This window comes from Nuphar pumila, chromosome 3 (assembly GCF_984573655.1).
Source record: "Nuphar pumila chromosome 3, dmNupPumi1.hap1.1, whole genome shotgun sequence".
In the NCBI taxonomy this organism is placed as follows: domain Eukaryota; kingdom Viridiplantae; phylum Streptophyta; class Magnoliopsida; order Nymphaeales; family Nymphaeaceae; genus Nuphar; species Nuphar pumila.
Window position 1 is genome coordinate 24,059,032 of NC_143251.1, and position 72,089 is coordinate 24,131,120.

General features: G+C 36.3%; 1 protein-coding gene and 2 pseudogenes across 4 annotated transcripts in view; 2 read left to right on the forward strand and 1 right to left on the reverse strand.

Annotated features, from left to right (window-relative positions):
• The first annotated feature begins 11,438 nt into the window (after positions 1 to 11,438).
• On the forward strand, positions 11,439 to 26,124 carry LOC149842303 (uncharacterized). Of its 3 annotated transcripts, XM_090001366.1 has the most exons (7): positions 11,439 to 11,942; positions 12,806 to 12,894; positions 16,090 to 16,143; positions 17,719 to 17,893; positions 18,084 to 18,159; positions 18,544 to 18,670; positions 25,638 to 26,124. In XM_090001366.1, the coding sequence occupies exons 4-7, from the start codon at positions 17,780 to 17,782 to the stop codon at positions 25,822 to 25,824; spliced, it is 504 nt and encodes a 167-aa protein (XP_089857492.1). In that variant the 5' UTR covers positions 11,439 to 11,942; positions 12,806 to 12,894; positions 16,090 to 16,143; positions 17,719 to 17,779; the 3' UTR covers positions 25,825 to 26,124. The 3 variants fall into 3 exon arrangements, with proteins under 3 accessions (XP_089857492.1, XP_089857491.1, XP_089857493.1); XM_090001365.1 differs by lacking the exon at positions 16,090 to 16,143; XM_090001367.1 differs by lacking the exons at positions 11,439 to 11,942; positions 12,806 to 12,894; positions 16,090 to 16,143 and having other exon boundaries at positions 17,681 to 17,893.
• Positions 26,125 to 47,729: 21,605 nt separating this feature from the next.
• On the reverse strand, positions 47,730 to 51,356 carry LOC149842304 (putative protein phosphatase 2C 59; annotated as a pseudogene).
• Positions 51,357 to 69,954: 18,598 nt separating this feature from the next.
• Positions 69,955 to 72,089, forward strand: part of LOC149842305 (homeobox-leucine zipper protein HAT9 pseudogene) — a 3,419-nt pseudogene continuing 1,284 nt past the window's right edge. The window contains exons 1-2 of the transcript XR_016430973.1: positions 69,955 to 70,212; positions 70,307 to 70,386. The product of XR_016430973.1 is annotated as a homeobox-leucine zipper protein HAT9 pseudogene (transcript). The remainder of the gene's footprint in view (positions 70,213 to 70,306; positions 70,387 to 72,089) is intronic.

Sequence of the window (72,089 nt, forward strand, 5' to 3'; positions counted from 1 at the left end):
GTGAATGAATAATCCTCCGCATATAGGAGTAGTTTACCCAATTGCTTGAAATTTGTCCACCGACGTCCTGCCACTGGCTTTCCGTGGCACTTAGATTCGGTGATCGTGGCACATCCTTCAATGCAATGGTCATCTCATTGCTTCTAAACTTGAATGTGTTTATTGAGGGATTTCAGAATTCGACAACAAACTTTAGAAGATTGTGGCTAGTGTACCATGGTTCTATCTTTAAGAATTTTTAGAAATGCATCTTGATCCAGCCAATCCTTCATGTTCCCCATCAGTGTTCAAAATCAAGAGTGGGCTTGACACCAGTAGAATCGGTGCATGCGGGATGTTGGACCCTCTGAATCTTTTGGAGGGTATGTAGATTGTGCATTCACAATTACTTTTGTTATGTTCTGAGCACAAATAGCAATGTGTTTGAGTATCTATGCTTATGCAAACTAATATAACATTTTAAACATTCAAATTCATAAGTTTATTTGAGACTTTAGATATAAAGAATTGAAATAATAAAAAATTGTGTAACCATTGATGTGTAACTCATAACACATATTACAATTCTAAGAAACTTCAACCAAGTCTAACAATATAACCATCTATTGTATGATACCTTTAAACAATATGAAATGTACAAGAGCAGATAATATATATATATATAATATGCTAACAAAAGAATAAGATCAAAGTCAAAGTTATTTACACACAATGGAGAAACGTACCTCTAGACGAGCATCAGCCTTGTTTGTCATTGTGACCTCTTCCTCGGAGTCACACTCTTCCTCGAAGCCTTACTCTCCTCTGCTTTTGGGTCTTGAGGAAGAGGAACCTCCTATGCACTCTCATCAACTTTCAGGCCTGAACTCTCCTCCACTCTACTCTCCACCCTCGTATCCTCTTGGGATGGAGGAATCTCCTATGCATCCTACAACCCAGCTTCACTCTCATCCACTGTAGGGCCTTTACTATCCTCTACTCTCCTCCCCACTCTCGCATCCTCTTGCGAAGGAGAAACCTCATGTGCACTCTGTTGCCCAACCTCACTCTCATCCATTGTAGGGCCCTAACTCTCCTCAAGCTGCTTCCCAGTACCCATGTATCCTCCTAGGGAGGAGGAACCACATGTGCACTCTGTAGCCTAGCCTCACTCTCATACACTGTAGGGCCCTTACTCTCCTCCATTCTGCTTCTCACCCTCGCATCCTCCTGGAAAGAAGGAACCTCCTGTGCACTCTGCAACCTAGTCTCACTCTCATTAAATGTTTTGGCAACAACCTTATTAAGCCTTTTTGAAGCTTTAGCTGCATATTTGGATCATTCTGAAACTAGTCATCATTATGTTGTTGGACATGCTACCAACTGTTAGGTTGAGCAAAGATTTTTACATTCGAGCCTGTCGAGGGTGTCTTTTTTATGCACTATATCTGATACTCACATTGTTGGGCACAGAGCAGGATCCCTCTCTACCCAGATGACAAACTTATTATATGTTTCTGTATAGAAACTATGACCCATTGTGTAACAATTATCAAGTACTTCACGATGTGTGTTTAAAGTATATTTACTTATCTTTGTGAAACCTATTATTGTAGGTCGTGAGTTTCTCCTCTTCTTTGGTGTCATATTGCAATTCTCAGAATAAGAAATTTCTACATTAACAAAAAATGAAGAATAGTCAACCGAAAATGCATGACAAACAATATTGAAAGGAACATAATTTTATTCTTGCCTACGTGACAAACAATATTGAAATGAACAAAATGTAATTAAATTTACCAAATTTAATTGCAATATTACATACGTAAGATAATATCTGACCTAACCTTTCAGAACCGATCACGTATCAAAATGGTTAAGTTGTAATCACTTGTTTTTGAATAACTTGCACTTGTATTTTGTACAAACAACTACCATAAAATTTTATTTAGAATGGTTTGTACAAACAAGTTATATTTTGCAATTTTCTATTAAAACATGCTTATGTTGTTTAGTGCTTCTATAAACAATCGGCTTCTATAAACATATACTAACATAATTAACTGAAATTTGCATCATTTTGTAGAAAATATTACACACACAACAATAATTTCTAAAAACATTCATGGATTACAAACATAAAAAATATATGTTTATGGTTTATATAGTTCTTATACCGAAACATCACAATTATGCTTGCATGCTAATTGATAAAAAATTTCTTACTATTCCATGCATTAAGGGAAATTACAATATGTAAACAGGTATGAACCGAGATTTTCATAGGGTTTTTTTTTGCAAATCTAACCGTACAGATGCATTCGACGTGGTCCACTAATCAAAAACATATTTACGTGTACAAAACTCACTTCAAAACGAAGTTTCAAACATGCATATTTGACTTTTTTAGACATTTTTGAAACCTTGTTAGAAAACCAAATTCAAAACTGAAATTCAGTCTCACATAAGCATTTCATTGAACACTTAGAGTGCGGCAAAATTCTCAAGACATAATCAAATTTTAGAATTATGCAACATGCTTAACAGTATTAATAAACTAAACTAATCATGCTAATAACAAAATCAATGCAATTGCTAATTTAATTCATGCAAAACCATCAAATTAGGCATTTCTAAACCTAATTCGTTACACATAACATTATGTTATGATATTTAAGCAAAGTATCATTAAGATACACTAGATTAATACCAAACAACAAGAATTTATATTCTATAAATTTAGTTTAGGAGTCATACCTTTGTGATACGATGAAAAAGAATAGTAGAACTAAAAAGACCAAGAAGTCCCGTGAAAATTGCAATAAATTGCCACTTAAGTAATTTACCGAACACTTGGTGCGCGACACACAACACCGAGCAAAATACCACATAATCAATACAATTGGGGTATTTTCTCACTGACAGAGAGCGCTACAACACAACACACATAACGAGAAACTTATTGGAATATGCTTCTACATAAAAATTGGAAATTGGGTAAATTGATTTCGCAAAAAGAGAAACAAACATAAGAAATATATATATATATATATATATATATATATATATATATATATATATATATGTGATTAAAGTTGGACAAAACTACCATGCTGAGCAACTACTTAGATCAACACGCACACCAAGACTACCTCATTATGGCTGCATGGATGTGAGGCAACTGAATCCTAAGAAATATCAAATTTCCTTGGATGAAAAAGCTCTAAAATGAAAGAAATCAAAGGAACAAAGAACTATCATGATGAATCTACATGTTCTGATTGCTAACAATGTGGTGTCAACCAACAAGATACTATTCTCAAGGTTGGAAATTGGTGTGAGTTTTGGAAAACGGTTTTAGAAATGATATTTTGTATGAAAATCTAGTGAAAGCCAGACACCAAAAATATAAAAAATCGGCTCACACGAGTGGTGGAGTCTGGGTCGATCTCAGGGAACGAGAAATACTCATATTCAAACACACAACTATGCTACTCTTTATTGCCAAAATAATGAAAAAGAATTAATTAAATAAATAAATCACTAAAGAGTACTGCACTACGCAGAGGGCTTAAACGAATAAAATAATTGATAGGCCTTATTATAAACCCAGTGAATTGAATAAATGAAATAAAATCCTAATCTAAAAGAAAAAGAAAAAATAGTCTTCAGTGTTGAGGTCTTCTTGTCCCCTTTCTTTGAATACCTCAGAGGGTACTTTGAGGGCACAAAAAGGGCTCTACCGCACATTTTAATGCTTCCCTACAAAACATAAAAACACAAAACAAGCAGTACATGGACAACTAACACAAATTTATGAACTAATGATAAAAAAAATTCATCAAAATAAAGATTTAAATTGACTAAACTAAACTAAACATAAACTAAACTATAAACAAACTAATCTAACAACCAAACACTTGAAGACAAAATAGAAAAACAAACTAAGTAACAATAAGACAAAAATTCACTTAACCTACTACTAATAACAATTAACGAAGAGGTCATGCGACATCTACACATTAACCAATATGGAAATCAACAATTAGCTATTTTAACTATTCACTAGATGGATGAACATCAAAAGAGAGGGATCGGCTAAATGCATATGACAAATAAAACTAAACTAATTAAGCATGGCTGAATGAAAGATTTGAATAGTAAATAGAGCAACGAACGATGATCCGATTATCACCATGATAGTTATTAATTCAAAATTATGCAAGATGCTACTCGACTATTGGTGAAAGAACTATTCACGATGATAGAAAAATTAAACAACACGGTGTAAAGTGTGTTGGATGTAGAAAGAGATGAGGAGGTAATTCAAATAAAGAAAACAAATGGAGATCACTCTTTTATGGGGTTTTTTTTGGACTTTGATGATGTGAAATAGTCCCATATTGAAGAATCTCAAAAAAGTCGTGGGCTTTATAACCTATATGAAGATTCTAACACTTGTTCTATAGAACAAGAGAATGGGATGGCTACCACACACACACACGTGCGCGCTTGCCTACCCACTGCACCGTACCGAGCCGAGCCAAGTCGGGTCGGGTTCAGGTACGTGTTCGGGTAATTGGCCCTTTAGGGCCCTATCCATTCTAAGTTCAATATTCTTTTTGTCCTGCATTACTGTTTTTATTTGGATTAAATAATGGGTTAAGAGAAATGGATAACAAATCGTTCCGTTATCGGGTCACGTCACTTCGTATTTTATAACAAGTCTCTTCCATTTTTTTTTACCGTTTAAGGGTTATAAAACATGGTTAGAGGGCTAAGGTTTTAAACATGAAGATGTCTGTGACTCTTGCGTTTTTAGGTTTTCTCTCTCCCTCTATCTCTCTCTCTCTCTCTCGGTTTTCCCTATGAGTGTTCCCTTGAAAGGGAAGATCTGCAACATCCATTCGCTGAGGTTGTCTTCAAAGGAAGATCTACCATCAGAGTGCACCAGTTTAGATCATCAAGGCTATTGTATACTGAGGGAAGGACGCCAGACCCTTTTTGCATCATATGTGGGGGTGGATCTTCTCTAAGGGAAGTATTCTTATACGCCTTAGCCTTCCACAGAATAATAACATATTTTATTTGTTGTTTTTATTTTGTTCCGTGCATATGTTTGATTTGTTGCCTTTGTCTATATTTTAGTTTCGAACTGGATATGACATGCTTGAACCCTGTTACGATGTGAATCAAATATTTTATTTGCATGTCATGTTATATAAAAATCTGATTTATATCATGATTCTATTTTTTATTCTAACAGTCTTAGAGAAGATTTTAAGCATGTCGATTGCATCATGTTTTATACCGAAAGTAGACATGTTTGGTATGCCTGGAAAATTTATCGGTCAAAATTTCAAGCGCTGGCAACAACACATGAAAATCTGGTTCACGACTATAGGCTTGTTATCTATTCTAAAACTCGAATGCCCTTTGGTTTTCGAGACTGATCCTGATCATGCTGCTATTAATACGGCTGTAGAGTGGAAAGAAAATGATGGTATATATCGTGGTTGCATTCTGTTGGCTCTGTCCAATACCTTATTCGATGTATATTGTTCCTCATCTACCACTGCTAAAGCCTTATGGGATCAACTTGACAAAAAGTATAATATCAAAGACCAAGGTCTTGAGAAGTACTCGGTTGCCAAGTTTTTGAAATATCAGATAGTTGATGGCAAGTCGATCACTGAACAGGCACACAGGTTTCTGTTGTTGCTTCATAGTTTGGTTGAGGCTGGTATGAAACTTCTTAAGAAGTTTCAAGTAATGACCATCGTAAAAAAAAATCCTAAGTCTTAGGTAGACTTTGGTATGTCTCTCAAGCATCGTAGAGGACAAATCTCCTTGAATGATCTTATGGTAGCCATAGCCATTAAGGAAGAGCATAGGAGTCAGAAACAGGTAGTGATGCCAACTGAACAATCTAAAGTGAATATGATGACCAGATCTTTTAAAGGCAAGTGACAAAAAACGAAACCTGTAATGAAAAACCAATTTAAACCTAAGGACAAAATCCAGAAGAAGACAAAGAACAAACCATGCCGAAACTATGAACAAGTTGAGCACTGGGCTAAGGAAAGTCTTTCCAAGAAGGCCAAGGCTCATGGGACCACAGACGGTACGCCTCAAGTCAATATGGTGACTGAGGTCGTTGAGACCAGTACTAGGTAAGTTTCTGTTAACCCGCAAATCTATCATCTTTATGAGCTAACTGAGTGACTGGTTGACACTGGGGCTAATGTGCATGTTTATGCAGATGAGTCTGTCTTTGTCTCATACCAGGCTGCTGCAGGCAGATCCATGACTATGGGCAACTCCACGGCTGCAAAGGTGTTGGGGATTGAATGTGTGGATCTAAAGTTTTCTTCAGGATGAGTTTTATCATTACATAGAGTACATCATGTGTCTGTAGTTAGAAGGAACATTTTAAGTGGTTCATGTCTAGTTAGAGAGGGTTATGAATTTAATTTTAAATGTAATAAAGTTATTATTTTACATTCTGGAACCTTTATTGGCAAAGGGTATTTAGATGATGGTTTGCTTAAACTTCGTGTTGAACATGTTTGCAGTGCTAAATTAGATAATGATGTTTCTTTTGATTCATTGTCTAATATTGCGTATAATATAGAATCATCTGATTTATGACATAATAGATTGGGTCATGTTAATTCTGTGAAATGCATGATGAACTTGAAGATGATTCCTGAACATTCCATAGATAAAACTAAAAAATGTGAGATTTGTGTGCAAGCAAAATAAAGTAGGAAACTATTTCATACGATTGTTAGAGATTCTGAAATATTAGATCTAGTGCACACAAATATCTGTAAGTTTAATGGAGTGTTTACTAGAAATCATAAAAAATATTTTATCACTTTTATAGATGATGACTCTAAATAGTGTTATGTGTATTTGCTAAAATCAAAAGATGAAGCTTTTGATAAGTTTCTTGTTTTTAAGAATGAAGCATAAACATAAACTGGTAGAAAGCTTATAAGATTGAGGTCTAATAGAGAGAGAGAATATACCTCTAACAAACTTTATGAATATTGTAAATCTATTGACATAGTTTATGAGTTTACCACTCCATATTCTCCTCAATCTAATGGGATTGCAGAAAGAAAAAATAGAACCCTAACTAACATGATAAATGCTCTACTTGAGAGTTTAGGATTACTTACCTATATGTGGGGGGATGCTCTGAATACGACTTACTATATTCTAAATAGAATTCCTCAGAAGCATAAGGATAATAGGCCATATGAACTCTGAAAAAATACAAATTCTAGCTTAAAATACCTCAAAGTGTGGGGTTGCCTTGCAAAGGTACTTGTCTTAGAGCACAACAGGAAGAAGCTGAGTCCTAAAATTGTAGATGTTATTTTTTGGGTTATGTAGAGAACAATTATGCCTATAAGTTCTTTGTAATTAAGTTTGAGATATCTGGCATAGATGTAAACTCTATTGTTGAGCTTCGAGAAGCTACATTATTTGAGGATGTATTTTCCATGAAAGTTGGTGTACCTCAAAATCTTTTTTCTTTAGATATACCTTCAACTTTTGGTTCCACTTCTGAACATGTGGAAATGATGACTCATGTGGGGGTTGAGCCATCTTGTTCCCACTCTGAACCAACTGAGTTCGAGAAAGTGGTTGAACAAAAAATGAGCAAGAGACCATGTATTACCAAGGATTTGGAAAGTGATTATATAATTTACCTTATCGAGGATGATTCTCCCACTTTCTGAGATACAATGGCTTTACCTGAAGCAAAACATTAAAAAGAAGCCATAAAAAGTGAAATTGACTTCATTGTCTTTAATGGCACTTGGGAACTAGTTGACCTCCCTCGTGGTAGCTCCACTATTGGGTGCAAATGAATTTTTAAGAAGAAGTTAAAACCAGATGCATCCATTGATAAGTACAAGGCTAGACTAGTTGCCAAGGGGTTGAAACAAAAGGAAAGAATAGATTATTTTGATACCTATTCTCTGGTTACTTGGATGACCACAATTAGGGTGCTTATAGCACTGACCTCCATTATGATCTCTCGATCCATCAAATGGACGTCAAGACTGTCTTTTTACATGGCAATCTTGAAGAAGAGATCTACATGAATCAACCTGAGGGTTTTATGTCTCTTGGTAATGAAAATAAAGTTTGTAGACTTGTTAATTCATTATATGGACTAAAACAAGCCCTTAAACAATGGCATGAGAAGTTTGATAAAGTTATTTTATCATTTGACTTTGTTGTCAATGAATCTGATAAATGTGTTTATTAGAAAATTAAAAGTGATGCATGTATTATTTTATGCCTGTATTGAGATGATATTCTATTATTTTGTTTTAATATGAGAATTATAAATGAGACAAAGTCATTTCTTAGTAGTAAATTTGATATGAAGGATATGAGTATTGAAAATGTGATCTTAGGCTTAAAGCTAACTCGTTCAGCTGAGGGAATAACTATTTCTTAATCTCACTTTGTTGGGAAAATACTTGAGAAATTTGACTATAACCAAGAAAGATCTGTAGCAACTCCATATGACCCTTCTACTCCTCTTTATAAGAATACAACTAGTGTTCCTATGTCTCAATTAAGATATTCCTAGATTATAGAAAGTTTGATGTATCTTGTAAATTACACGAGACCAGATATTTCATTATCGGTGACAAAATTAAGTAGATACACAAGTTGTCCAAATCGCACTCATTGGAAGGCATTGAACAAGGTGCTTAGGTACCTGAAAAGAACTATTTTCTTAAGTTTGCATTACAAGAGATTCCCTGTCGTTCTTGAGGAATATAGTGATGCGAGCTGAGTTGCCATGAACTCTGAGAGTTATGGCGTAATAGGGTATATATTTACCTTTGGTGGCAGCGCAGTCGTCTGGAGATCAGTAAAGCATACCATCTTGTCATGGTCTACTTTTGAGGCTAAACTCTGTGCTTTAGATATTACAGGAATGAAAGCTTAATGGTTAAAAGAACTTTTAGAGGAACTTCCTTTAATGAGCAAACCAATTCCTGCAATATCTGTGCATTGTGACAATATGGCCACAATTGCAAAGATCAAAACACAAAATATAATCAAAAGCAGAGGAGACACATCCAAGTGAGAATAAAATCAGTAAGGAAACTGGTGTCTCAGTTAGTGGTTGTTGTAGACTATGTTGGATCCAAAGAGAGCACAACTGATTCATTAACAAAAGGACTAGATAAGTCATTAGTCCTGAAATCCAAAGAGGGGATGAGACTGAAACCCATCAGTAGTTCATCTACAGTGGCAACCCAACCTATCTGAGTGGAGATCCCACAAAGTAGGTTCAATGTGGTAATAACAAGCTGTAGGGTAAACTAGATAACATCTTCTTAATGTGATACTGTGTATTTGTGTATTTTCCTCCGATTACTCTGGAAAGGTGTTGTAGCTGCAAATTTAGGAAGAGTTAAAACTATAAATAAGCCTTCTAGGCGAGATGTTAGCAGTGCATCTCTGGAGAAGACCACCTATGTGAGTGTGACTGTGTGGCCGCAGTTTAAGGAATTGAGTTATTCCAGAAGTCACTCATGAAACATGATTCAGGTGCATGACCATTAACGCGCCGCCCCTAAAGATTACAATCAGAACATTTATCGTGTTGTTGCTAATGGACACTCATACATCAAAGGTTCAAGTTCAAGGTTTTAGTTCACTTCGTTCCTGTGGGGGTAAAGTTAGTCAACTAAGGTAGTGGTTCAAATCAGAAGGTACCATTACTGAAAGCATAATATGTCCTGCTGCAGATTACTCTATCTTGCATCTTTGTTTCCTTCTGTTTTCATTCTTTGAATTTGTGGGGGAATGTTGGATATAGGAAGAGAAGAGGAGGTAATTCAAATAAAAAAATTAAATGGGGACCACACTTTTATGGAGTGTTTTTTTGACTTTGATGATGTGGAATAGTTCCATATTGAAAAATCTCAAAAAAGGTTTGGGCTTTATAACCTACATGAAGATTCTAACACTTGTTCCATAGAACAAGAGAATGAGATGGCTACCACACACACGCGCGTGGGTGCGCACGCCCATCACGTCGTGCTGAGCCAGGCCGAGTTCGGGTAATTGGCCCTTTAGGGCCATATCCATTTTAAGTCCAATGTTCTTTTTGTCCTGCATTATTGTTTTTATTTGGATTAAATAATGGGTTAAGAGAAATAGATAACAAATCATTCTGTTAACGGGTCACGTCACTTCGTATTTTGTAATAGGTCTCTTCCACATTTTGTAACCGTTCAAGGGTTATAAAACATGGTTAGAGGGCTGAGGTTTCAAACACGAAGACACCTGTGACTTTTGTGTTTTTAGGTTTTCTCTTTCCCTGCTATATCTCTCCTCTCTATCTCAGTTTTCCCTATGGGTGTTCCTCTGAAAGGGAAGTTCTGCAACATCTGTTCGCTGAGGTTGTCTTTGAAGGATGGTCTACCATCGGAGTGCACCGGTTCAGATCGTCAATGCTATTGTATCCTAGGGAAAGGATGTCAGACCCTTTTTGCACCGTATGTGGGGGCAAATCTTCTTTAAGGGGAGTATTCTTATACGCCGTAGCCTTCCGGAGAATAATAACATGTTTTATTTATTATTTTTATTTTGTTCTGTGCATATGTTTGATTTGTTGCCTTTGTCTGGATTTTGGTTTCGAACCAGATATGACATGCTTGAACCCTGTTATGATGTGAATCAAATGTTTTATTTGCATGTCATGTTATATGAAAATCTGATTTATATCATGATTCTGTTTTTTATTCTAACAAAATGAAATTATAACATATGCATTACTGAAAGACTAACTAACACCAACATTGAATAACAAATAACTGAACCTATCTATTAAAACAAATCTATCTTGATTTTTTATTGTAATTTAATTTAAAAATATATTTTTATTTTTTATTGTAATTTTGATGTGTTTTATATGCTTAATTTTTATCTTTCTAACCAAGAAGGGTAAAATGATCATTTTAATAATTTATGTAAATAAGACATTATTAAAATATTCAATTTAATCATTTTAATAAATCACCAACTCATTTATGCATGTTTGAGGTGTTTCGAACTTAACAAGGCACATTTTAATGATTTTTGAAATAATCAGTCATAAAACTAACTACGGTAAATGCTTTAATTAAATAAAATATTGTTTAGAACCCAATCTTTCATCTAAAACAAGATGGTGATCCACTAAATAGACTTAATTTTATTTTTTTTCTTTTATTTTTATTTTTGTTTATAATTGCTTTTTTTTAGTTTAATGTTATAATAATAATAATAATTATTATTATTATTTCTTTTAGTTCTTCGAATTGGGCCGAACCGGACTCGAACCGGGTTCGATCCGGACCGGATAACCACCCTCACCCGATAAAACCCTAACGCAAACCCCCTTTCCCCATTTCTGTTCACCCTCCCTCTCACGCAACCCGATTTTCCCCCTCTGTCCTTCCCCGTCCGTTGTCTCGCCGGAGCAGCGCCGCCAGCCGACGCCATCTCCCCTCCCTCTCTTCTTCCACTCCTCCTTTTTCCTTCTTTTCTTCTCTGTTCGAGCATTGATCGGGGGCCGCCATCGCTGCGATCGCCGATCCCCGCCGATCGACCCCGTGCCGCTGCCGCAAGCCCTATCTGTTGCACCATTTTCTCCTCCTCCCTCTTTCCTTCCTCTTCTCACCTCCTTTCTTCTTTGTTCCTTCTCCATTCGAGCGCCGACCAGAGGGCACCGCAGTCGCGAGTTGTGCCGTTGCCGGGCCTGCGACATCGCCATACCATTTCGGCGATTCCCTCTCTTTCGAAACCCTCCACCACAGCGGTTCTCCTTTGCTGGCGTCGGGAACCACTAGACTGCCGTCAACCACTCTCCTCCCTCCTTCACCGGAGCTCCACCGGATTCCGTCCAGTCGGGGCCATCTCCTAGAAATCCGGTAAAACCCCATTTACCTTCCCTGTTTGTCCTTTTCCTTATCCGATTGGGAGAGGGTTTTGGTTGCGGCTTTGCGCACTGGGGAAACGAAGCCCCGTACCCTTTTTGGTTTTGAGAAACTGGTTTTCCCTCTTTATTTTGGAACTCGGGTCCCCGGTAATTTTAAAATCACGATTTGCTGAGTTTCGTTTTTTATGTGTAAGTTATTGGTAAAATGTGGGTTATGTTTCGAAAATCTGGGATTTCTTGTGTATATCGATAGGGGGTGATTCGTCTTTTGTTTAGAGCATGTATCGGTTTGGGTGTTTTATACCAACCGAGCGACCCTAAGCTGGGTTCTGCAAAACACGTATGCGTGTTTGCTCAGTACCCCGAGCCCCAACCGATCGAGACCTTCTTCCTTTCATGCTGAAATGCATATATGCGCTAGTTTTGAATTATTGTTTACTGTTTGCCTGCTTTAAACCTCTTTTGAGTTTGTTTTTGCTTCTGTGTTTTGGTGAATGCCTCGTTTGTGTGCCGATTCCCAGCATTGGGAATCATGCAGGGCTGTTGTTACAGGACAACATAGGTATCCTTTGCATTGTCAGTCCCTATTTTGTTCCTTTGGGTTGGTTTTCATTCCAATGAGTGTATATTTAGTTGAAATCGATTATCTCGATGGTTGTGTCATCACTGGGGTGATGCACTGGGCAGCGTGCAGCCCGCAGAGCTGCACCACACGGTTGTCCAAATCTGTTTTGGACTTGTTAGGGTATTGCTTCGAGGTTTTCGCAAATCGGAATTATCGAAGTTTGTTTTTGTTTATCGCTCATATGTGAGATCGTATTTAGATAGGTTGGTCGTTGTGTGTTGTGTGTGCAGCTGTAGGGACGAGTAGATCGTGTTGTGCGACGGTTGCACTGGACTTTCGGCACCTCGAGTTTCGTTTTACTTTTCATCGCATTGAAAAGGTATGATTCCTAAACTAAAGTTTTAAAATGTGATTCATGTTGTATGATAGGAATCTAAATGTTAGAATTGTATTGTATTGCCTATATAAATGTGTATTGCTCTGCATAGCAGAGCAAAATGCGCGATGCTTAATGCTAAGCATCACATGCGGCTAAAAAGGCCATGCGAAAAGAAACAAGAAAAATGTAAATGAAAAGCATATAAATTGGATAAATACCCGTGGTGAGTAAGCGATGTTAGTGCATTATATGTTGTTTACTTTCTTTGATGCAACACTTTCCTGCTCACATACTCACTTGGTTGTGGATATCTAGGACTGTTTTGCTAGAGTTTGGAGATCATGTTGAGCATGATTTGAATGCATGAAAATATAATTTATCTTATTTTTTGTAGTTCAGAGAACATGCTAGTCATTGTTGTAGTTAGCGAGATATTGGAGTGTGTTTGTTGCAGGTACATGTTTGACATTGTTGTGGTATAAATGATTGAATTCATTGCCATGTTTGACGTGATTGTATCCATGCTTACATGAAGTTATGTTCAATTTGATTTTGCCTTTCATGTGAAATTGTATTATGAAAATATGCTTAAAATGAATATGTCGTGTTTAAAATGAATGTGACTTCAGCTTTCAAAATATCCTTGTAATGCGTGCAAATATGATGTGATGGTTTTGCATATGAAAATATTGAGTTATCAATGCATGCATAATAGTTCATGTGATTGCATTTGATGTTAAGCCTGATTTAGATTAAACTATGCTTGCAATCATGTTTAAAATTGAATCATGCATGTGAGTATGTATAGTAAATTATGACATGATATGATCATGTATGAAAATGAATACAAATTTGTTATGAACATTCATGAGAGCATGTAAATTTAAAGTATGTAAGTGACATAGATTTTTGATATCATGCATGAATATGTAAATTTGAATTATGCAAGTGGCATAGACTTTTGAATTCATGCATGAGGGCATGAAAGGGTTATCTTGTGAGAATATAATGCTTGACTTTGACCCATGACTTAATAATAAGGATAACACTGGACCACGGGTCCATTTTGAGGCGCGGGCAAGGTTGAGTTCTCTGAGATGGCTGAATCCGTTTCGATCTCTTGTCCTTCTGGGAGAGGGAAGGACAGTACAAGCCTAGTGGGACATGTGTTTTGAGGGCTGAAGGCGCCTCTTGTCCCTGTCTCACAGAGGTTAGGAAATAGGTCTACCAGTAAGTCCTAGGTGGTAGTACCACAGCTCTGCAGAGTTAGGGATGCATGCTTGATTTTTGGCTGACGATTTTGGTTTGGCGTAGGCCAAGACTTGAGACCTATGTCACATGGGTGCGGGTGCGGGTGCGGGTGCGACACTTTCAAAAACCTTTGGTGCGGTGGTGCGACAGGGGCAAAAATGTAAAAATATATATAGAAGGGGGGTCGGGGGTTCCCCCCTGCCCGGGTCTCACATCCATGATTGCTCATTAGTGATTAGAAGGTTACCAAACATATTTCTAAAAGTTGGGATTTGACTACCTATCATATGGGTGCCAATGAATTCAATGATTTCATAGACTTAGCAGGACCGATAGAGATTGATTATGGGTCTTCCTGTTTTACTTGGCATAACAAGCAAGTTGGTCCTAACTATCGCACCGGTAGGATCAATCGCGGTTTCGTTAACGACCATTGGATGCTCAGATCATCCCAACTCTTTCACTTTATGACAAACCACAATACGTAACGTAAACAGATGAAATGACTTCAGAGGGAGGACAAATCCTATGTAGTGGGAAGAGAGTATTTTTTGAGAGGCTTCAAATTATTTCTTCAAGTTATTTGTCAGGGGTCACATCAATCGTAACCCTTTTAAAGGTTGTCCAGATCCGTGGGGTTAGAAGAGGAGGTGGTTAAGGTGGTCTTTATTCTTTATGGAGATAGCGCCACAAGCTTAGATGGGTACCCAGATAGCTTCTTTACTTCATTGTGGTCTATTGTATCTAAAGACATTTCTGAGGCGGTTAGAGATTTCTTTTTCAAAGAGAAGATCATGTCCATGATGAGTTGTGGAGTCTGATTCATAGTTTTTGCCCTTGCAGGAAAGGGGGTCCGGGGGCTCCCCCCGGCGCGGGTCCATTTCATAGGGCAATTTTAAAAAAAAAAAATCCAAAAAATAGACCGAAATGATCCTAGGTGCGGTCAATGCACCCAGGGTCGGGTTGACCGCACCCGCGTCGGCGCGGGTGCAACACCCTTCTAGCCGAATCCCTGTGACTTAGCTTGGGATCATAGGTCCGTTCTCCTAACCGCTGCACTGCAGGGTTGAATCGCTCGGGAAAGACCCAATTAAGCCATAGGAGGGTGATAAAAAAGATACATAGAATAATGAATACTCCTATGGTTGTTTCTGGATGTTTATACCCTCTTTTGTACCAGATGAGTTTGAATAACAAGAGAAACAATTAATTAAATTTTTAGGATAACTGCTTTCATATGCATTCTCATATATTGTGAATATGTAAAGACTGTTAAGTTTGCATGATTATTGCATATGAATTTGGTCATGTGTGTATGAACAAGATATGTTTATGCTTGGTCATATGATTTGACCTATTGTTATAAGCCAAGGGCTTGGTTGGTGTACGTGAGGTGCTTGTGTGTGCGAGGCACACGGGAAGGGTCAAGATAAGACCTGCTTCATTTTGATATTGGAATTGCAAGTTCATAAATATTCCGATAAATGACATGTGAATATGTATTTGAAATAATGCATGCCTTAGTTGGACATGATCATATTTTCTTTTGAGCATAAAGAAAGTGAATGATAACATTGCATGATAGCTTGTATTTTTGCTTCACTTTGGAGTATGCTACAAACTGTTAGTCTCATTCATTTATGTAAATGATTATCATGTGTATGAATGAATGTGAAATGGAATGCCATGAATTAAATGTGAATGAATTTGAGTTCTCATGCACACAAATGGTGTAATTATGAATGCTATGAAATGAATGAGGTTTTATGTGAATGAATATCATGTTCTTGCTATGTTGTGGATTCTCTTCACTCATTATTTCTAAAATGATGAGAGTTTCACTTGATTGCATCATTTCAACTTGAATTGCATTCTTAAAGTTTAGTTTGGATTTTCTACGGTCATGTGGTTGATGCCCTACAATGTTTACAAATAACCTCGTAGAGGATTGAAGCGAAGCACGGGTTGCTGCGTGGCTGAAGGCTCCACTCTTACCTAGTACGATTCCTGGAGGGATCGGGTGAAAGTTTTGAGATAGTTAAAAACTTGTGTAAATTTTACTTTTTGTAATCCTTACATTTAAAGAAGTGTAATCCTTTTGGAATGAGAATATTTTTAAATTCTGTCATTTCATTCCTATTACGTCTTGCATATGGTTTAGAACTTTACATTTTGATGTAACTCCTCAATTATCTTAAACCTAGATACATTTCGTCTTCCGCATTTCTTTTTTTTTCCACATGTGAGAAGCCTTTAGAGTAATAGTCCCAATCAAGTTGTGTCTATGGATGATTCCGTACTGGATCTGATACTGGGAGACTAATATACACTCGCGTTTGCGCTCAGGTGAGCCGTCTAGTATTTGGAACGTTTGGAATGTGGCCATAGAGGAGCTTATTGGCATATTACTCTTCAGAACCATGTGAATTGTTTATATAAATAAAAAGTTTTAAATTTTTCTAAAAATTTGGGGTTTGAGAAAGTTTGTAAAAGGTTGGATTTTTGGGGGACGTTACATGAGACGAGTCATGTTATTTATACATAGTATATATTTTTATATATTATAGTTGAAAAAATATATAGTTTTTTTTAAATTATATTTAATAGTCCATATTTTATGTATATATTTTTCATTCATCCTTTGTTTTAATATATTTTATGCATTCTTCCTTTTATATATTGCATAAAATATATATTATCTATAAATTTTTTATTTATTTATACGAGAACTATCGACTCGGGCTAAACACTTTGTGTTCGAGCTCGACTGGTTAAAGCTAAATGAGCTGATTATAGCTTGGCTAGCCAACTATACAAACCAATCAGCCGAACCAAGTCGAGTCACATGCTCTATTGTTTACCAGCCCTACACCCAACAACCCTCTCTCTCTCTCTTTGTGGCATAGTAGGGGTCTGCCTAACCCCAACTCACCTTTAAACAAAAAAATTACAAACTAGAATATGCTAGAGAGAGAGAGAGAGAGAGAGAGAGAGAGAGAGAGAGAGAGAGAGAGTTGTTGGGTGTAGGGCTGGTAAACAATAGAGCAGCTCGTGACTCGGCTTGGTTCGGCTGATTGATTTGTATAGTTGGCTAGCCAAGCTACAATCAGCTCATTTAGCTTTAACCGGTCGAGCTCAAACACAAGGTGTTCAGCCCAGGTCGATAGTACTCGTATAAATAAAAAAATATTTTTTATAGATAATATATATTTTGTGTAATATATAAAAGGAAGAATGCATAAAATATATTAAAACAAAGGATGAATGAAAAATATATACATAAAATATGGACTATTAAATGTAATTTAAAAAAACTATATATTTTTTCAACTATAATATATAAAAATATATACTATGTATAAATAACATGACTCGTCTCATTCTTGGATGAGCCGAGCTTGAACACGGCTCAGCTAAACACCAACACAAGCTGGACCGCGATCTCAATCCACTAGTAAATGAACTGAACCCGAACATGCCCTGTTCGGGTTCGTTCGGCTCATTTACCGGCCTAGTTGGGTGTACTTAGGTTGAGTTCTGAGGGTAGACGTTCACATGTCTTTTTTGGTGCAGCATTTGCGACTCCCACGGCCGCGTCTCACTTTGCAATCCGTGAGCGAAATCTGGCCGCGGGATGAAGGGTGGTAGGAAGAATCTGAAGAGGGCAATGGGGGAAGATCTCCCAGCCCTTCAAGAGGGTCGGTCCATTATGAAAGTGGTTTCTCTCCGAGGCTCCAACATCATCGAGGTTTTCCCATCCTTTAAACCATTCCCCTCTTTCCTTTTATATTACTTTGTTTTCGATTTGCATCATTGGGAGTGCTCTTTTCTTCTTTTTTCCAACGTTGGGGTGTTACTGATTTGTTATAGAATTGGTTAGATTGTGATTTTTAATCCACATGTAAAGATGGTTTTAAGTTTCCTTAATTGGTGTTTAGGTGATGGATGCCAAAGGGGAAAAATCACTGGCACTGTTTCCGGCAAAGTTCCAGAAGAGCATTTGGATAAAACAAGGTCTTCTTTTTGTGACAATACATGTTGGGTATCATTCAATTGTGTAATATTTTGCGTAGTTATGTCCAAATCTTATGAAAATGTTGTGGTGACTCTTCTTAGACTTGGTGCAATAACCATAATATCCAAATCTTACTCCAAGACTATAGAAGATGTGAACAATCTCTTCTTCAGATGTACCCATTTTTTTCTTTATGATATTTTCCGGTTTTAAGTTCAGTTTGGAGATGAGATATGAAATTGAAAGATACAACTTAGTTTTGCTTATCATACTCAGTTTTTGTTTTACACATCTTGCTAGATAAAGGTGTTAACTTATGAAAACCAGGAGGTTTTTGTTTTATCAAATGTAGACTAATCATCAAATGAAATCATCACTTACAGGAAGCTTTGTAATTGTGGATGGAAGTGGGATGGAGAAGGCACTTGAGTTAGGTCATAAAGTTGCATGTATTGTCTCACAAGTCCTGTTCTACGAGCAAGTTCGAGCGCTTCAAAGTTCACCTGGATGGTAGTCCCAATTTATGCATGTATTTTATTTTTCTTCTTGTTCATTTCTGTTAATATGTATTGTTTGTTTCATGTCATTGACTGTAAAGTGTAAAGAAAAGCTTTATTATTTGTATTTATTTTTTCATACTGATTTTCTTGTTTGAGTTGGCAAAAGTAGTGTTTTGAACTTTTTATTCAAGCAAGGTCAAGAATCATTGCTTGTCTGTTTCTTGTTTGTCAATACAAGCATGGTAGACAAGTTTCTGTTAGGAAACATGAATATTTTCTCCAAGAAAATGGAGTTTGTTCCCGCCAATTGTTCTTTACTCTAATGAATACTTAGTTGATGACTGAGTTGAACATGAATTGGATGACAGGGTATGGTGCTGAGCTGAGATTGGCTTCGTGAATTAATTTTTATGAATTGGTGAATAATCATGATATATATGTGTACCCATAAAATTTCTATTCATGAGCCTTTCATCATAGAAGGCTATGTCTCATGGATACAAATATGGAACAGGATACGATGTGGATACGATTGGTGCGACACAATAGCACACAGGGGCATTGCCTTATACACATACATATAATTCTTAACCTAAATAGTGAAACATGAATATCAACTCAAATGCAAACTCTTGAACAACAATTCTATATCACTATATATAAAAACATCAAATAATAAAAACTAAGTTGAAAGTGAAATGCTATGTAATTGATTACAAACTTTAAAAGAAAAAGAACACAAGTAAATATAAAATAAGTAATCAAGATCATAGAAAGAAATAGATAAGTTAAATACACAATTTGGACTATATATGACATTGGTGTGTTCTTGTATCGATGAAGTGACCTGGTGTGTTCTTGTGTCGTGTGTTTTATCGACATAGGATACACATGCTAAATGAAGTGCCTGTCTGACATAATCAGTAAATTGCATCAGGCAAAGGTTAGAATGAATCTAAATATTGAAAGAGGTCAGTTCCTTTATATCCAATTCAGGCAGTTGATCATATATCCCTGTGGATTTGGCTAAGCTTCAATTATAAGTTATAACTGTAGACACCGATACTGGAATGAAGTATGCGGAATTATAAGAATAAGGTGCAAAAAGCACAAAATAAGTCCAAGAGTGGACAATTACAAAAACACAATAGGCACAAAAGTGCATAAACAAAAAGTCCACAATGGGACAATACAAAGTGCCTACAAAGGGCAACACAAACAAGTAAAAGAGTAGGAATTTTATTAATAATATGCTTGAAAGCATTGAAAGAAATAGGGAGAACCCTCCCCTATTTTATATACAACAACATAAAGGGGAGGCTATTGGGAGCTCCCGTCATAGAGTTGTTGGGAGCTCCCAATGGTCATATTTATGATTGTTGGGGCCCCAACGACTCCATGGAACAGAGCCCCCAATGGCAAGAAAAAAAAACTAAAAACAGAAAAGTAAGAAAAACAAAAATATTGTTGTTTCTAATAAACAACTATAATTATATGTGAAAAGACAAAAATGCCCCTATTGGGCAAACTAATACAATATATATATATATATATATATATATATATATATATATATATATATATATATATATATATATATACACTTAAACTAACGGGAAAGTGATCAAAAGTTTGCTAAGGAGAAAAATAAACCAAGGAGCAGAATGTGCTTTGGTTTAGAAATCTTCCATATGGTACTCCGATGTGACATACGACAACGTAATAGTTTCTCTCAGATATTCTTCACATACATAGTGACAACCCATCTCAATATGTTTAGTTCGCTCGTGGAAGGTGTGGTTGCTTGTAATGTAAATTGTACTTTATTGTCGCAACATATCTTCGAGGGTGTTGAGATGATTATTCCCATATCATTGAGAAGACTTCTAAGCCGCACAAGCTCTATTGTTGTTGTAGCCATTACACGATATTCAACTTTAGTTGAGGATAATGATAATTTATGCTACTTGCATCTCTATGAAATCATAATCACCTAAAAATACACAAAAATGGTTGTTGAGACTCTATTATTGAGATTTCCACCCCAATCAGCATCAATATAAGCATGTAAATCAAAAGAAGATAAGGATAGAAAAACCCCTTTGGTTATAGTATTCTTGATGTATCTAACAATTCTCAAGACAACACACTTGTGCACACTGGTAGGAGCATGCTGAAATTGGCTGACGGAGTGAACTGCATGAGCTATGTCTGGTTGAGTAATGAATAAGTAAGTGAGCCACCCAACTAGTTGGCAGTAAGTTGTAGGATCTTCAAGCAGAGTCTCATCTTTCATACTCAATTTAGCATTAATCACTTTTGGGGTTTCTATCTTCTTATCATCTGTGAATGTTGGGCTGCCAAGAGACATCATATTCAAAAATTGAGTGTAGTTGAGATGCGTATGCTTAGATGGATGCGTGGAAATACAATAAAAGATAAGATTCGAAACGAGGAGATACGTAAGAAGGTAGGCGTTGCATCCATTGAAAATAAGATGAGAGAAAATCGTTTACGGTGGTTTGGACATATTCGGCGAAGGCCTAATGATGCTCCAGTTAGAAGGATGGAGAAATGAGAAAATATATTAGTTAAAAGAGGTTGGGGTAGGCCTAAGAAGACTTGGATGGAGATGATAGGAAAGGATATGAATGCTTTGAACCTCACCGAGGACATGGCATTGGATAGAAATGATTGGAGGAGAAGGATTCATGTGGAAGACCCAGAATGATTTTCTTTTTTGGTTCATATCGCCGACGCCAATTGTTTTGGGATGAAGGCGTAGTTGTTGTTGTTGTATCTTCTTATCATCTATAGTGTCAGACATGCTTCAAATATTAGCAACAAGTTTCATTTGAGAAAGAATGTACCTTCTAGGAGAGTATGTAACTTCAATACTTAAGAAATATCTTAAAAACCTAAATCAGACATCAAAATTTTCTTTTAAAATATTTTTAATATCACTAATTATATGTTTATCACTTTCGGTGATAATCATATCATCTACATAAAGTAGAAGAATAACAATCATAGAACCTGTACTCTTAACAAAAAGAGTAGGGTCAGTATAAAAAGAATAAAACCTGGATGAGTCATTAAATTACTAAATTTATCATGCCAAGCTTTAGGAGCTTGTTTTAGACCATATAAAGCAATTTTAAGTTTAAGGATTTTACCTTTTTCAGTACAAAACCTCGACAGAGGATCCATGATACCTCTTCATTTATTCATCGTTTAGAAAAACATTTTTCACATCTAGTTGGTAGATGAACCATTTTTTAATAGATGCAACTGCTATGAGTGTCTTAATACTAGTTATTCTAGCTACCGGGGCAAATGTTTCTTCTTAGTCAATTTCATACTCTTGAAAGTATCCTTTGGCCACTAACCTAGCTTTATATCGTTCTAGAGTCCCATTACTCTTGATTTTAACCTTAAAAACCCATCTACATCTTATAGATTTCTTCCCTATAGGTAACGAAGTTATTTATCATGTTTTATCTTTTCAAGATTTTAAGTTTTATATTCATTGCTTCAACCCGTTGTGGAAGATTTTTTGGCTTCATTATAGTGTGACAGTTCATGATAGTAATAAAGCTATTAGGCATGACCTATATTTTGGTTTCAATATGTCATACGATACAAACCTACATAGTGGATTGGAGATACGATTGGATCTTCTAAGAGAGGTTTTAACGATGAATTTTGTGAATATGTTTCTAAAGCATTTTAAGGATACCTTTGCTCACGCTAGGTTTATATTAATATGGGTTTATCAACAATATCATTATTTCTTATAGATGATTCCCCATTCTCATTAATTGAAAGCACATTATCATCACCATTTTCATTATCATTTAAGGTATTATCCCTGATGTCATTTAAAGAATCATTACAAGAAGTCAACTCTTCTTGTGGCTAGAGATCAAATAGAAAAGTATAATCGACTTCATTGTTTTCCTTGGTTCTCTCAAAACCATTTTCACTTAAAAAAATGTTACATCTTTAGAAACATATAGTTTGTTACTCATTCATATAGTTTTGTTCTAGATAATTTTGAAACTCATTTGAAAAATATTCACGACCCCAATCGGATCTAAGAACAGAAATATTGCTTTGAAATTGAATTTTGATAATCATATGATTTTTTTTAAAGAAAGAGAACACATCGGATTTGAAATTAAGAAAGTAAATTCATACATATCTAATGAAATCATCGATAAATGAAACATAATATGAATATCCTCCTTTTGATATGATGGGAGAAGGTCCCCAAACATCCGAATGCACTAATTCAAAAGGTCTCTTAGAGACAAAGGTTCTATTAGGAAAGAGAGTGGATTTCATCTTTCCAAAGATACAATCTTTGCAAACTAATTTTTTTTCATTACAAAAGTATTCCCCCTAAGGAAGAAGATACATCTTTGAGAAGCTTGGTTGTCCAAGTCTTTTATGCTAAGTTTCAATATCTTTATCTTAAACATAATTACAAAAGGAATTTAGAGGAAGATTTAGATAATTCATGAAGTAGAGATCTCCCCTCTTATGATCTTGCTCAATTTTCTTCCCGGACCGGAGATCCTGCACAATGCAACCCTTAAATGAGAAAGAAATTTCAAATCCATAATAAAAAAATTGTAAAACAAAAAGAATGTTTAAATTTAGTTGAGGAAAAACTCTCACTTTTGGCACAAAAAAAATTTGAGAGGAATTTAAGGTTCCAATACTTTTAATTTGCAAAGATGTTCTATTGGCAGTTGAAACACAGAAAGTTTTTGAGTTAGTGCATAAATCGGATAGACCATTCTCATGAGGTGTCATATGAAAAGAGACCCTGAATCAAGGATCTAAGAGGACATACTTGGAGGAGATGATAAGGTTATCGCGACACCCGATGTAGATGGAGATTTGAGTAACATTTGAAGTGCCTCCGATAATTGAGCAAGAGAGAAAAATCTTTTCCTTTGATTGGTTCTTCCTTTCTTAGTATGGTTTCTTCAACGAAAGTTACTTTGTTCTTTGGGGTGTTATATAACTTGGGACAGTTAGGTCCTGTATGACCCGGTTCATGACAATGATGACAAATAGTCAGTGTTGTGAAAAGCGTTGAGGCGTAGCGAGGCGCTCCACCAAAAACTGTGGCGAGGCGTAAAGTGTAAGCTTTAATTTTTTTTGAAAACTTTAAAAAAATTATAAAAAAATATATAAAAATACAAATAAATAAAGAAATGCTTTATTGATGAAATAACAACCAATAAGAAATAGAAAATCTCAAATAAGTACTAAAAAATATGAGATTAACATATAAAAGTAACTAAAAACTGATTATATAACTGGAAAATATATGAGATTAACCAAAAAAGTTAAATTATACTAAGAAACTGATTACATAACTGAAATAACTGGAAAATATATGAGATTAACCTACAAAAGTTAAAATATATGAGATTATTCTAAAAAATATGAGATTCATATAAAAGTAACTAAAAAAATGATTACATAACTGAAAAATATATGAGATTAACCATCAAAAGTTAAAATATATGAGATTATTCTAAAAAATATGAGATTAACATATAAAAGTAACTAAAAAACTGATTACATAACTGGAAAATATATGAGATTAACAAAAAAAAGTTAAAATATACTAAGAAACTGATTACATGACTGAAATAACTGGAAAATATATAAGATTAACCTACAAAAGTTAAAATATATGAGATTATTCTAAAAAATGTGAGATTAACATATAAAAGTAACTAAAAACTGAATACATAATTGGAAAATATATGAGATTTACCAACAAAAGTTAAAATATACTAATAAACTGATTACATAACTGAAATAACTGAAAATATATGAGATTAACCTACAAAAGTTAAAATATATGGAGATTATTCTAAAAAACATGAGATTAACATATAAAAACAACAAAAAGATTGATTACATAACTGAAAATATATGAGATTAACCAACAAAAGTTAAAATATATTAAGAAACTAATTAAATAACTGAAATAATTGAAAAATATACGAGATTAACCAGCAAAAGTTAAAATATAGTAATATACTAAGAAACTTATTACATAACTAAAATAACTGGAAAATATATGGGATTAACCTACAAAAACTTTGTTGATTATGTCTCAGAAATCTTGTTGTAAAAAAAAAAATTGTGCCTCGGGCTTGCGCCTTGAGGCACAGAGGGCCGCGCCTCAAGGAAAAATGTGGTGGGAGAATTTGTTTAGCTTTTTCTAGGTAATATTAATTGGATCAACAAATCATTTGTGCATGTGGGCCGCTAGATTTTTTGGTGTTCTCTGTATTTTAGTCTCTTTCTATTAGAGGACTTGTTTTATATAGCCGTTATGTACTTTATTTTACATTATCTATTTGTTGGTCATTGTGAAAATGTGAGCATTCCACTTGCATTTAAATATTGACAACTATTTCTGTTAGAGCCAGGCTTATAATTTTTTTTGGTTCTGATGAATTGGAGCTTATGAGCAAATTCCAATATTCTCATAGTCTATGTAGTGTAGCGATGGGTTTAAATCTGGATATGTATCGATGAGTTTGGGTTGGATTTTCAACAAACATATCTGTTTGAATTTCCTTCCAATTTATACAATGATTTGGTACTTGGAATTTTTATAGCCTTTTTTGGTGAGCTACGTTTAGTTCTTTGGCCTTGCTTGAATGTTGTGATTTCGATTATAAGGCCTACTTGATTGGTTGAGATATTTTTGCTTCATGATGAGTGAAGAAAGTAGGCTTCTTATCAAGCTGTTTTCCATTTTGTCAACTTTCTAGCAACCATTTATTTGGCTTCATTTGAATATTAAGCTGGCTTGTGAACCAGTGTTACACTGTCAAAGACATCTTTACAATAGTGTCATTGCATGAACTCTTCTTTTTCATGTTCCATTTAATTAGTGTTGATCTCCGCATTCGTTGTTTGTATCCCCGTCCATCTAGGCCAGAAGTATTTCGAAGTAAGAGTGACATGAAGGAGCGGCAACCAACAGAGGATGCTCAATCCATAGAAAGACATTGTTCGAGTGATGATGATGATCTTCCGCCACTCGAAGCCAACTTGAACAGAATCCGGCCACCACATTCCCATTTGGAATCTGATGCTGATTCCGATGCATCTTCAGATTAGTGAAACAAGAAATCTTACAGTTCATTCAATTGGCTGGCCTTGAAGCTATATTACAGCAGTTTTCAGGAGTTTCATTTCTGACATGTATTGGATTAGACGAGGCTTGAGTCAGTTGAGCTGCTTTACCGCATTTTTAAGGTCTTGAAAATTGTGGTTTACTGATCCAAAATCCAAGTATATCAAAGATTCAACAAGCCTTAAATCAAAGGGTATGTTTAGAGTAGGAGAAAGGCCCTCTCTTTCTTCTCTTGTACCTTCTCTTATAGATGTTATCAAAAGGCCATTGTTGTCTGCTTTTCAGAATGGATCTCTGAATCACGTTTGCCCCTTTGCCTTTGTCAGTTACATCCTTAGGACAATGACTGAAGGCATAGAAATGCACAGCAATCACACTTTTCACCATTCGCATGATGAACTAAATTTAAACTAATGAATGTTCATGTAAGAGCTTCCTTACCTTCAGGCTTCTTAAGTTTCATTTCACACGCTTCTTTAGGCAAATATTCATCTGGAAAGTTAGGAATATACTGAAGAAAATCTAAGTTAAGCTATTGTATATATGAGTTCAGGTATCTAGCTATCAAACAATAAATGGATGGCTTCGTTATAGGTAAATATGGGTGTCGATATATGATATCGATTGTATCATAGTATTTTCAGCTTCCTTCTGGGATTTGATGCTTTAGGGTGTGTTTGTTACACGCCTTGCTGTGGAAAAGAGGTTTCATGCGAAACACCCCCTCCCGCTGGTTTAGTGAGGTGGGAATCACAAATGTTTTGCATTAAAAATATGTACCCCACGGCTTGAATGCCAAGGGGGTGATCATGCCAGCGGCTGCAGGAAAGAGGCCCATTTTCATATGACAATGAGATTCCTTCCCACATTCTACCGGTGGAAAAAATGCCTTCTACGGAGCATTTGTTTCATGCCCTTTCCTATGAAAGAAGTTCTCATTCATATGAAAGAAAACCTATGAAACAAATACTTTCATGGGAAATATGTGGTGGGTTCCACATAACAAATGCTAAAAAGCATTTTATCAGAATGGGGTCACACCTCCCCCCACTGAAAGTGCTTTCCTGCGTAGGTATCCCTTTCACAGGGAAATGGCTTCCTGTAGGTGGGGGTGTAACAAACACCCATAAGCCTCGTTTGTTTCATGTTAACTTATACGAGAAAGTGTTTAGCTGACAACCTTGATGAAATCCTTTCTCACCATGAATGAAACAAACATCAAATCATCATTGTGTGAAAGTGTCATTCCCAAGTGGGTCTTTGTTTTTATTATCACTTACCATTTTTGTGTAAATTCATTCATACCTTGGACAGGACACTAGCTCGGGTAACCTGCGAGCTCTTGGGTACCCAGCCCGACTCGGGTTAGGCTTGGGCCCATTTTTGAGGAACCAGCTCAAAAATTGTCGGGCTCTTATAGGATCCATTAAACTCAATAATGAGTCACACAATGGGTTTTCATTAAATCTACAACTCAAACATGTAAAGATTTTAATGATGTGCTCTTCCTTTTATAGCTAATGGAGAGCCTTCCTTTTCCTATTCTCCCTAAACTATTAATGTAAAGTCATTAGAAACACTACAAATTCTTTTTTTTACAATATTAAAACACATATATGCATATTAGAAACACTATAATTTTTTTGATAGCATAAGAACACATATATATGTATATGCATATTGAATCACTATAAAAACTATTTTGACAACATTAGAATACATATATGCATATTAAATCACTATAAAAACTTTTTTGACAGCATTAGAACATATATATGTATATTAGAAATACTATAAATTTTTTTTACAGCATTAAAACATGTATATGTATATTGAATCACTGTAAAAACTATTTTGATAGTATTAAAACACATATATGCATATTAAATCACTATAAAAACTTTCTTGACTGCATTAAAACACATACGCATATTAAAATCACTACAAACTTTTTTTTTAACGACATTACAATACATGTAGGCATCTTAGAAATACTACATAATTTTTATATATGCATATTGAATCAATGAAAAAACTTTTTTAACAACATTAAAATACATATATGTATATTAGAAACATTACATAATTTTTTTGACAGCATTAGAACACATATATACATATTAGAAACACTATAAATTTTTTTGACAGCATTATGATACATATGTGCCTCTATATAACTGTTTAGTTATACACTGCCGGTCCCAAGCCCAGATAAAGGAAGAGGGTTGCGGTAGGCCTGTGACAGCCAACATAAAAACTTAGTCATACCCTATGAATATGAACCAATATGAGAATTTTGTTGGGGCGTTCCCTACTGAGCGACGCGCTGCACTCTATAGGCCCGAAGGCAGTGATAAATGGGCAAGGGTTGCTAGGTCATCGCCCGGAAGCGACGCGTCACACCGGCGCCCGGGTGTGGTGTCAAATAGGCAAGGGTTCCCTCACTTTGTTGGACGAGTGGGGGTAAAGAAGTTAGTCCAAGACCATAAAATTAGGTTAGCCACTTGGAACATAGGATCTTTAACTGGTAAGTTGGTAGAGTTAGTAGATGTTATGTGTAGGAGAAAGATTGATATTTTATGTCTACAAGAAACCAAATGAGTAGGTGAGAAAGCAAAAGTGATAGAACCTTGGGGATATAAGATTTGGTATACAGGAATAAATAGGAATGGAGTAGGGATTGTTATTAGTCGTGAGTTTATAGATAATGTAGTTGAGGTCCGTAGGAAGGGTGATAGGATTTTACTTATTAAATTAGTATTAGGTACATATATTATTAATATTATTAGTGTTTATGCACCTCAAGTAGGTTTAGATGATTCCATTAAACGTCAATTTTGGGAAGATTTAGATGGAGTAGTACAAGGGATATCTTATGGAGAAAGGCTTTTCATAGGCGTTGACCTTAATGGGCATGTAGGCCTTAGTAGGGATGGATTTGAGAGTATCCATGGAGGCTATGGTATAGGAGAAAGAAACGAAAGTGGAGAAAGAATTTTAGATTTTGGTTTGTCCTATGATATGATCTTAGCTAACACTTGGTTTAAGAAGAGGGAGTCTCACCTAGTAACATTTAAAAGTAGAGTTAATACGAGTCAGATAGATTTTTTCCTACTTAGAAAGAGAGATAGGGGTTGTTGCATCGATTGTAAGGTTATACCGGGAGAAAGTGTAGCTACACAACATAGAGTCTTAATTTTAAATCTTAGAATTAGACAATGCCGCAAAAGGGATAGACATAGGATAGATCCTAGAATTAAGTGGTGGGCACTAAAAGGAACTAAACAAGGAATGTTTATAGAGCGGGTAGTTAAGAAAGTTGATTGGTGTCTCGAGGAAGATTCATAATCTATGTGGAATAAGATAGCGAGTGGCATGAGAAAAGTGGCTAAGGAGGTATTGAGTGAGTCTAAAGGCGGTGCGCCGCTAGGTAAACATCGTGGTGGAACGAGGATGTCAAATTAGCTATTAAGGTTAAAAGAGAGTGTTATAGAAATCTAAGTAAAAGTCGTGATAATGAGAATTTGGAGAAGTATATGATAGCAAAGAAGGAAGCTAAAAAAGTAGTTCGGAACGCGAGGGATAAGGTATATAAAGAGGTTTATGACAAGTTGGATACCAAACAGGGCGAGAAGGATATTTATAGGCTTGCAAAGATTAGAGATAGGAAATCGAGGGATCTGGGTATGGTTAAATGTATCAAAGATGAGACGCAAAGGGTTTTAGTCAAAGATGAGGAGATTAAGGAGAGGTGAAAAGATTATTTTGATAAGCTATTTAATGAAAGTCATGCTCAGGATCTTGGAGACTTTTCCATTCCTTTTCATGAGATGAATCGTGACTTCATGCGCAAGATTCAAAAGAAAGAAATTGCAGAGGCTTTGAAGAAAATGAAATCAAGAAGGGCAGTTGACCCAAATGGTATACCTATCGAGGCTTGGAAATTCTTGGGAGAGAAAGGTTTAGAATGGTTGACAATTTTTTTTAGCAAGATTTGGCGGACAAATAAGATGCCTAATAAGTGGAGGAAGAGTACTTTGGTGCCTCTATATAAGATTAAGGGTGATATACAAGATTGCACAAACTATCGTGGTATAAAACTCATGAGTCATACTATGAAACTTTGGGAGAGGGTGATTGAGTCTAGGTTGAGGAAGGTTGTCATGATATCGGAGAATCGATTTGGTTTTATGCCTGGAAGATCAACTATGGAAGCTATACATCTTCTTAGACAACTTATTGAGAGAAATAGAGAGAGGAACAAATATTTGCATATGGTTTTTATTGATTTGGAGAAGGCTTACGATAGAGTACCTAGGGACGTTCTCTAGTGGACAATGATGAAGAAAGGTGTTTCTCTCAAGTACATTAGTATAATTAAAGATATGTATGAAGGAGTAGTAACCAATGTCCGCACTTGTGGAGGGGTGACAACCAATTTCCCGATAACGGTTGGGTTACATCAAGGATCTGCTTTAAGCCCTTTCCTATTTACGATAGTGATGGATGAGCTTACGAGATCAATTCAAGAAAATGTGCCGTGGTGTATGTTGTTTGCTGATGATATTGTTTTGATTGATGAGTCTAGAGCTGAGGTTAATGCTAAGTTAGAATTATGGAGACAGACATTGGAAGCAAGAGGTTTTAAGTTGAGTAAGAGTAAGACAGAATATATGGAATGTCGATTTAGTAAGCAACAAAATAAAGATGGGAGTGTAGTGAAGCTTGGTGAGCAAGAAATACCGGTGGATGATTCTTTCAAATATTTGGGATCTATCATTCAAAAGTATGGGGAAATTGATGGAGATGTAAATCATAGGATAAAGGTTGGGTGGATGAAATGGAAGAGTGCAACTGGAGTGTTGTGCGATCGTAAAATGCCATTGCGGTTGAAGGAAAAGTTTTATAGGACGGCTATTAGGCCCGCTTTACTATATAGTACGGAATGTTGGGCTGCCAAGAGACATCATATTCAAAAAATGAGTGTAGCTGAGATGCATTTGCTGAGATGGATGTGTGGAAATACAATAAAAGATAAGATTCGAAATGAGGAGATACGTAAGAAGGTAGGCGTTGCACCCATTGAAAATAAGATGAGAGAGAATCATTTACGGTGGTTTGGACATATTCGACGAAGGCCTAATGATGCTCCAGTTAGAAGGATGGAGAAATGAGAAAATATATTAGTTAAAAGAGGTCGGGGTAGGCCTAGGAAGACATGGATGGAGGTGATAGGAAAGGATATGAATGCTTTGAACCTCGCCGAGGACATGGCATGGGATAGAAATGAATGGAGGAGAAGGATTCATGTGGAAGACCCAGAATGATTTTCTTTGTTGGTTCATATCGCCGACCCTAATTGTTTTGGGATGAAGGCGTTGTTGTTGTTGTTGTTGTTGTTGTTGTTATGATACATATGTGCATATTTAATCACTGTAAAAAACTATCATGACAACATTAGAACACATATATGCATATTAGAAATACTATAAAATTTTTTGAACAACATTAAAACACATATATGTATATTAGAAACTCTACAAATTTTTTTTGACAATATTAGAGCACATAAATGTATTCTTTCTCTCTCATATAAAATCATACTCTCTTTCTCAAAAAAAGAAGAAGAGAGAAATTACATATAATAAAGTCACATTTAATAAGTACATTGCTATTAATATTTTTTACTTTTTAAGCATAACATTGAAAACATATCCTGCTGTGATTAGTCCCATGTCGATTAGGGAGGAAAGATAAAACATTTCCTAAACTTATAAATAGAGGATGCCTACAACTTACAAGCCTAGGTTTTTGGGGCTCTTAGGTTATTTTGTGTGACCTGTTTTATTATTAGGTGGAACACTAGCAATTTATTGATACCCAAGCTCAAATAAAGTGAGGCTCTTGACAGTGATATTTGTTTCATGCATGTTTGGCCCTAATAGGGTCTTAATCGGGCCAGCCTGGCCTACCCCGATGTCCACCCCTATTCATAACTCTCTCTCTCCCCATGAAAGCTTTCACATGGGCTGAGCTGGCAAGTTATTTTTAAAATTTGTGCTCATTCTCATGTAAAGTCTTTCCTTTACATGATAATGAAACAAAGAAGTCCTTAGAGTTCGCAAATTCACATGACAATTCACATATTTGATTTTCAGAAAATGACCATACTGTATTGCAAAAATGACATGTTTCTCCAAACGCTTTACATTTTTTGAAATCTACCCCATGTTCAAAATCACAAATAAGCAACTTCTTTATGACCTTTTTACCCTTTGCACGTGCGAACCTCACAAAGTTTGCACAATATATTGATTTGCTCGTCGGCTATCGCAAACCCCACTTAAATGTAGATTCACATGTTTTCCTTTACGGACCTCATGAAGTTCACATAACCAAATTTGCGAACCTCCTATTAAAATAAATCTTCATAACTTTGTAAATACCAGAATAAATTTGCATATATAATACGAAATTTGTGGGACGCCATGCGAACCTCATGTTAATTTTATCACTTCTTAACCTCACAAATACCACACTAAATTCACATATACCTCATGAAGTTTGCATAACAAGATTTGTGAACCTACTATTAAATTGAACCTCTTAACTTCACAAATATTGGACTAAAGTCACAAAACTCGCGAGATACAGTGCAAAGATCCTTAGGAGATCCACAAATATGTAGCAATCTATGCATAAACCCTGTTGTTAATTTTCATGAAGGTTGCACTCCTAAACAACCATCACAAATGAGGTACTAACAATGCAAATAAGGTAATTGTGAATATGCTTTTTATATATACATTTGCTGACAAATATAAAAATTTTCTAAAACATCGCATATTTTGAGGATAAATACAATGTGAATTTCCATATTTTTTGCAGAGTTCCATACAAGTAATAAATGTGGCTCTTTGATTGCATAAAAAATGATTGTCCGCACCCCACGTTTATTTTTACAGAAACTAGGGTTCTTTATGGTCAACAATATGTTTCCCGTCATTGAATTTGTCGGCAACCATTTTCAATAACTTTTTATGGTGATTCATCAACAACACTTCATCGTTGAGTATTCTAGAATCATCAACGACATTTTTTTTTGTAAGTACATATTTAACGGTTGAACCAATAATTTTTTTGAAATGACTTAAATCAGTTTTTTTTTTGCACAATTGGCATGAGTCAATTATTTTGTAGAAGAATTACATGATTTTTAAGTTATCTTTGTATGTTTAATAGCCTATTTCATTTATTCCAACAATTTGTATGCCTTTATCATCTATTTTGGTTGTTTATATGTTATGTATCTTATATTCTAAACATGATCAGGGAAACACTGTTTGATTTGTTTGTTGTGTTCTTAATGATTCACGTTTTTGCATTGTCAATAGGCTATTCTGTTTGTTTTTTGCAATGATTTTTAATAGCCAATGCCATGTCTTTGTTGTCCACTTGTTTACCTATATTTCTTGTTTTGTTATTATAGAAAATTTTGAATTTGTTTAGTACAATATGGTGACTAATGAAGACTGTGTTAGAGGGGTCCACACTGACATCATCCTTTAGTATTGGAGCACAATAGAAAAAGCCAAAGAAAATTTATGAACTAAGTCATCCTTTATACTATGAAGTATGAAGTAAGCTTGACACGTGAATAGAGAGGGAGCCTGCTCCATGGCAAAAAATATGGGTGTTTGACATTTACCAAAAAATGCAACCTCAGTAATCGAAAACCCAAAAAATTATGCTTAAACAAGCAACAACAAATACCTTCAATGTTAGCCAAGCAACAATTAATAATTTCACCATGGTCCAAATATGAGGCAGAATGTGCAAAAAAGTTTTAAGAGTTTGTGATCACATTCATCTCTCATCCCAAAAGCATCCAAGGATGAGGGGGGGGGGGGGGGGGAGAGGGCTCAGTGGTAAATAAGTTTGACCCATTGGCTTACTTTGATGTTATTGCTAACCACAATGCCTGGATAGATGAAGCCAAAGATATGAGTACCTATTGTGGCTGTGGCGAGATAATCTAGAGAGTGGATACTAGAGAAAAAATATTTTATACAAGGGCAGACGAGGTATGTCAACAAGGGGAGGATGCAAACCCTATGGTTGAAGTTAATATGGAGTGTCATCAAGAAGTGGAGGTGAGTGAGAGTCCTGTAGTTGAATTAGATGTTGAGGGTGATGTTGAGGTTGGACTGGAGATGTTGAGGCTGGGCTGGAGAGTGCATTGAACAATAGTAAGGGGATCATTATCTGGAATCCGAGGTTGATGTCTCGGAAGAGAAAGTGCAAGCTCTGAGGAAGAGGTCATAATGGCAAGTAAGGTTCGGTGCTCGTAAATAGGTAGTTTGTCCATTTGTTATTATTATTATTATATATATATATATGTTTGAAATCATTGATTAAATTGTCATGTGTGTGTAAAGCATGTTTTTAGGATAACTAGTTTGATTCTTGCAGTTCAAGATGTAAAATGCTATATATATATGTATGTATGTATGTGTGAAACATGAATAATTATTTATTCTAATATCAATAATAGTGTCTATTAACATTCCTTCACACTTAAAAAATGCATGAACAATTTGGTTTTGTTCATAAGCATTATGTTAAGTTCAAGAGAAACGGACTCAAGTTACTTGATAGTCCTACTTTTAAATTAAACCTTTTATGTTAATATTAAAAGTATATTAGATTAGGTCTTTTATTTTTCCAACAAAAAAGCTAAACACAATTATTAAAAAATAATAATAGCTATTTAAATAATTTGAATGTTAAAAAGTAAAAGTGTCTAATGTTACTAATTGGATTATTTAATCATTTCAATTAGTTGAATGTTAATAAGATTACTATTATCCATGGATGCTAACAAGTTCACTATCCTCATATATGGTAACAATTTCATGCATCGATTGCCATTTGACAATGACCATGGTTATGAAAATACTGCTCTTCATTATGATTTAAAATGTCTCAGATTGAGAACATTGGTACCATACTTCAAGTGGGTGATGACAATGTTCATATTCATGGTCTTGATGAAGTAATGAGTTTTAGAAATGATGTTTTGGTCATCATCCAAATGAACCTCTAGTGTTCATCATTACTTATTTGTTATAACTACATGTGTAAATCAAATTATTCCAATGAAATATTTGAGCTTTCTTTTGTCAAGTTTTGGTTTAATGTTGGTTTTCAAACATTTATAAAAATAAAGTCTTTAATACAATATTTTTATAGGAAATATGGGGATAGATAGATGTTCAAAATGTATTAGATTCAAGACAAAAAGGTAAGATGAATGAAAAAAAAAATACTTGTAATGATAAATCAATTGAGCTAGCTATGATAGTTCATATATACAAAATTTTGAAAAAATGAAATGATTGATCTTTTTTCATAAAAAGTTGTTTAAGTTTTTCTTTTTTTTTTGGTATTGCAATTCATTGATTAATTTATATGTGTGTGAAGCATATTTTTAGGATAACTAGTTTGAATATTGCAGTTGATTGATTAGTTTGTCATGTATGTATAAAATATATTTTTAGGATAATTAAATTGAATCTTGCACTGTACTTATGAAAATATTATATTTGTGTGTATTTCAATGATTAATTTGACTGATTCTAATAAAATGAATTATGATTGTAATAACCACAATGATAATATTGATAGGATCCAACAAGTCGCATGCATTGGTTTTACTGGTTTCAAGCACACAAGTGGTTCCTAAAATTATCGGAGGCAACGAAAGACAAGTTATATCAGATGCATTTTTAAAAATTCATGAAGATCACACTATGAAACATCGGTCACCTTCTCTTAGAGGCCATTGTGCAGTTATAGAATCTGACAACCAAAACATTCTAATTCAAAGATATTAAAATGATTATCATGTTGGAGGATTTGACACAAATAACATGATTTAAGTGTCATGTGGAGCCAGTGAGTGTACATTGGTGGAAAGATTTCAAATGCATGTATGATCTTTATTTATGAGTGAAAGATGATGTATTCTTAAAAGAAAGACTGAAGTTATAATGGTTGAGGAACCACTATATGCCCAGTAAAGGTAAGAGATTAAAGGAGAGGCTATTGTGTGTTAGAGGGATAGTAGGGTGGACTAGGAGGTGAGAGCATTCTTGCACTACATCTTTGGCACATACGTATTTATCGACACTAGTGAGAAGTTGATCCATGAATCATATATTGAACTATTGTAAAACCTAGATCATGTCGATCAACACGCATAAAGAGCAACCCTACTTGCACACCTATATGCAAGTTTGAGTACCATGAAGAGTGAAAGAAAAAATAGCTTTGGCATATTGGTGTTATTAGAAGTATTTATTCATTCATTTACCTAAAACTTTGATTTATACATAAACATTATTTAACATTGTTGACATACTATACTCTGTATCAATCCTTGTTAATCTTTGTATTAATTTTTGCAGGTTTAGATATGAGAGTATATATCTATTGGAAGGTCCCCGAGACATAATTGTCTTCCTGAATTTCTACATGTTGCAATGTAGAGTCAATCATGAAATGAAGAGGGGACTATCCAAAGAGTATTTGGTCCTCACATGGGACATGCTCAATGTACTGCATCATTGCATAGGTTGACTAAGGTAAATAAAAGTATTCTTTATGATATTTTTTATATTTTTATAATTATACAATATAAGAGTAATCATGAATAAAACTTCATTTTATAGGTAAAGTGGTGCTACTATAAAGACACAAAGGAGAAGGAGGAGAATCAGGATGTGGTTATGCAATATAATGAAGTTGAGCACCAAATGACCAACTGAGTAGTTCGACAAATTGGGTTTGTTCAACAACCACCTCGTCACCCTTGTGTAGTTAGCAAATTCGTTTCCTTGACAATCTGCTTGAAAAGTATAAAAGGAGACCAACGTGGTAAGTATAGAATCCCCGTTTCCAAAACTATTTGGAAGTCGAGAAATAAGAGAAAAATAGAAACTGACATGACCTTTTTCCAGTTATAATTCTTTCAACTTTCGCCAGAGCAAGATGGTAATTACCAAAATGTTACACCATTGACACTCTCGAACCACCTCATTTTTTGAGGATAAAATATGCATTTTAACCCAAACAATACATATGCGAAAGTGGAGAATTCAGTACACCTAAACACACCCACTCAGCAGAAGCCTCTTTCTGCCTCAAAGGGGTTTGACATAGTGGGATGGGACCTAGGTTATTAGGCATGTGGTATAGGTTTAAATTCCACGGGCATCACCTCTTGCACAAGCTGAAGTATGGCGATTCCCTCAGGGTAAGGGGTAAGCCCATAGAGTTTTATGCTACCAGGACAACAATCGTGAGTATGGCAGGCAGAGCCAACGCAACTAGGTCTTTGATACTGAAAGTGTTTTTTTTGTCTAAATATCAACAAAAAACAAAAAAAAAAACAGGAAGCCACTTTTTTTTTAAAGAGCCACTTTAGAGGAAAAGTACTTCCCTAAGAGAGAGGTATGAACTCATTTTTGATGGAATTGTTTTGGAATTTATTATGTGGGTTCCACCATATATATATATATATATTATTAGACAAGTTTTTTTCACCTTTTTATATTAAAAAGAACCCTATTTTATATGAAAATGACCTCTTTCTTTCATAGGAATGAGCATGAAACAAACACCCCCCCTAAGAATTTGCTAAATTGACGACTATTAGGAAATCCACTTGTTCACTCGCATCGTCAGTTTCTGGACAACACCTAAAGCCAATATAGATCAATTCAATCTTGGTCCAATTGGTCATAGGTAGGGGTGTCAACGGGTTGGGTTTCGTTCAAACCCAGGTGAAACCAGACTTTTTCCCAATTTTTGGGTATGGTATTTGGTCCGGACCTGGGTTTAATCAGGCGAGTTCGGATCGGGTGCAATATGATTGCATAAATATTTATGCATTAAGCATCCGATCACCCTCTATCAGGTCGTGGGCTCCACACCTGGCTTGCCCTAAGATAGAGGGTGATCAGGTGCTTAATGCAGAAATATTTGTGCAATCATATTCTACTTGATATTTTCACCTAATCGGGTCCACTATAAAAAAACCATACTTAGACCCAATAAAAATTACATAAACCATACCCAGTAAAACCATATTTTTTTTTTCATTTTTACATTGAAAATTTGTAGGTCTTAATCAGAACAAGTGTGACAAATATCGCGAGATTTATGAAAATCTCGCGATAATATCACGAGAAATTGCCTGAAAGTTTAAAATGGCAATTTCTTGCGAGATTTTCAAAATATCGCGAGATTTATGAAAAAACATAAATACCACAATTTAAACGGGATATTTATGTTTTAAACGGCTATTTATCGCGAAAAATCCTATATTTTTATTTTTAAATAAACTTTATTAATATTTTCTTATAAAAAATAAATTTTATATTTTAAATTAATTTTTTATTGCCAAGATTTTGCCAAAAAAATGTGAGATTTATGAAATTTTAGCAATTTCTCACGAGTTTTTGAGAAACGAGAAATTGTCGATAAAAACTTTTGTCACTAGCTATGATCAGAACTCGGGTTGGGTTTGGGTCTAGTATAAAATTTCACAAACTATACTCGGGTCCATGTATTAATCGGACCTTCGGGTCCCAACCCGGGTCTTATTATTTATCACCATACTCGGACCCTATAGGGTTTGGTTCAGGTCAAATCGGGTGTGGGTAAACCCAACCCCTTAGACATCACTAGTAATAGGTTGCAATTGCAGCCTAAATTTATGTCCATTATGCCATGTCCCAAGGACGCGAGGAAGCATGGCATGGGTTTGTCATGCATGTTGAATTTTTTTTCTCAAATAGGACATAAGGACATGGATTATTTTAATTTTAACAAAAAAAAAAACTAATTTTTTGATATCTAAATGTTAAAAATTAATTTTTGTATTGAAATAAAACATTCAAACATAAAAAAATTAATCAAACAATCCCTTGATCTTAGTGCCAATGTGTCCTCTCGTGTCACTAGACAAGCCGCCAAAATTGCGTGTCCCTATGACATAGAATCCACTTTTTCATTCCAAGAGTCAGTTTCCAGACCAGTCCGATCTCGATCCGATTCGTTTACAGTTTCACATGTCACGGCCCTAACCGCGTCCACGTGTCTCGTGTCATCCGTGTCCATCGCAAGGTTTTCGCGGTGAGGGAGAAGGCTCTCTCTCTCTGGAAGCCTTCGGTTTCCTTCCCCAAACCCAGGAATCCCTACGAAACCCTAACACTAAATTTCCTTTCCGAGAGGTGAATTCAACCCACGAATCGATGTGAATCCCGCCCACGTTGTATGAGATTGTCCTTTCCCGTCTCTTGTCATTTCGATTCTTCATATTTACTAGCGGGAATTGGGTGTTCTGCAGATAATTCGTCGTGGAGTTGGGAATTCGTTCGGTGGTTTCATGGTGCGGTCTGACATAGCTCATGAGGAATGCTGTTGTTTACGCGAAGTGGCGTGGCCTTGCGGTGGTTTCCCGCCCTTCTTCTCCAGGTCAGTCACCTGTTTGGTTTGGTTTGGTTTGGTTTTAGTCTATATAGATATAGACAGCTAAATTGTATGTTATCAGCTAATTTCCTTTATGTTTGCGTACTCATGAGTTTCAAGTTTGTGGGGTTTTCATCCCTAATCTCCATTTTTTTCGCGTCACTCGTCATTTCTAGTTATAGCAGCACTCGTGAGCAATCAAACACAAGATGAAATGAGAAAATCCAAGCAATTTGGTCGCTTCTTGACGAACTCGCTTCGTAGGCATTAGTACGTGGATGATCTCCGATTTGCATATCCTCTTTGCTCATGACTGACTGATCCAGCTATGGTGTTCTAAGAGTCATTACTTTTTTTTTTTTTCATTTGTTCAGTTCTTCCACGGGGTTTGCTAGCGTGCATGGTGAAAGGGCATCGCCAGAGTACGCGAAATTAAGAAAAGAATGACTTGAAACAGAATTCAGGCATTTGCTCGGGAAGTTTGGCTCGAAGAGCGTCTCCCCTTATCACCATTTTGGCCTCTTTTTAGCTTTGTATAGAGCTGCCATTATATCTTTTCATGTTCTAAAGCTAACGATATGGCACATCTTTGTTCGCGACATCCATAAACGAGCTGTTAAGGTAAGTGGGTTTGCATGCATTTCACTGTGACTTGCCTCCTTTTTCCTCTTTCTCCCTCCAACATATTCATGGTCTTCATGCTTTAGTTGGTATGGGATGTCCCCGATAACGTTCCATCTATGATAGGACATTTTCACATTTCAATCATCATTTGTTGTCAATGAGAAATAATTATAATGTTTACTGTTATTGGCTTTCATAACTTTATTCCATTTCTGAGATCACAACTGGGTCCTATGCTGCGATTTGCTGATGTGATCCGTTGGGTGAAACTCATTGTAGTTTCTTCAGTTGCTTTTAGCTGAAGATCTGATAAATAGTTGGGGAAAAAACTGCCTTATCAAGACTCTTAAGTGGTAGCTCATATATTCTTCTATTGCGTTGGATGAACTGGTTTCTGCACATTTTTTGTTAATGTTCAGTACATCAGTATATCTAATGCTAATTACTGAAGCCTTGGAATATGTCAAATATAAACAATTTATTTTCAACTGCCAATACACAATAAAAATAGGCCTTGCCATAACAAGCATGTATTTAACGTATTTGTAACTAAAACTGATGTGGCTGTGGAGTTCTGTCGCTCATCTTGTTAGGTAGTATTCTGGCTTTATACAATGTTTCCCAGTTCATATGTAAATGAAGTGAACAAATTTGATGGGCCTTTTGTTTCTTTCGAAAGAATAAACAGTCACGTTGGCTTGTAAATTGAATCTTTGTTGTGAATCCACCTTGTGACATTCTAATGTTTCATTGCTGTGCCACGTTCTAGTTGCAATTTGTTGAGGAAATGGCTGTTCTTTCCTCTCACAGGCTTTCTTAGTAAATTTAGTCTGCTGTATTGTGTGTTTGGTTCCGTTTCACCCCTGCATCCTACTGGAAGTTCTTTTGTAGGGATATCATTTTAATTTTTTATACGAGGATTCCTTGAATGCAAAAATTTTGTAATTTCTGAAGTTTTTGGGATTGTATTATTTGTTAATGGCATTTCTAGCCCATCTCCTCCCTCATTTTTGGTACTTGAGGGATTAGATTAATACAGTACCTTTTGGTATTTTGTAGTTTCGGGAGACCTTGATTCAGTTGGGACCTTTCTATATCAAGGTAACTCTGCTTTTCCCTTCACATGCTGATTTTATTTTTTGGAAGCTGTATTTTTCAGTAGGAATTGTTCATCTTGAATCTCTTTCTTACCATTTGGTTGTGCTTAGGATATCAGAGGAAAAATGACTCTTTTAGGCTCAAAATTGATGAAATAAAACTGAAAACAACAAAAGAAAATACAAGAAATTCATGTGTCTACAAGTGGAAAGCCCCGAGTGGAACTGTTAGTTTGTGCACTTTCTGCATATGGTTAAAAGTTAAATGGTACCATATCAAGTCCAGGGATCACAAAATAGTGAACATTACTAGTGCTGAACTTTTTCTTTCCATAATTTGCATAGTACAAGCAAAAACTTGGTAGCAGATTTGCAAGAGAAATATGTATTTAAGTGTGCAAGAACTCATCATTAGATCATTAATTTATTAAAAATAATATCTTTTAATTTAAGGGTTCAAGAGTGTTAAGATATATATACTTATATATATATATATAATAGTATATATATTTATGTAAACCGAAATACCCATCAAGGGAATTTCGGTTATTTCAGCTTTAATAGGCATCAGCCCGTTAGGGGCTGACTACCTTTTGTTTATTTTATTTTTTGGGTAATTTTTGTATTATTTTTCTTTTTGTGAAATGATGGGGCAGCTCCAACTAGCTGTTGAAGCTGCTCCCAACGGTCACAAATGTGACCGTTGGGCTGCTCCCGTGTGGCCCCTTACATTATAAATAGGCCTCTAAGGCCCTTGTAATTTCAACACTACTTGATAGTATTTTCTATGCAATAACAAGAATATTTTTGACCCTTGTGTGGGTGGGTGGCTTAATTTCTCTTGATTGAGTGTGCTCTTGCAAGTCCATAAGTGATGTCCCTTTGAATTTGACCCATTTTATTACAAAGAGCTCGTCACTAAATCATTAATTTATTAAAAATAATATCTTCCAATAAAGTAGGCATTGTTTAAGAGCTTTCATGTCAACCACTCTTGGGATCTAGGTGTCTGATATCCTCCAAATATGTTATCCTATATTTAATGATATCTGTGATCTCCTAACATATCCTTTCTTGCACCTTGGCCTCAATAGCGTAATCCTCCTACTTTTGTTATTCACTCTTTTCCTTTACTTTTAAATTATTTTTGTGCTCCAATTGTTTGTCGTACTTTGAGTTTTTCATAATCGAGATGATCTTTGCCTCACTCGGGCACTCCAACAAAACCTTCTTTCTCCGGCACTGAAGGGTCGCATCATGTCTGGACAATCAGTCCATACCCAGAACGACATCATAGAAAGTCATGTCCAGTATTACCAGGTCGACAAACAACTCATGCCCCTCGATGACTACTCAAACTGCAGGAAGGTACTTCCCACAATGAGTAGACACGCCCATAGAAGACATCACATCAAGGGTCTTCTCTAGGCTAGACGAAACAGGGTCAAGCAAACCCATAAAAGAAGATGAAATAAATGAATGGGTAGCACTTGAATTGAACATGACACGAGCAAGATAGTTAGCGACTACGAATATACCTTCGATCAGGTCGGTTTGATCGCCCTGCTCGGTAGCTATAGCAGCGTACACTCTCCAATTTGTCCTTCACTGTGCCTGCTATTGAGGTCTCTACTGTTGCTGACCACCCTGAGCCACTCGCTTGTTTGGGCAGTAAGAGGCAATGTGTTTGAGTTGCTAACACTGGTAGTAGACCTCCTTGAAGAACGGACAAGCGCCTTGAGGGTGACTCTTGTTGCACCTCCGACACACGAACTGAGCCTTCCCCTGTTGTTGTCTCTACTAGGGGTCGACTCAGCTGGTTCTGACAGTGATGTAAATTGCTTCTGAAGTATGAGTCGTGACTTTCTAATAATGATTCTGATAGATCTATCAGGGCTCAAATACCAACCTTGTCTTATACAAAGACAAATCGGTATCCCAAAAATGGTTCAATGCATAGTTTTATGGTCTGGATCTGATACCAACTCTTTAATGACCCAACTTATCCTCGTAAAAAGTGATTTTTTTTTTAAAAACAATTACGAAAATAAAACTTAAGGATCTGGTGTAACACTTGTAATTTAAAAAAAAAGGGTTTTGGATCCATGTTGGATCCAACCCGCCTGAGTCTTTTTATTTAAACACCCCCGCAGGGGGGTTCTCGTTAAGAAAGAAAACACAGAACCCCCCCTACGCCCCTACCCCTTGTGCTCTCTCCCTCAACTTTCTCTGTGCAACCCTCACCTCAACTCCCCCCCTCTGATCTTCCCTCTCCCCCTATGCCTCTCTCTCCCTGACCCTGAGCTTCCTTCTCCCCCTACGTCTCCTCCTCAGCTAAAGGCCGACCCCTCTGTTGGGACCCTCCTTCGTCCCCCTCTCTCCTAGGTACCCTCTCCTTCTCCCTGAGCGGCACTGGCAGGAGGGTCGACGCCCTCCTGCCTCCCTCTTCTCTCTGAGCGGCACCAACAGGAGGGTGCCAACTCTCCGTCCTCCATCTTCTCTCTGAGCGGCACTGGTAGGAGGGCACTTACTCTCCTACCTCTCTCTATTTTTCTGAGCGGCACCGACCCTCCTGCTTTTCCACCACCTTTTTCCCTGAGCGGCATCGGCAGGAGGGCGCTGACCCTCCTCGTCGCCTCCTCTTTTCTGGCTAGCAGGTAGGGGCGACGCCCCTGCCTCCTTTTCTAGCTAGTAGGCAGGGGCGATACCCCTGCCTCTTCCTTTTCTAGCAGGTAGGGGCGCCGCCCCCTGCCTCTTCTTTTTTGGTCAGCAGGTGGAGGCGCCGCCCTTGCCTCCTCTTTGTTCGGTCAACAGGCAAGGGCGACACCCCTGCCTTCTACAGTTGGGCTCAGTTTGAACCCATTCACAAAAATCTTTCTCACATTCCATCAACCCAAATCCCAAAGATCTCTCACATCACATCACTCCTCTCACACATTGTATCACCTTCTCTCTCTCTCTCTCTCTCTCTCTCTCTCTCTCTCTCTCTTTCTCTCTCTCTCTCTTACCACACCACCACCTTCCCCCACTCACCACCATCCTGCCTAAAACCGATGCCACTCTCAGTCGATGTACCTTGTTGGCCTAGGGGTGGTCAGCCTGCGCCACTCGACATCCTCTATGGACACCGACACCTCTAACTGCATTATCTGAGCTCTGCCCACCCTTCATTTTTGCTGCAGATGTCACTCTTCTCTTTCTTCTTCTCTGTTTCCGACAAGCCACCAGCCTGCCCACCTTCTCCTAAATGGTGTAAACAAAGTGGCCGAACAACCACTGTCACCTCCTGACCACCTCCCTTCCTTCTTCTCTGTGTAAACACAGTGGCCGAACGACCACTGTCACCACCACCTTCCCTTCTTTCTTCTTTATGAAAACGCAGTGGTCGGACGACCATTGCCACCACTCACCACCACCTACCTTCTTCCCTCTTCTCTATTGTCGATAGTGACACCACCTTCTTCTTCTTCTTTTGTCTGGTTTCAGTCAGCGTTGCCACCATCTCCTCTTCTTCTTTCAATTTTTCGCCAACACCCCAACAACACCGTTAGCTGCACCCGATGCACTCTGCTGCCACATGACCCACATGCATAACCCAATTGACCGAGCGTCTTCTCCACCCCAACTGCACCAAGGGTGATGCAGGTGGACCTGGTTCCTCCACTTTAGTTTTTGCCGGACCACCCGATCAACTATAGTCTGCCCACCGCCTTCACACCAGTTCACTCCACTTACCGCCGTCAAACCTCCTTAGAAATGCAATAGACCTCACACACACTCCCATGCTTATGCCACAGAACTCGAGGCACATGTAAGACTGCACTCGCTTTTGCATCCGTCGACAATCTTTCCGTTCTCGTAAAACTGCATGGATTACGAGGTAAGATTACTTTGACTTAATGTGTATGCTAGACTTAGGTTGCATGACTCAAAGTTTATATATTTGTTAAAACTGAGTATTTTACGTACAAAAATACATACGCATGTTGTGAATATCTTTTGAATTACGTGTGCATGTTTTAGATTTTGTGAAATTATTGATTTTTACATATGGCTTATGCATATTCCATATTCCAAATGATACAAGTTATTAACTATATATTTTTTTGAACTAAAAGTTGTTCAAAAAGAAAGAAATGAGTTTCGATGTAGTGAAACTAATTTGCTTAATTGATTATAGTTTTAAGCATGAGTATGAATGAAAATCCAGATTGTTAATGCATAAGTAAAACTTTAAAAGTCTTGATTTATAAAGTATGTTAGTATGATGCTTGTGCATATGATATGATAAATGATGTAATGCATGTTGAATGATGCATGCATGTGTTGCATAATGATCATGATAAAAATGTAATATGGAATTGCTTCAAATCAAGTGAAGGCTCGAGCCCAAATGACTAGCACATAACCTTGTGTATGGTCAACTGGACCGATATTGTTGGTGCCTCAAAGTGGTGGTCGATAACCTTGGGACTGGTTAATTTTAAATCGTACATGCTTGTGCCCTATGGAGGCCATTGAGAGAGTAAATGATACACTATGCTTTGTGGGGTTTTATTAAGTACTAAAGGTTGTTTCCCTAGTTGCGAAGATAGAGAATAACTACCACTGATGTTGTGGGGTAGTAGTGAGATTGTTTTAGCAGAATTTAAATTCTAATATATCAGGTTGGGGGTGTTGGGTTTCTCTCGACATGATCATCTCTCACCCAGAATCGAAAAGATGTGCAAGGTCAGGGTAATAAGACAAATCAATTGAATATATCCTCTGGGTTAGGCCTTTGATTGAGATATTATCTGCGTTGTACCCGCATAATATTGTGAAAGAAAAACAAAAGTGTATTGGGCATGTAGTGAAGCATGGCATTCATCATTTAAGAAATAAAAATATAAATCAAAGAATTATATATTCATACCTAAGGTGAATGCTTTACACTAGTAAGTCATGCATAAATTAAATGATCATGCATGAGTTAGATTATTGCATATGGTATTAAATTATTACGTTATGATTATTTGTATACATCGGTAATTACTTATTTATATAAAAAAATATTATTTAATGTATGCATGTTTCTATGTATATATGTTTTGTCATTATATTCTTACTGAGGGATCATAGATATTTGACCCCTTACAAATTTCAGGTATAGAGTAGTCTACTGGAGCGGTTGTGAGAAGCAGTGACAACATCGAGAGCCAGACATTTTTCTTTTTTGAAAATTGAATTTTGGATACATATTAATACTGGTTTTGTAAAACATTATGATTTATTTTGCAATGTAAATACTCTGTTTACTAGATCTGAATTATTTTTAGAAATGTTATCAACATTAAAAGTTTAGTCTTATCGCTATTGTATGATATGTAACTCGCTTAAGGTTTTAGACTAAAGTTAAAAAGGTTTTTGCTGATGAAAAAAAATAACTTATTTTTTGGGTTTAAAATCTTGTGGCATTACAAAGAGAGGGCCCTAAAATTCATGCATTGCTAGCTGAATACCCCTCAAGCCAAAGATCTATGAATCTAAGTTTACTTTTGAATCTCATGTTAAATCTCTTGATTGCAAGCCGATTTAATACACAAAATCATGGTAAACGCACCATTAGTGTTTTATTCACAAAGTTCATCAATGTGCTCTATGACAATTGGAGCATTTTCTTTTTTGGATAATCTAAGGTAAAAGTCCTCTCATCACTGACTGCGTGTTGATTGGCCTTCAGTTGGTAAAACCCTTCGCATCCCTCCTGCCCACTGGAGAATACACCCAACTTTAGCCTTACGATAAAGGATGCCACTTGTGATGTCTAGTCAACTTGCTGATGTTCACAAGTCGCCCCAACCAGCTGAACGAAGCCTTTGTAGGTATCAAGCATACTTTATACGTGACCCACATATATATAACACCATGTGAATATGAGAACTGAAATATGAGAACTAGAAATGTGGGTATTTCCAACACTCTTTCTGCAATCCAACCATGTGGATGTGCTTGGCATGGTGAATTTGCTAGGAATCAACCATTGGATCATGTATTTTCGATGAAAAATGTGATTTTTGAATGCTTGAATATTTATGAAGATTATGAGCCATTGATTTTAAAATCTTAAAAGAATCATGTTTATGCATCAAAATCGGATGATTCAAGAGTGGTTCTTATAAATCCAAGCATGAAGATCACATCTTGGTTAGATTTAAGAGAAAAGAACAAAAATTACATGAAAATAGTGGTTCACACATTGATTATTGTATTTCCAGTTCTCATATATATATATATATATATATATATAGAGAGAGAGAGAGAGAGAGAGAGAGAGAGAGAGAGAGTTACTACATTCAACAAAAAAGGGGCCTTTACAGTATGTTACAGTAACACACTATCTACAGGTGCTTCCTACGGAAAACAAAAGGGGCCTAGCATTGAAGAGGAAGAGCTTTTAACAGTTGCAACTTGCAAGGACCATTATTGTTTTATAGATAGTGCTTAAATAAGGGAAAAAGAAAAAGGTAAGGACAATATATAACAGCTAACAACAAGACACCGTTACCAGCAAATCCGATGCCATCCGTTCAAGGACATGGAGCGAAACAACCCTTGCTTGAATAATAAAGAGACATGCACTTTCATAGTCGTCACTTATGAAGATTTGCATGGCCAACCAAGAAACGAACAACAACACAGGTTATGTTATCTGCGCTACCTCTTTGATCGGCTTCCTGTATCAATCTCTTAGCCGCCTCTTCAGGATCTTCAATAGGTTTAACCATTGAAACAGCTTCCTGAAATTTTGAATTAAAATTTGAATTCAAATTCGGATTTTGAGTTTGAATTCCTGTTGAAACCCAAATTCAAACTCCAGCCAATCTTAATTCAAGCTCAAAGTTAATTAGAATTTGAGATTCAAATAAATTGAAAGAAACACAAGATCAACCACCTGCTTCCTAGATTTTGAACTATATATGGGCTCAAACATCTCAACAAATGAAACGAAAAATATGAACCTCATTTGACACCACATCCCAAAGGCCATCGCTTGCAAGTATAAGAAATTCCAGAGATCCATCAATCACCTCTTCCTGTTATTTGCAAACAAAACGAAGAATTGGTCATCCAGTTAGGCCTTGACAAGTCCTTCACCAAGGGCAAAATAGGACGGACATTTGTTTGCCCAACAATCGATAAGACAGTGGTACTACAGATCTACAATGAAAATTTTGTTATATTAAGAAACCTTGCTTTAGTGGCAAATGGGGACAGTACGACTTATTCTCAAAGCAAAGGGTTCACATTATATGCAGCATTGCCGCACGGTTGGCACAAAGCGACCTAATTGACTGCCACCCATCTTGGCATTTCTTGAGATAGGTGTGGTGTCCATCCCTAGAAATGTTGAGATGGATGGTCATCAGCAGCCAAGCATCCAGCGACGCTGAATAAAAAAGTGACCTTCAATGCAAAATGCACATAGTGTTTTGATGTATGTCAGCATTTTGATTGTCAAACGAGACTGTTATCACAAGGGCATTGAGCAGTGGTTCTATGCTGACTCCATGCAATTCTAAGACAAAATATCATCATAGATTAGAGGCTCAAGACACATTGTGGCAGATGGCGATAGGTACAAAGAAAACAAAAAGTGATGCATATGGCATTATGATGTATGTCAAAGTTTTGAATGATGAAGCAGACACGGGAATCAGAAAAACACCACAGTTGTTCCATGGTGAGTTACCATAGGCCAAGCATCAGACACCAGGCCACAAGCCATGTTGGTACTGGACACCCAAGTTTCTAGAACAGGTTGTTAGGTCTTGAAAATGGGTTTGTGATGAATAAAACTTGAATCGCAAGACATGTGATTGTAAGTCACAATCACAACTCTTTCTCAAGGTTAGTGAAACGTTAGAAAAGTACAGATTGTGATTTTGATTGCCAGCTATGATTATTTTTGCCTTGGATCTTATGAAAGTTGGTCACAAGATTGACCTTGTGACCAACAATCACAGCTTCTAATTTTGCAGCTGTGGTTATTCATCCACGCCTGTGACCAAAGCAAACATGCCCTAGGAAAAACATTTCCCGTCCATATCCCACTGCGATTCTGACCTGAATTTCAGGGTCTGCTACAACATACTGCTTCAACTGTTTATCACCAAAAGCCCGTGAAACGGCTAGAACACCGCCAACTCTCCAAGTCCCTGAGGGAGGTAACACATGGTTAGTCTTCCCAAAAGGATTTAGATGGAGCATGTCAACAAGGGAGCCAAATTTTTATCAGTGGCAGAGTTGAGAAAGAAAATCACTTGCCTGCCCACATCACAAATCCTCCAGCATCCTCAATCCTTTGACGCTCATCAGTCTGGTCAGGCTTGTGATCACGTGATACAGCTTTAGCTGTAGCAAGAGAGAAAATCAATCAATATGTGCGTATTGATAAAGCAAGCTAGTGCAACAATGTAGTTGTCTTTCTCTCTAACACCTATTGGAATCAACCTTTTGAGCATAAAGCTGGTTTGTTTGTTGCATAATGGTCATTTAGAGGCATGAACTAAACGAGCACATGGATAAACAAAAGGCTTTGTCATTCTATAATTGTGAACTAATTCAACCCATAGACACAAAATGGAACAAGTAGGCAGTGGACGTTTTTAAACAGGAAAAAGCATTATAAATCACAATAAACAAAAGGTTGAGAATTAAAGGTTTAAGAATCCCTGAATTCATCCAGTTTGAATGCAGTCAGGTTAAGATATTTTAGAGGAAAAAAAGTTATTGGTGGCAAAAGAATGACTCAAGTTATACAATGCCACACTTGCACAAGACCCGAGTTGTGGATAACTATGCAGGGGCAACAAATTATGTTGTCTGTAAAACGGGCGTAAACTAAAAATCACTCATTTTTTTCAGTCCTTAAAAACAGCCAACTTAGTAAAAAAAGAGGAGATTAAATCACAGAATATCTCCTAGAATTTATCATCCAATCAGGGAATGATTTTCATTAATTGTTTATTATCCGAGTATAATGAAGATGTTGCACATATAACCACGTGTATCAAATGAATATTTTTTGTGCAAAATGGACTAATAAGATGGTGCTACTAGTGTAAAAAGCTGAACCAAATATACAGCAATGGACAGTGAACATGCAAGGTTTTAAAGCCTGCATGCATGAATAAGACTAATTCGAGCATATACCATTTCCATCCCGGCAGATAACAGCACGAGAGTCGCCAACATTTGCAATAAGCAGACGATGACCAAAAAGAACAGCAGTTGATGCGGTGGAGCCTGCATCTCTGTTCTGACTAGTCTCAGTCTTGAGCAATTCTGAATCCGTCTGGCTGTATGCATCAGCTGTAGAAGATGAAATAATTAAACACAACTTAATAGATTCTTTAACAAAAAATCAAATTGGTTGTTTGGGATTATGAAGGTTATCACCTATGGCTAATTTAGTATCAGTAATAAACTCTGGATGCCTGATCAAATTACTAAAAAGATTTTGCTTAACATATTCAGCTGCTCGGGCACCACCATGTCCTGAAAATCACATACATGAGAGAGTAAAATCCCATGAACAACTCAGAGAAAAAGCAGAAAGTTATGATGAAGGTTGCAGATCAACAAAAATGTTAGTTGTCTGGTATAGAAGTCTATATATGAAAAGGAAAAGATCAGCTGCATCAAAATTTCTAATCCTAAAAAAAAAGAATCAAGTAATCAACAAAAGAAGTCTAGTCACAAACAAATTCTACTTAGTTTGAGCATTGCTTTGGTCATTAACCCATCCTCAGTTTGGATTGCAGGCTTTCGCTCATTGAGAATGCTTTAAATTACATTGCCAATACAAATGTTTTAAACACTGTTGTAGTGATAGAAGTGCAGTAGCAGAAACTTACCATCAAACACTCCAAACAACCCAACTATCTTGCCATCAACACCACAAATATTAGTTTCATAGAAGTCTTCCATTGAAGACCTCTTCCCAGGAGAGCTTGCAAATCCATAACTAAACTTGTGATCTTGACTGTAATAGAAATACAGGAAGCCAATTAGGACAACAAAAAAGAACTTGTATAACGAAAAGGAACAAGGCCAACATGTATCTTGTAGGCAAAGAGCACTCATTATCTTTCTTGTTTCATTATCTTATAGGTAATGGAGCATGTCAATAACTGTTACCTCAAACCTCCACCAGTAACAGGGGTCTCATAAATTTGTGTGCCAGTTGCAGAGAAAACTGAATTAAGATAACCCATAGGCCCACAGAATCAATGCTGCCAATGTATCTATTCACGACAATCACCTCATAATCTAGACTTACTAAGAATTAAATCCACCTTGCAAAACAAAGGAAAAAAAAGCCAAGGTACATAAGCCCATAATTGACTAGATGAATTTCACTATTATCAATCTTTAAAAGAATAAAGAAGGAACAAATCATTATAACATTAACTAATCCATTTAGTCAACAATTCCAGCTAATCTTTTCACAGCTTGATACGATTTGCAACAAATAACAAAATTCAGGATGTACTAATTTTGAATTTTAAAAAAACAACAGTATCAGATCTTTAAAGTATTATTCCTTCATAAGAAAGCAAAAGATAATAACAAATAAGCATAAACAAAATTTGGTAATCTGCTAGCTAATGTTCCTTGTTACAAAAATCGGCTCATCAAATGTGAAAAAAAAAATAATGATAAAGTACAAAAAAAAATAAAAAATCAGATGAATGGATCATCTGAATGAAGCTAAGGCATATTTTTGCAAAAACTCTAAAATAATATATATTAAAAATCTGCAATTTTGTCTTTCAATAGAAAAAAACGTTGCACTCATTCTTAAAAGAAAAGTCATAGAATTTCATATCCTTCAAAATAATTCAAATATAATGAAGTGATTCTAGAGTGATCGATCATCATTCTTAAAAATAACTCCAGGTGTTTGATAAGCATAAAAGGAGATGAATACAGTTGTGAAAAAGAAAATGGCAATGACTTATTTAGTCACAATTTATGCTTCATTCTACCATGAATTCACGAAACTATCATATTTAAAAATACACAAAACAAGAAAGGAAGAAAAGCCCCAGCCACCCGAAAGGCAAAAACTTGATTCTCAAGTGAAAAAAACATCTGTATGACTTTTAAGTCAGATTTCTGCTAAATTTCATGAACACAACAAAATCTGTGCTTTAGCTAGGACAAAAACCCGAAAACATATCACGGAAGATAATCAAGCTAAGATTCGGAAGATCTTTTTCTCAGAAAGGAAACAAAAAACTCATAGTAGACGATTTTTAAAACGGATTCAAACTTCAACCATCAAGACTTCAAAAACAAATCACAGCAATCAATCTAGGCCAAACTTTCTGCCAGTTCTACATGCCGATCCAAAAAATAACATCCGCCTCGTCTTTATAAGCGCGAAAAAAAATCTCATAATGTAGGTACAATCACAGTGAATTTCCAAGGAACTTAATTTAGACAACGGATAACACAATTCTCAACCACCCACAACAAAAGAGGAACTCGCAAGCATTAGTTTAAGATCATATTTTCCTTCCACAACCTCAAAATAAAAACATCTCAATGTATATATACACGGGTGAGTGCCTTTCGTCCACTGGCAGCGAGGTAAGAAGAAGAAGGAAAGGAGAAAGAAGGAAGGAATAAGGAGGAGGAGCTCGACCGTTGCAGAAAATACGTCAGCAGCAATAACTAACAGAAAGCAAGCACGGCCACCCATTTCAATCCCTCTCTCTCTCTCTCTTCCCGCTAACTGTTTGCAAGCTTAATTTTACAAAGGCTGGCTGGCTAAAGTCGTGGTCTGCTTCAGCCCGGCTTGCGAGAAAAACGCGGGTGCGCAGCCTCCAACTTTTCTTGGTATCGCTTGAGTTGAGCCCACGAATCGCGTGCGGCGACGATCCCGCCGGCTCTCCTACGGTACGTCGTGTTCTGTTCTGGTCCAACTTTTGCATGCACCACCGGGGTCTGTCTCGTGTGCTATATATATTCTTATGTAACAGGGATTCTTCAACTTGTTCTTAATAAAAAAATGTACAAAAATGAAGTGTCATTTTATCCGTATCCTTGTAACGTAGATGTATTCATCACGGTAGCGTAGAAAATGGGTCCAGTCTGATCTCGAGTGCCATATAACAAAGTAAAAAAAAGATTAAGCAGGTTATATGCCCCCCCCCCTCCCGAAGACCCCCCCTCCCGAAGACGGTCGCTAGCTACCTCATGTGTTTGGGGTCCCAATGAGCGCCACATATGTAAGCACATGCGGCTCGTATCCCCATGTTTGTCAGCATCAGTTAGCGTCAGAGTCCGGTGCAGTTGCAAAAACTTAAGTACCCTTTCCTCCATTTGTGTCATAAAAACGACGATTCTAGAAAATGAGCAGTTGAAAAGACTTAAAGTACCCTGAAGATGGTTATTTAAGACTTAGTCCCTACACTGCAGGATTATTCGAGAAAGAAATTCCCCCTGAAGAAGCCCATGAACATCAACCCTCTCTCACTCTCTTCCTTCTCTTTCTGTCTTTGTGCATATCCAGCAGACGATCCTACACTGCTCCATCAAGCGACTGACCTGCACACTGCTTCTGTGCACATCCAGCAGACAATCCTATACTGTAGCATGGTTCAACTTGATGAGTTGTAGAACCTAATTCAGAGTTTTTAATGCTCTTACAGGAAGGGGTCGGGGGCTCCACCCAGTGCGCGTCCCGCTGCGCGGTCAGCGGTCCAGGTGGGGGCGCTCCTGGAGGGGGTCTTTGGGGGGCAGCGCCCCCCAAAACAAATTTTTTTGGGGCCTTGTATAAATTCTTTCTTTTCTTTTCCTCTTGTAACTATCGAAAAAGAGCAATAAAGTGTTTTGTTTGATCGTGACACTCATATGTTTCCTTCGGTTATTTTTTGCTCGAGGTTTTCGTAACACCTTTTCTCGTGATTTTCTGTTTTTTTTGCTACGCATTTTTTGTAAATCGCTACTCGATTTAGCGATTTTTTGTTGTTGTTTTTTCGCTATGCGATTTTCATAAATCGCTACTCGATTTTCATAAATCGCTACTCGATTTAGCGATTTACAAAAATCTCATAGCGATTTGCCATTTATTTTCGCTACGCGATTTTCGTAAATCGCTACACGATATAGCGATTTACGAAAATCGCATAGCGATTTATGAAAATCGCATAGCGATTTGCCATTGATTTGGCAGGGAGGTGGGTCCTATCAGAAAGTACGGCGTCGAAGGTCGAGATGAGGACCTCACGGTGCCAGAACCCGACGAATGCCCGCCAAGACTTGAGGGTGCGAACACTCGTGTTGAGCAGCATCAGGGTAGCCTGGAAGGCATAGCCCTGATCAAAAGTATTGTCGACGTAGGGGTAGACGGATTATACTTTGAAAGACTCCATTGTAGGTGTACTGGAGGAAGATTTTGTTGTAGGTGTCCCTCGAAGGTGGTGGAGGAGCTGTCGCAGTCGGTTGTCTGCTGGACGAGGGCAACATTCCGGCCACTGCTAGCAGAAAAAGGATGACGATCACCATCAGATTGCTGGCTCTTTGCCTCCCTTAATACAATGTTTCACGGAGAAGGAAAAAGAAGAAGATGACGATGGAAAGTTCAAACGGAAGTGTTTCAGGTTTATCTCGTTGTTTGGACTTTGAAAAGTTAACATCATCCTCGACTTTCTGAATGGAAAATATTTTTTGTCCTTTTTTTGAACCATCATTTTCCTTTTTTTGAATGGAGGACATTTTTGTCATTTTCTCAAACCATCGTTTCATGACAAGAATAGCAAGAAAAGGTACTCAAGTCTTTGCAACCGCATCAGACTCTGATGCTAACTGATGTTGACAAACATAGGGATACGAGCCACATGTGCTTACATACGTGGAGCTCATTGAGACTCCCCGAACACGTGATGTAGCTAATGACCGTCTTCGGGGGAGAACACACACCACCCTCAGGGCATTTTTTATGCAGCGTCGCTGGCAGCCACCAGTCTCAGTAGTTCTACCAACCGATCTTGAGAAATGCGACTATGGATGGCTGTCCATGGCGCTGCATATAATGTGAACGCCAACAAAAATTACGTTATGATGCAAACACTTGGACATGGATTGGATCATGCATAGGGGTATCAACAGGTCGGGTTTACCCAGACCCGACCTGGACCAAACCTTATAGAGAGAAGAGTCTAGTTCCACCTGGGTCTGAGCCAAACCCGACCCATTGACACCTTTAATCATGCATGACCCGTTGCTTGCCCAAATTTTGAAGAATGAGCTTAGTCTCATGGATGCATCTCTTTCATGGGTCTGAATTGAAATAATGGAATCCAGATTTAACCAACTGTTTATGAGGTTGGGCTTGTTTACTTAATTCCAAAATCAAATATGACAAGTTCGGATCATAAAAATGTTTTAAATCTGATATGGATTTGGATATCCACTACCTGTATCTAAGAGAAAACCCACACTTAGATCTAAAAAATTGTGCCCATCTGCAACCTTCCAAAGCCATAAATAGAGAAGGGCAATATCTAACGAAAGAAGATGCCAAATGCCTAGACCACCTCTTTCAACAGGCTGACTCACAGTCTCCCAACTAGACCCTTCTTGCGTTTATCAGTCACACCACTTCAAAAAAACAAATGCAAGAGAGGAGTAGAAGACCCGAGTCCATAAAGACTTATTTTGATCTAATTTAGTTTAAAGTTTTTATTTAGATTTTTGATTTAAAATTAAATCTATTTATGTAATAGATTCATCTTAGATCCAAAGTAGACCTAGGGTTTATTGTTTTTTCCTATAAATACTCATTATAGGAATTTTTGAGATCAGAGTTGATGAATGAAATTATTATGTTTTCTAAAGTTTATGCATTACTTTTCATGATTTTTTACTGTTTATGCTTTCATAGCATAAATTTGGTAGAAGTAGCTTAACATAGTTTTATTTCTTAAACCAATCTCTTTTGATTTGCATCAAAGTAGTATCAAAGTGAGAGTAGATTTGTTCGAAAGAAGACTCTGACGGATTCAAGATGTGTCAAATTCACATGAGAATCATTTTATACATTAAGTGATTTATAGCTCCCCCCATCGATTTCTCAAACCAACAATATACACCATCATCGGCCGAGCAATCTTCCTGTAACACCTAATATCCCACCAATCTTCTTGGCTCCCAAAACTTGCACTAACACCCCTATGCAGACCCTACTTTATGTTTATGACCTTAACCCTAGCTTACCACCAATTGGCTGCATCTAATCTCATCTCTCTTCTTCTTGCTCCTTTCCTACCTTCGTCACCTTCCCCTTCTTCTTATCCCCTACCATCATGAATACCATCATCTTCCATACTCTACTACTTCCCATCGCAACCACCACCATCACAATATCCTTTTTCTCCCACTTCTCTAGTGGTCAGAGAAGTTTCTTTGGCAAGCCTTGATCGGTAAACACAATGGTTGCTAACCGGAAGGCTATCAGACGCCCTACCTTCTCTCCCTTATTCTTCTCCCCTTTCTTCTCCATCTTCACTACATTTTCCTCTGAGCGACCACAGTGGGATAACGTTCGACTGGAGTCCGGCCATCAAGTGGCCGCCAACTACCCACGATTGGCGGAAACCCTGACTGCCAACCACCAACACCACCGGTGACTTGCCAAGGTCGGTGGTAGAGGGTGTGTCTGAAAACCCTAACCCACCATTGTTTCCTTCCTCTAATGTTGGTGAGAGACTTTTTCACGATGAGAGTCGAACCAGTTCACCTCAAAGCCGGTTCAGTGCATTCAATCCTTCTCACATTCCTTTGAGCCACTCAAATAACCCGGTTCTTGTTATCCAAACTAGTTTCAACCTGTTTTAAGCCAACCTAACTCTCTTTTAGACCTAAATCCACCCCAAAACTCACTACATTAAAACCAAATCAACCCAAAGCCTCCATTTAACACCCTCAAACCTACTTTTAACCGAGTCCTACCTCAAAATCCATCAAACTCACCCCAGATCTAGTTATAATCCAATTAGATTCTACCCATGACCAATCACCATCCTATACAACCCAATTAGATCTTACCTATATCCAACAACCTGAATACCTAATTCAAATGAATCATACCCAAACTCATCATCCTCTCAATCCAAGCCACAACTTCACCCAAGATCCACAATTGATTCAAATTCATTCTCTTGTACAATGAAACCCACAGGTGCCAAGATATATTTCTACCAAGCTTTGAACCAAGTTTATTTATCAAGGTTTAATGTTAGTGCAAGAATACATAAAAGAATTTCATAGAAAGGTACTCCATACCTGAAATTGTGAGACCCTTGATTAGCAAATTGTTAAGTTTATTGCTAGACTTCGTGATTGCCTTTTTTCTTAAACTGTATAATATCTTCTTCACATCCTTAAAACAAGTTTTTCAATGTGCATTGGGTTTTGAGGCAAAACTAAATCCCACTCCAAATCTCTCTTTAGAGCATAGCAAAAATCCAACCCAAGACAAATTCACTCTAAGTTTAGACCCGAATCTAGTTGACCCAATCCCAAAAAAACCATTTCATGCATTATGTCCTATCCAGATCCAAACTTGCTTCATAACTTAAAATTATGTAGAGTGCATCGTCAGCAACATGTGAAGCATAGGATGATGAAGCAAGAGATCTTGGTTATCTCATATATTTCTTTATACTAGATCAAACGACAACTAGATCTATTTGATCCACTTGATTCAAATCAACAAAAGGATGCAATTGAAGACTATAGATGGTTCAAGAAAAATATTTAGTGTTTTTAGATACATAGTGGAGTGAATTCTAATTGGTTTACACAGTTTTTGGAGCAAGAAAACTATGCAGTTCTATATTGTAGATCCCTAACCTACATGGTGGAACAAAATTGAAAAAAACTCAAGTTGGATCCAGACTTGAGGGCAAGTCTTCTCCAACTCGGTGAGAATAATGCAGGAGAGGAGTAGAAGTCTTGGGTCAATAAAGATCCATTTGGATCTAATTTAGTTTAAGATTTTTATTTAGAATTGAATCTTTTTATGCAATGGATCTATCTTAGATCCAAAGTAGACCTAGGGTTTATCATTTTTTCTTATAAATACTCATTATGGGGATTTTTTAGATCATAGTTGATGAATGAAATTATTTTTTTTTAAGTTTATGCATTACTTTTCTTGATTTTGCATAGTTCATGTTTTCATAGTGTAAATTCGATTGGAGGTGCGTAATGCAGTTTTTCTTTGTGAATCGAGCCCTCTTGATTTGCATAAAAAACTTGCAAAGGAGTTTTTTAATTGTGTCCCATCTGTTTGGATGGGATGAAGAAGGGGGACATGGCATAAAGGGAAAGCGAGGATAGGATATGATGCCCCTCCCAGAAAGTGACAGGTAATGGCCCTTCTAAGATTGCAACTTCTTTCCAATGCCATCAATAATTTGTTGTGAAGAGGAAACATTTGTGCAAGGGGAGACCAACGTAGGTGGTAGGCAAGGGAAAATGGTGGCCAATGTGAGGCTTGTTTCATTTTCGTTCATTGATGTGAAGTCCTAAAAACAAATTGAAACACTTGAGCAAGAAAGAGCCTCCCCAAAAATGTTGAGGTGGTCAACAAACTGAAGAGAAAAACTAATGCCATAGAAGGTAATCAGGTGCAAGAAGCCCACATCAACTGTACAAAGAAAGAGGGCAAACAACCCCTCAACTACTAGATTAAATAGAAAAGGAGAGAGAGGGCAACCTGGAGTGAAGAATTCACCCCAAGAGTCATTAACTTTGACAACTAGAGAGGTGCTTGTTACTAATTATTATCTATTTGGTTCATTTGTGACCCAATCACATATTAGAAAGGGTACCAAAAAGGAAGCTCCAAGATACAAAATCAAATGCTTTGGAAAAGTCAACCTTTAGCATAAAGGTCGGGGGAGGCAAAGCATTTGATACTGTGCAAAATTTTAGTTGCGAGGATGAGACACTTGAATATGCCTACCCTTGATAAAGGCACACTAGGAGCATTCAACCAGTCTTCCAATGACAACCTTTAGTCCATTGGCCAACACTTTAAAAATGATCTTGTAGATTGACCTAAGGAATAATATAGGATGGAAGTCTCCAATATCCATAGATCCAGCTCGCTTAAGGATGAGGACTAGGGTGGACTTGTTGAAGGCTTTCAAGAGTTTGTGATCCAGGAAGAAATCTCTTAATACTTGCAATATGTTAGATATGGTGGATTCCTAGAACCGCCCAAAGAAGCCAATTAGGATTCTATGATGGATTAATGCCTTCAATTTGAAGATGGAATAAATGTATGCCCTAATTTATTTTGTGGTGGAAGGAGCTTAAAACATTCAAGCATCCTTGATAGATAGCCTATTATACAAATCTGAGGAGAAGCTACCACCTTCAAGGTTTGACCTACTATAGAGAATGCATAAGTGGTTTATAATTGTTGGTAGGACGTCATTACCATGCACTAAGCAGTCACCAATACGAATGTGTTTAAGCCTATTGATACACTTTCATTCTAAGGCAGAATTGTGGAAGAAGCAATTGTTCCTATTTTCTTATGCTAACCAATGAATCTGGGACCTTTGTTTCTAGCTAATTTCATTATGAAGGTGCCCTTTTTTAATAGGTGCATGTAGCAAGGCGATTTGTTGTTTTTAATCTTTAAAAGAAGCAGATTGGGAAGAAAAAGTGGATGTTTGTTGTTCCCATTGAGTGATAAGGTTAATGTAAGAATTTTAGGACCAGGGTGTGTGCAGTGAGGGAGGAGAACCAAAAAAACTGTAGAGGAGAGAGAGATAGGAAAATTATGGTAAACAGTCTTCTTCAAGGGGTTACTACTCAGTCATCCTGCAAGGGCTGGAGATTTATAGCCCACCTTTGGTGGTGATTTTTTTAGTCTTAAATTGTTGTTTTAGTTCACACATTTTGTGTTTTTCATGAGTTATAAGGACACTAATTATGTGGCTCCTTGGATTCCAGTTGTGAGACCATTATGACCCTACTGAATTTGTTATTTAGATCCAACATCTCTCACCTGGCCATACAGGATGAACAATCATATTATATCACAATTGGTGCATCAAGTATCATATATAACATTTTATGACAAAACATAAACCAAATAAACCATGCACAATTGCAAGAGTCTTATCAATATCCAAGTATGATGTTTCTCATATGTTATAGGTTATTTCTCACATAATCATGTAATTTTTTTCATCATTCAATCTTCAAATATAAGGTTTTCACACATGCTATGAGTTATTTTCCACACAGTCATGTGGATCTTTTCATCATTCATATTGAAGTATAGGCTCATAGCATGTGTGAAAACCTATACTTCAATATGAATGAGTATATAATGTTAGGCATACCTGCTATGAGTATATAATGTTGACATAATTTATGATTTAATCGCTATGGGTTATTTTCTATCTAATTTGGATATGCACTAGATCCATAATCAATGGGTGTTATCCTTTTCATATTTCATTATCATTTAGGTATGCCTAACATTATATACTCATTCATTTTTTAAGGCTTATGATCTTATCAAATATGCTAATAAGCAATTAAATCATAATTATGTCAACATATAAGTTTATATTCATTACATGATCCAAAAATCTATACCCATATCCAAAACCAACTTGAGATGTTATCATCAAGTCCAACACGATCCATAGTAAAAAATTATTCTACATGCAAGCTTAAGCAAAACCATGAATCATATAGGATTTATCCATAGTCCAAGTCCATATCCTTAGGTTTTAAAATCAAATGGATCCATATCCTATATCTAGTCTTATATACTTTTGAATCCATCTCTAGTTCATCCAATAAGAGGACCCAATAAGAAACTATTCAAATTATACATGCATCAAATCATACATGGTTCCACATAACCAAGTTAAATAAACTTCAACGCCATTATACTAATTTGTAACCACAATAGGTATATATGTATATATATATAATAATATCAAACAAGCATATCCATAAGCATATGCAATGAAATCATATAAAATATTTTTATATCTCATATAGATCCAACTCACTTGTATTATGTATGAATTTTATTTGGATCATAACTAGGTTCACTGAATCCAATGGTGCTGCCTAGATCCAAACTCATTCAGCTGGATCTATTTAGATCCATTGAAGTTCAATCAAATCTATTATAGTTTTACTGGATCAAACAAGTCTATTATAATACTACATGTTCTAACTTGATCCACCTTGCTCCCATGCCAACTTTATTGATTCAAGCATTAGATCCAATAATATATGATCCAATTCAACTTGAACTATCATAAAAACTAAATAATTCTAGGTCATACTGGATTCATATATGATAAGACCAAAATTGGATCCATGCTAAGACCCAAAACGTATCAAGCATGCTACTATCCAGATCTATCATAAAATTGGATCAAAGCTAGATGCATAAAATCAAAGGATCTAAAGAGATACCATATAAAGCACACACATAATTTTGTTAATATAACTAAATTTTGGGTCCCATCATGCTAATTTGGATCTAAACTCACCCTTCTTAAGTAGAGCCTTAATATGGATCATAACTAGATCCAAACCAATTTTGTGTCAAAATAAAGCATTGAGAGGTTTTTAGCAAATAAAAATAACTTTTATGTAAAATCTAAAAATTTAGAGTTTTGTTATGGTAAAAACAATAAATCAGAACCCTGAAACAAAATTTTCAGAACTTATAGAGTTGAATAGAAAAGTTTAGGTGGTTTTCATAAATTTCAAAAAGTTTAGGAGTCGGTTTTAGAAAAAAATACAGATTAAAACCTTGTCTCGGGTATTTTTCAGAGAATAGGTTTGTTTATGAAATTTCTTAGAATCAGAGCCTTTGTGATAAAAAAGTAGAGGCCCCAAGATACAATATTAAAATATATTAAGGAAGAGAGAAGATGAAAATCACTTGACTGATTAAGGAAGAGCGAAGATCAGATTCAATCCTAATGTGGACATAATCACCATTTGCAACATATAGTTTTCTTTTCCCTCTCTATGGTTTCTGCATCTCCAGTGTAAACTATACATTCAAGCACTATCTTCACAAAAACCTTGAACAAGCTAACCAAGCTCTTAGCGAGCCTGAGGTTAAGCAGCGGTTTAGCATACTTAACTTTGGTTGAGCTCATGCTTTGCTTATTTGTTAAATAAGCATGAGCAGGGATTTTAAAGAGAAAATGAACTTGTTTTCCACCCTTATTTGTGATGCTTATGGTAACTGTTTAGTGGTTTGCTTATGAGTAACATATCACATCATCTTCCCCCAAGAGATTTTCACAACTTCCAAGGTTTTGCATGGCCTCTCTCACTACCATGCACATGAAGAATAAAATAAACAATACAAAACAGATTTGAAGCCATGATTGCTCATGACTTCTTTTATTTCTAGTTTATGTAGTTGCATTAACATCATTAAGAAGAGAATATGGGGATCCAATGATCTCTCAAATTATTATCTATATTATCCACAACAAAGCACAAGCATATTCAATTTGATTGGGGCTGTTGCAAAGAGGCCCAACTGATGCGGGGGGGGGGGGGGGGGGGGGGGGAATGAGGGCCAGTGAAACGGTGCGCCTCCGGGCCTCCCTCGATATACAGAGAGCAAGAGAGAGAGTTTGAGAAGAAATAAAAAATGAGAGAAAGAAAGACAGTTGGAGAGGTACACCACCGTCGGTGACCATCACAGATACATTCTTTTTCTCCCTTTCCATTCATTTAGAAGGCCGGCAGCCATGGCCGCCTGCATTTGCACCTGTAACACTCCAAAATCCCCAACTTGTAATTTGATTTGATTAATATATTCTATTATTGACATATCTTTCTTCTTGACATTTTGCAAGTCACATTTCAACTAAAAGATTCTGAGATTTGACTAGGAGGCATAGGATATCTCCAAAGCCAACCAGGCATCTCTAGCAGTGGTGAACCTGATGATCTAACCAAGAATTAGTTCAGATATAATGGTCTTGATCCAGCTAAGAGCACATTGATTAGCTTTTTCTATGTGAAAAAATTATGGATTTGGGGATGCCTTCTTGTCTTAAACAACAGTCTGATTTGGTGGGAAAGATGATCCGTCGACATACTTAAATTAGATTTTGTTCTATATGTGATAGCTAAAGCAAATAATTATTTTTGTCAAGCTTGATGTTACAAAGCTAGAAAACACATTCAATTGAATGAAAAGTGTAGGAGATAGTGAGACCAAGCTTAAAGATGCCATTAGAAGGAATCACAAGAACCTCATGATCACAACCTAGAGTTGTGTTGGATCTGATAGCATGTAAAAATGGTTCAAATCCAAAAAAACACACTACACAAGGACATGTTTTTACATGGTTCGGTTATTAAGAGCCTACATCCAAGATAATGTGCTTCTCTCTCTCTCTCTCTCTCTCTCTTTTCTTCACTTGCTTTTCATGAGAGAGAGAGCTTTTATTAATAAGTCCCCATCTTTACAATTTGGATTTCAATCATCAAAGGAATATCATACCATTGTTAAGGAAACGACAACAAATACATTACAAGCTTGACTAAATAAAAAGTTTTCTTTAGCTCCTCAAGGCACGTCACATAGGTTTCCTTTACTTGATTTCTTCTTTAGCTCTTCTTTCCTTTGAGGTATATTGATACTTATATTAGATTTCTTTCCTTCACATTCTTTTATTGCTACTTCTTTCCTTTGAGACAAACTTGACGTGTTGGGTGTATGCTGGATCCGTCTAGATTGAGTTGGATAGAGAGGATGATGATCTCTGACTTGGACCGCATGATCATGATTTCTGACTTCCTTAACTGTGTGGGATGAAAACATGCTAAATGGGTGTTTGGGGTTTTTCTGTTTTATTTGTGAATTTTGACAATACAGATGTGATCTATGTGTTTGATTTTAAAAAGATCAGATATTGTTGTGTTTGATTCTAACACGTGTATAGTTTTATAAAGTTTAAAAAATCAATGGTACAAAATCTTTGTTAATTTTGATGCTCCAAATATTGTTACGTAATTAAAAAGAGCATGATTTAGGTAAAGATTTCATCATGCAAAAAATGCATATATGAGGTCAAATTGTGGAAAAAGCACCAGAAAAAACTGAAAATCTCATTTAGCATGTTTCTCTCTCTCTCTTATATATATATATATATATATATATATATATATATATATATATATTTGAAAACACGTGTTGTCGGATGCCAGCTGAGCATCGAACGAGGTTGAATGCACTGCATCAAATGAGGTCGGATGCGCTGAGCATCGAACGAGGTACACACATCAGTTTTTTCCTTTTAGCGGCCGTCCAGGCACTAAATGTCTCTGCTGCACGATCAGCCATACGGTTTCGTGCGATTTAGCATCGGACAGACGTTACAGGCTTCTCACATATATATATATATATATATATATATATATATATATATATATATATATATATATATATATGAGTTATTGATAGCTGCTCATATGTTAGGTGCTAAATGGGTTTTTCAGTTTTTTTCATTTTATTTATAAATGTTGACCATACATATGTGATCTATGTACTTGATTCTATAAGAATCAGTTCTTGAAGCCTTCTATTCCGACACATGGGTGTGTTTTTATAAGGTTGAAAAAATCGATGGTCCAAAATCTTTACAAATTTTGAGGCTCTAAATATTATTTTTTCATCGAAAACACTACAGGGATCAGCTCTTGGTGTGTTCGGATTCAACACGTGGGTGAGTTTTTATAAGGTTCGAAAAATCAACAGTCCAAAATCTTTGTAAAATTTTGAAGTTCCAAATATCATTTTTTTCATCGAAAACAGATTATCGTGGGTTCATTGTAAATCGACCATACCCAACACACTTATGGTGTAAATAACTGCTAAAAAATACCTAAAGGGCAGAAAAACTTATTTAATATGTTTCATTTAGCACTAAACGTGTGAGCAGCTACCAATATATATATATATATATATATATATTTGTAAACACTATCATGATCATACGTTGGGATCTCCTCTCAAAAATCATAAGTTGGGACCAATACTGAGTCAACACAAGGTTGCTCCAGAAATTTCCTGTGTTGCCCACTTGATTTTCATAGAGAGAGAGTGAGAGAGCATCTCACCAGCATAGGATGCCATGTAGACTCGCCAATGATAACGGGACATGTTCGATACTGACATTAGTAAGCAAGTTGGGTTTCTAAAAGAAAAGATCAGGTGCAATGACATTGCACATTTCAAATCTTCTGCTGCACTTAAACCCCCCACCATCTGCTGTTAGGTCCCACAGCTGATAGACTGCATGAAAAAATGAAGGGTGGTCAGGTGCTGCAGGATATAAAAACTGTGCAATGTGATTGCACCTGATCCAGCCTTGTTTCTAGAGGTGTCCATGACCAAGTGCTCAAGTCAATTGTGGTGTGACCTCGGCGGTGACCCAAGGATAGCAACCATGACAACATCCCTTGGCTGCTAGGAGTACAAATTTGACCCCATCTTATAGCAAGCCTTTCTTGTTCTCCTCTGTAGCCTCAATTGCTTACAGCTCCATCTATATCTTTCATTGAAGGATAATGGTGACACTCTGACTTTTCTATAACTTAAACAACCAAAGTCACAAATTAAAGGCCATTGAAATTTTGAAAATCTTATGATAATATTGCAAGATATTCACAAGCCATGAAAATCTACATAATGACGTGAGATGATCAAAGACTTGCTTACTTTTCAATACATTGTGATAATATCATGATAACTGTCAGATTTTTGTATCTTTATTTTATTTTGTAATCTTTAATTTTTAGCGCCTTATTATATTTTAAAGGAAAAATCAATGTTGCCAGTATCGATATGGGCCCTGAATTGTTGGGCTGGATCGACCGATACCAATACTCAGCTGAATCATTCTGTATCGGCTCAAAAATAATAAAAAATTATTACATGTCAATCATTACGTGACATGTGTTAAAATCATTACAATAATTTTAAAATAATATTAAATAAATATTTTTTTGTATTTTTTACATTTATTAAAAATTAGCCGAATCAGCCCTATAGGGTATCGAAATTCTGCTGATACGATGCATATCGACCGATACGATGCGAAGGCCAATATGCACAGACACCGATAACATTGGGAAAAATTATTTATATACACTCATGTGTATAGAATCAGCCTCCCTATTTTAAACTACAAATATACCAAGGTTTTTTATCATATTATTTTGAGAGAAAAAAACTAAAAGACATTCAATTTGTCCTTTGTCCAAATCTCTTCTATACATTTCCCTTCGACATTTTCTTATTTTTTTTCTATCCAATATTGCACCCTATTTTTGTAAAGGTGGAAGCATCTCATGTTGGACACTAGGCTCGGGTGCCACTATGGATCAACTGGCACTACCGTTTTATTTAGATGACATGGGTGAAAAACTGGTTTTTGGCAAGCCTGGTTTTGCCCAAAACCCAGGCTTTTAACAAACCTGGTTTGCCAAAGCCAGCCTTAATTAAAACTTAAAAGGCTGTTTTTGGGTGAGAAAAACCTACTTTTCATGTTTTTGATCACCCAAAATAAACCAGGTTTGGGGGGGGGGGCTTTTTTCACTTAGTCAGGTTCTTACAAAACCTAATTTGGCTTGAAACTAGGTTTTGGTGTATCACCCAAATACTCAAAACTCAGTTTACACCCAAAACCCAGTTTATAGCTAGGTTTTGGGTGTCATCCAAATGGTACCTAAAAGAGAATGTCCCAATTAAGTCCCAACTCATTCTCATCTATTCATTACAAGAAAAAAAAAGTCTCCGTTATGATCAAGGTGTTCCAATATAATATCTTGTCTTTTCTTTTTCTCTGTTAGAAAAATAAGTTGGTGTTGGAGGTAAATTATGATGCTGGAATTAGCCAAATATGTTACGTGGGCATAATTGAGGCTACATCTTGTACGAGAAAAGACCAAATCACAGTAGTGGATAATTAGAGAAATAAGGTGCAAGAACTTAAGACGTACAAAACTAGCAATTAATATTAGACATATTTCAACTATTGAAATGCCGACTAATAAGTCTTTGAATCCATACATTAAAAAGGTTGGTATTGTTTCCATAAATGCAGAGCCCGGTCCAAAAACATACCTAGGGCTGATGGAAGTGGAATCCATTTTGATATATATATATATATATATATATATATATATATATATATATATATATATATATATATATATATATATATATATATATATATATATATATATATATATATATATATAAGAACTGGACATATTAGGCCTTATTTTTTATTTTGCACTATAGTTTTGAAGTGTTTTATAATAAATCTAAACCGTTACATGTGTTTAGCATGCTCGATTTAGTGAGAATCGACTCTTGGATCATGTTTTTTTGACAAAAAAGCATGATTTTATGAGCCAAAAAAAACTGGTACCTTCATAGTTCTTGATTTTGGATCACGGGAGAAGCTTGTACACAGGTTAAATTTTCACTAAACAAAACCTATATAAATCACATCTATGGTGTTAGATATGAGAAAAAACCCAAAAACAATATTTTTTGAGGGGCCAGAACAAGAAGGTGGGCAGGAGGAGCGCATTACTCTCTCTCTCTCTCTCTCTCTCTCTCTCTCTATATATATATATATATATATATATATATATATATATATATATATATATATATATATATATATAGAGAGAGAGAGAGAGAGAGAGAGAGAGATTGAACCTTAACCACCGGCATGATAAATGCATTTGGCGTGGTATGCTTGTTTGGAATCGACTATTGGGTCATCGTAATCAGATCAAGAAATATGATTTTTTATGCTTGCATATTTACTAAAATTTTGAGCTGTTGATTTTCAAACCTTAAAAGATCCTTCTTATGCATCTTTATCGGATGATCCAAGAGTCTGTTTGTATAAAACCATGCATGTTCCAACACTTTTTTTGCAAATCCAACCATGATGCTTGAATATTTATGAAAAATATGTGCCGTTGATTTTAAAGTCTTAAAAAAATCTCATTTATGCATTAAAATCGGATGATTCAAGAGTGTGTTCTTGTAAAACCAAACATGTAGATCACATCTGCACTATTAGATTCAAGAGAAAAGAATAAAAAGATAATGAAAATTGAGGTTCACACATTAATTCTCATATTCTAGTCTCTCTCTCTCTCTCTCTCTATATATATATATATATATATATATATATATATATATAAAAATTAAAATATGTTTACCAACCAAATATGTTTGCTGGTATGAATCAATATTTTCATAGTTTTTTTTGCAAATGTAACCCCGTAGATGAATACAGCATGGTCCATTTGCTAGGAATCGACTGTTGGATCAAGAAATCCATTTTTTTGGCTTGAATATTTATAAAAAATCTAAGCCGTTAATTTTCAACCCTTAAAATATCCTTCTTGTACATCGTAATTGGATGAACCAAGAGTGTATTTCTATAAAACCAAGTGTCTAGATCACATGCATATTTTTGAAAAAAAAAAGTAAAAAAACGATTAAAATCTTGGTTCATACCAGTAAACATATTTTAGTTTTCCTATATATATATATATGTGTGTGTGTGTGTGTGTGTGTGTGTGAAAAAAGATATGGTGGTTTTATAATATGATAACATAACACACTCTTGTTTGGATAGATTTAGCCATCAAATGGTAAATCTAACCATACAGATGAGTTTAACATGATGTGTTTACTATATTAGAAGGTTTTGCCATCTTTAATACATTATAAGATTTCATTTTTTAGATGGCAAAAATTAATGGCTCACAATTCATAAAATTAAAAGTGGTTTAAACATGATATAAAATATCTTATATTTGAGTCAACTTTAACATATAAAAATGATTAATCAAATATACTAAACATGATCCAAGGATTAGATTTTGCTTTTGAAGTTTAGATTTATGTAAATTAAGCGTGTACCACTATGTACTATATATATATATATATATATATTAGGCCCCATTTCTAGTTCTGTCCCGTTCTGCCCAATAGGTTTTATGTGTTTTATGATAGATCTGAACTATTAGATGTGTTTAGCATGCTCGATTTAGTAAGAATTGACTCTTAAATCATGTTTTTTGATGAAAAACAAATTTTTATGAGTCACGAAAAACCGGTACCTTCATAGCCATTGATTTTGGATCACCAGAAAAACCTGTCTACAAGTCATATTCGGAGGATCCAAAAGCCGGTTCCCACTAAACAAAACCTATAGATCGCATCTACGGTGATAGACATGACAAAAATTCCTTAAAACTGTGATTTTTTAAGGGGCCTAATGAGACCTAACCAAAAAGAAGGCCTAAGGAACGCATATATATATATATATATATATATATATATATATATATATATATATATATATATATATATATATATATATATATATATATATATCGGAGAAATGTCCTAATCAGGTCCCACCAGCAAAGAAACGTTGCTGCAGGTGATTTTTGATTGATCTAAACAGCTATGAATTGGCGTAATGGGTAAGACATTTTTCCCCTGGTGCAACTGCCAACCGTATTTATTTTTTCAACCAATTGGCTTTGAATTCTTCTTCGTTTCTTAGTCAACCATGAGGGAGAGAGAATTACATTTTCCCCTTTCTTTTAATACATTTTGGTCGTTTCCTAAGCCTTTTCATCTTTTTTCTATATAAATCCTTTTCTTTATGATCATGGTTTCAACTTTTCTCTCCGCTCCTTGTTTTCTTAAGAGAGAGAGAGAGAGATATGGACGATCATTCTAGTGATACAAGTCTTGCTTTAGGAATTGGAAATTCTGATGTTAACAAAATTAGGGAGACACCCATTAAGTTTCATCTGCTGTTTCCTCCAAAGAAGGAAGAAAGAGGCAACACCAAGAATCGAGAAATAAGTGAGGAGGAAGCTGAAAATGATTACAGAAATGGAAGGAAGAAGTTGAAGCTCACGAGGGAACAATCAACTATTCTAGAGCAGAGCTTTAGAGAAAACAGAACCCTTTATCCTGTAAGTAGTTTCTTTTTTTTTTCTTTTAATTCATTGTTACCGAGAATAGTAGCTAGGTTTATCCATCTTTTTTTTGTCATTGAATCTTTTATAGAAGCTAAAGCAAATTTTGGCGGAACAACTCAACCTTCTTCCGCGCCAACTTGAAGTTTGGTTCCAAAACAGAAGGGCCAGGTACGATGATGATACGTTATTGCATATTTCATCATTAATACTACACCAGCTATTTTTAAATAGGAGAAATACTATGTTTGCCTTCATTTGCTCTCTGTATAGTTGTTGAAAACTTTGAGAGCTCGTACACCTTCATATAAAAAAAAAAGAAAAAGAAAAATAAGGTGACCCAGCACGGGTTGCCCGAGTGCAGCAGGCACGACGGAAAGGTGCTGACCCCTTTGTCCCAAGTTCGACTCTCACAGGATGTGCGGGTGCTCTTAACTGATGGGGGCATCGTAAGAGCATGAGTATCAGTGAGCCCACCCAAGGTTTACAGGACATGCGATAGGCTCATTAAGTGACCCAGTTCTCGGTGAGGGTCCCTCGTCATCAATACACACACGGGGTTGGGAGTATCATAGAGCCACCAAAATCGGATGCGCCAAGTGTAGCACAAATGTCTGGTTGAAAAAAAGACCTCTAGTTGCGTGCACCGCTGATCGTGCACAAGATTAGCCGCGCACTGGGGTTCGAGTGGCAGTGGGCTTGAGGAGAAGGACCCCTTCGTCCCAAGTTCGATTCCCACAGGATGTGCGGTTACCTTTAAGGGCTTGGGTGTCAGTGAACCCACCCCTGGTTTACCTTGCACTAGGGTAGGCCCAGTAGGTGACCCGGTTCTAAGTCGTCATAAGAAAAACGAAAAAACAATTATTATTATTATTATTATTATTATTATTATTATTACAAGATGATGATGATGATGTTGTTGATGCTGATCATGATGATGAAGAATCGATAAACTAGAAAATTGATGTGGATTGGGGTGCTGGATATGGGGTGCAAAACTGAAAGTTGTGATCTTTTTGTGAAGTTTTCATCCTCTCTTTCTTTTGGGAAGCTCGCGACACGATCACGTAACAACTTAGGACTGAATTAATGTTAGTGCTTTGCACAAAAAAATGTGAATTATCACATCTAATTAGAGTTAAAAACATGAATCGTGATTGGCTGAGAGCATATTCTAAGAATACCCCAAAATTTTCGCACCAGCCACACCTGTGTACTCGGACCAACCCCTGGCTCATGCTCAGCTCGTAAAGAGATCGTTCAAACTTGTAAAATAGGCTCGACAAGCTGAATATGAATAATATGTACTTGGCTCGGCTCCACTCGTATAAGCTAAGAAATATATTTTAAATATGTTTTAAATGCATTTTTTTGTAATCCTATTTCTTCCAGCTCTAAAATAATGCATTTTTTCTATAAACAAGTCACCTCTAATTTGACTCATTTAACTGAGGTTGATTATAAGCTCGAACTCGGCTTGGCTCGCCACAAGAATGAGCCAAGCTTGAACACTCGTTCAGCTTGTTTACCAGTCCTATGGCCCACCCACATGAGTTTCTACACTTAAGCAAACCAAGCAAGCCTTAACAACTCTGCATTCTCTCGTGTGCATTCATTCATTGGAATAATTTGCCAATCATTTTGGTCATTCTTGGAGTCAAATAGTGTACTATTGATATCTACACATTTTGGTGCATAGCCTTCTCATACAACTAGTTCATTCTACTGCAGTGCCTCTACTATACCCATATACTAAGTTGCATACCAACTGCGACTGACTAGACAATACAGATTGTAGCAGATACTATTGAACTACTCTAAAACTGACCAACAATAAGCATATCTCAATCATATATTAGGAGAACCAACCTGCT

Coding starts and splice junctions, on each gene's coding strand:
- LOC149842303 (XM_090001366.1), top strand. CDS start 17,780: ATGAAGGGTGGTAGGAAGAATCTGAAGAGGGCAATGGGGGAAGATCTC. Junction 18,160..18,543: donor GAGCATTTGGATAAAACAAG/GTCTTCTTTTTG, acceptor CATCACTTACAG/GAAGCTTTGTAATTGTGGAT. Junction 18,671..25,637: donor CTTCAAAGTTCACCTGGATG/GTAGTCCCAATT, acceptor CCGTCCATCTAG/GCCAGAAGTATTTCGAAGTA.